Genomic DNA, 52,615 nt, shown 5'->3' on the forward strand with positions numbered 1-52,615 from the left:
AATTTCATACAAAGCCTGGTTATCTTTTTTTTTATGGCCTTATTAACTTCTGTTGTACAATTTAGGGAAAAGTCACTGTCTTGAATATTCTGCAGTTTGAGAAGAATATATGTTGTATTTGCACAATGGAATGAATTGCAAGTTTTCCGCCCCCTTCCACCCCGAAGAGGTCTGCGTCCTTGAACATAAAATACAAATAATCCCTGTGGTTAATTATTAGCAAGTTGTCCCATCTGCAATGTAAGGAAATAAAGTAACAGATATACCAACAAAAGATTACTAGTTAACAGGCATTGTTAGAGAAGAGTATAAAAGAATTTCAGCATGTTTTACAATATCCTTCCCCCCGCCTCACCACCGACAAGGAAATAACTAGGAACCATGAAGTGGGTGGTATCAATTTTTTTAATTGTTCTACTAAATTTTACAGAATCAAGAACAATGCATGAAAATGCATATGGAATAGGTAAGATAGTTTGTACTTTTCTGTCTTTTTTTCTATATGAAAATTCTTAAATTTACGTTTATTATTTTGATTTTTTAACATACTTACTGTTCCACATAGAGGAAAAATATTTAATTAGTGAATATAGTTAAATGAATGATAAAACTTACATCTTTACAAGAGTACAAGAGTTTTACAAAGTCGTGGTGGTACTTAATATACCTATGTTTTAGTCAATGGTTCCAAACCATTGGAAGATGTAAAATCTGGCTTGTAGTGTTAAGTCTACTATAAATGATTCTTGTTAACTTTATTTCTTAGTTTCCTAGTTTCCTCAGGTACAAAATTAATATCTTTAGATAGATGATTCCTAATGTCTTCTCAGTTCTAAAATTGTAGAGTTTTAACTTAGACACAAATATTTACAACAAAGAATGATTACTTTCCTGATTGAAGTTGAAGACACCATTTCTCATGAAGTTTATCTTGCTTTCCAGCTTCCATATTGGATTCTTCCCAATGTTCTGCAGAGATGAACTTAGTTGACCTGTAAGTTTTGCTTGAATAAATGCATTTTCAATATGCAGAGCAATGAAAATTTTAATTAGGTAATTAAATGAAATTGGATCACCCTATGAGTTTTTAAAAGTACAAATTAGACAATGTCAAGAAAAGTTATTTACACTGAATATCAAATTGATATTGAAGAAGTTGAACTGTTGGCCTGTGCCTTGCGAATCCATGAGACAAACAAAGTCATAAAGAAGAATAATGTCTGATTGAAGACAACTATATATGAATTCAGGAATTTTTCTCATCAATACCAGTAGGATGATATCGTATTCTCTATTCTGAATACACTTCATCCTAGTAGCAAATAACAGGAGGTAAAAAGTTCTAATTTTGGTTATTTGCAGAGGGTATGCTCTTCTCTTGAATGCTATCTTTCTGTTTCACGCTTCTGAAGTTTCTAATAAGGAATTTAAAGTTGTTGGAGTTCCCATCGTGGCGCAGTGGTTAACGAATCCGACTAGGAACCATGAGGTCGCGGGTTCGGTTCCTGCCCTTGCTCAGTGGGTTAACGATCCGGCGTTGCCGTGAGCTGTGGTGTAGGTTGCAGACGCGTCTCGGATCCCGCGTTGCTGTGGCTCTGGTGTAGGCCAGTGGCTACAGCTCCGATTCAACCCCTAGCCTGGGAACCTCCATATGCCGCGGAAGCGGCCCAAGAGATAGCAACAACAACAACAACAAAAAGACAAAAAAAAAAAAAAAAAAAAAAAAAAAAAGTTGTGTGTTACCAATGCTGCTTGCATGCAGAAAGCTGTGAAAGCAATACTTTAGGTCAACCCACGATCAGACCTTGATTGTGCCGGGACTCCACACAGGCAGGGGTCTAATGACCAAGTCTTTGCTCAAAAACCAACCATAAAAATATAGATATCTTTAATTACTGCCACATTGCAGTGGGTGGATGACCACAAAAGGAGGAGACACCTTTTTTTTTTTTTTTTTTTGGAATGGTACACTTTAGTGGATATAGTTTATTGTACAGAAATATACCTCAGTAGAGCTTTTTTTAAACTTGAAGCATAGTTGATTTACAATGTGGAGTTAGTTTCTGCTGCACAGCAAAGTGATTGTTTTATATATATATGTGTGTATATATATATATATATACACACACACACACAATGTGCATATATATATTCTTTTTTGTATTCTTTTCCATTGTGGTTTATTACAGGATATTTAATACAGTTCCCTGTGTTTTACAATAGGACCTTGTTGTTTATCCATGGAGCCACTTTTATGGGAAACCCACTCATGTTCATTTTTGACAGATATATGTATATTTATGGAGGAAGGGGACGAGAAGAAGACTGACATTTCTTCCTGGGTGGCTAGAATTCCACATACATTTTTAGCAAATGTCATCCCTAAATAGGTCATAACCTAACAGACAACAAAACAAGCAAAAAATAACCTTGAGAAAAAGAAGCTTGATACGTCTGCTCCTTAAACATACATACATGTTTTTGTTTCAGAGCTACCATATTTTTTGCCCAGTTTGTTCAAGAAGCCACTTACAAGGAAGTAAACCAAATGGTGAAAGATGTATTGACTGTAATTGAGAAATCCACTGGCAGTGAGCAGCCTGCAGGATGTTTAGAAAACCAGGTAAGTGAATAATAATAATAATAAAAAGCACTACGATATTTGACCAGAACTCAGCAAGCAGAATAGAAGATGCAGGGATGGCATGAAAAACAAAGACTTAATTATTTGAAGACTTGTTGTATAAAATTAGGATTAGCTTAATTCAGATATACTGGAGAGACCAAAGGAGAAAACAATGGGTATCTATTGTAAAGAGACAATAGGAGCCTGGTGACCAACAGCTAAGTTCTGAAATAAGAGTATCTGGGTGACCATGGGCATATAACTTAACTTTGAGCTTTGGTTTCTTTATCAATGAAATGAGGGATAATAATAGCTCCCAATTCTGAGTTGTCATGGAGATTGACGGGATAATAGTAGTAGCAGTTAATTTTTATTAAGCACACAATGCGACAGGTTTTATTCTAGGGAGTGTTACCTACCTATTGATAACCAAAGTATTTTATGACTGGAGCATAGCACTGATGAATTGGAATGTAAGCCCAATGAGCCAAGATACCCTGGCTGGGACTTATGGGCAGAATATCAGCATTGCTTGCAAATATTAATTTATTACAATAATCCTAGGAGATAGATGCTAATCTTCCAGTTGGGGAAGTTGAGGTACAGAGAGGTTAAGTAATTTTCTTAAGGGACCTCAGAACCAGGATTAAATTTAGGTCATCTGACTCCAAAACTAACACCCTCAGTGGCTTCATTACACTATACTCTGTGCTGTAGTGAATGTGAGATGCATAGCATAGATTAGGGAGGCGGATCTAGCAAACGAACAGCAATAACAAAACATAAAGCCCATTTAAATTTGAATTTCAGATAAACAATAAATACTTTTTTAAGTATAGGAAATCCTTATGTATATCAATCAATAATAGTTATTATTGTTTATTTGATCTCAATGTAGAAAAGAACTAGGAACTTTTTAATGATTAGAGGTACCCAATGATGGAACAAAATGCCCAGAGAATCCTCTGTCGTGGTGGGATTGATGAACTGGTCAAAAGACAATGTAGCTGGCATATTGTAAAGGAGATGCCCTTTTAAAGATATAAAGTAATTTACAACTCTGAAATTGATGATTTAATAATTAAACCCCTGTTTTGCATCTCTGTTTTTGGCTTGCCCTGATAGTCTAAAAACATATTTAAAATAAACAAAATGCATTATGTATTGCAACTTTACATCCAATGAGGGGTCTTAGATGATGCTACAGATTCATAATTAATCATTGTAAACTTAGAGGTATGATTTTTATGTGGATTGGAACTGGATTTCTTAGTAAAGATGTCCAGAATTTTCTAAATATTAGCAGTCACAAATGCCAAATAAAATTTTCTTGAGATGAATGAAACGCACGTATTCCTCAGAGGGATTCTTTAGACCAGTGGTGTCATCTGATTTGGGTAAAATTAAGGCAACAGGGAAGGATTTTAAACATTTAATATGTACGTTTTAGCTAAGTCTATAATTATAACCTATGAAAAGTAGTTGACGCCATTTTAATTCCATTTAAAATTATTTTGATTTTTATCTGAAAATAATATCAAATTTTAGTTCAATGTCTTATCACAAGAATATTGCAAAGAGTATCTATGTTTGAAATGTGGTTTGTATATGAAAGGAAAGCTTATATATCATGGAACCAAATTGTTGATAGCGTAAAAGGGAAAAATAAAATAGTTCAAATTTTTGAGGGGGAGGAACAAAATATTGCACTGTATTTTCCCTCTTAAAATAAAATAATTTGTCTAATAGTCATGTGTATTACTTAAGGTGGAAAACTAAATTCCATTTCCTGAATACATCAGAGGAGGCTATGGCATCAGGTTGAAACTAAATATCCCGGAATTTGTAGGGGGAATTATTTTCCTAACCTACATTTCTGATTTGGTGTATTAGAAAACTTCTTATGTGTTTTACAGTATTTTTAGGTAAAGTTAGTTGTCTTGTATTAAAGATCAATCTTTCTTATAGGTATCTGTCTTTCTGGAAGAAATCTGCCATGAAGAGGAAATTCCTGAGAAGTATGGGCTTTCACACTGCTGCAGCCAAAGTGGAGAGGAAAGACATAACTGCTTCTTAGCGCGCAAAAAGGCTGCTCCAGCATCCATCCCACCTTTCCAGGTTCCAGAACCCGTCACGAGTTGTAAAGCATATGAAGAAAACAGGGAGCTGTTCATGACCAGGTAAGGCTCCAATTTAAAGGTGGAGTTAGACCCCAGAAAGAGAGCAGCACCAAGCAGAATCTAGAATTTCTGCAATTTTCGGGTGTACGCTAAACCATGGAGAAGTAGAACTAATGTTTGATGTGGCAACTGCTGAGGTCCTGCGCTACAAAGTTAGGTGAGCACCCTTAAGTATAGCTTTGTCTCCACAGCACGTAGATAGATGCGGTATAGACCACACAGCAGACCCGCCAGTGGTTCCTTGTTTTTTCTCTTTTAGGCGCTTCACTTTAGCTTGCACAAGAGTATATATGTATGGCACAAAATAAGTCCTCCCAGAGCCAAACATTTGGTGTTTTGTGTTCACCAAATTGCCTGGAAATATAAAATGCTAGAGATCTAGGCATGTTTAAGATACATAAAAATATCTGGCATCAGTGGAGCACTATGGTGTTGCAAGAACACATGTGCTTGGCACCCATGATCAGATTAATGCTCACAAACAGCCTTTCCAGTCTCCCTGTCCTCTTCTTCGTCATTCCTTTTCTTCTTCCTATTTTGCAGATGAGGAATGGGAAAGCTAGAAGGTTCAGACAATTGGATGAGGGCACACTGCTAGTACACTCCCAGGCTGGGTTTTGAACCCAGGTTCTTTGTTGGGGAAGCCTGTGTCAAACTCTCAATCACTTCTTTCTTCCATGTTGCTGCCTAATGCAGAGAAATATAGAGCTTATCCTTAGAACATCTCTGCTCTGGTGACTTCCCAGGTGGATAATCTCATTTTGCAGTGATGAGAAAATAAAAGAGTCCATCTTTCTGTTTTACTTAGTGGAGATGTGGTCTCACTGACCCTGGAAACATGTCTTGGTAGGCTTATTGGAAAGGACATTTTAATAAGAATCATAGTCAGTGTTTCTGCCTTGTTTGTTCTCATAGTAGAATGTGCTATTGGCTGTTAGATTTTTCTTTTTCCTGGGGGATCTTTAGTGAGAAAAATTTTGATGGCAAGTAGAAAAGAGTATGACTATTTTCTGACTCTTGAAACAATTTCTGAGTCCAGTTCCAAGCAGTAGCAGTCCTATTTTTATGTTTGTAAATCTTACAGCTCCTTTTCATTTCACAGGTATATCTATGAGATAGCAAGAAGGCACCCCTTCCTGTATGCACCTACGATTCTTTCTTTGGCTGCTCAATATGACAAAATAATCCCACCTTGCTGCAAAGCTGAGAATGCAGTTGAATGCTTTCAAACAAAGGTATTATATTCGTGGGGCTCTAAAATGGATACTTCAATCTGGCTATGACTCAACAAAACACAAAGTCAAAAGTGGAAATATGCTTGGTGTGCAGAGTATCATTTTCAGAATAGAGCATATTTCAGCAGTTTGCTACTCTTTGGGCTAAAATAGCTGGGTTTGCTGTTTGCTTGTTTTTTTTAAAATTCATTCCTTTATCCATTCACTCATCCAACAATTCTTTTGTTATTAAGGAAGTGAGTTTAGTGGGACAAAGATAGAGGTGATAACAGAAATGGAAGAGGAGTAAAAGGTGAAGGAAGGAAGCGAAGGAAGGTGGAGTTGAAGGAGTGGGAGGAGAAGAGAAAGCATCGAAGAGAGAAAAAAGTGAAAGAGAAGTAGAATGAATGCTTTGTAGACATTATTTCTTTGAAGCCTTAGAACAAATTTGAGGTGTGATTATCATTGCCATTTAACAAACAAGGAAACTTAAGTTTAGAGAAGTGAATAGATTTCTTAAATTTGGACAGCTAGAATAAATATATATATTTTAAAATATAAATATATATATTTTAAAAACAACCATTTCAAAATATTTTCTTTAACATCATATTTCCACGGACAAGTAAGCTAGCAAACACACATGCACCAAGGTGCCTTTCGAGAAGATGCTCCTTCACCCCCACCCCCACCCCCACACCAGGGTGAACGTGAGATTGAAGAAAGGAATACAGCAGATGGTACAGATAGAAAAAAAAATTGATAAAAATTGATAAAAATAACCATTGTTCTCGGTTATTTTCCTAGGTCACCACAAATCATTTCAGTGCAAATAATTAATTTTTCCTCTTTTCCATTAAATCTGATAGAGGAAAAAATCCTTTTTCTATATTGAAATATGTATTTTTTGGTTTTTAATTTTTTTAAACATAATAATTAATTACTTGCTGCCTGAAATCCTACAACGAAAATTTCCTAGGAGTTGTGACTATTCCCAGAATGTCTGACTGTGATGCAATTTTATTTTTTTTGAGATGGGGCAGAAATGCTCAGGCTTCAATTTCTTCAAAATTACAGTTGTTTATTCATTACTCCAAGTATGAAAGTTATAATATTTTTGTTTCAAGGAATTAAAAAAAAATAAACCTGCCTGGCATACATGTATATAAACCCACTTAAAAGAAAGAATGAATAAATTTCTGTGAAAGTATATTGCACTTATAACTTTTAATAAATTTTTAATAGAGTTTCATGTTTTAGCTGTATCTGTTGTTTTTCTATTTATTGGAGCGTATAAAGGAAAATACATCATTTCTTGACACCTTGTTTTTTTCTATCTAGGCAGCATCAATCACAAAAGAATTAAGAGAAAGCAGCTTGTTAAATCAACATATGTGCACAGTCATGAGACAATTTGGAGCCCGAACTTTTCGAGCCATGTAAGTCTAAGCTCTGTCTAGGGAAGAAGGTGAAATCTTGGAACTACTACTTTGCAGTTTGAGTTCATTTTTCTCATTGCTGCTACCCTGGAGAATGAAGTTTCCTTTGATGAGAGCTAATGAGATTAGAATTATGAAATCTTAGGATTGGGAGGAACAGATCAGTCTGCTGTCTGACACTTATTTTTTTTTCTTTTTAAAAATTATCAGGAGTTCCCATCGTGGCACAGTGGTTAACGAATCCGACTGGGAACGATGAGGTTGTGGGTTCGATCCCTGGCCTTGCTCAGTGGGTTGAGGATCCGGCGTTGCTGTGAGCTGTGGTATAGATTGCAGACACGTCTCGGATCCCACGTTGCTGTGGCTCTGGTGTAGGCTGGTGGCTACAGCTCCAATTTGACCCCTAGCCTGGGAACGTCCATATGCCGCGAGAGCGGCCCTAGAAAACGCAAAAAGATCAAAAGAAAAAATATCATTATAGTTGATTTACAATGTTTCTTCACGTGTATTTAGAAATGTAGGTAAATAGGATAACTCTCTGAAGTCAGAGACCCCTTAATGAGTGTTAGACAAGGTCTTAATGAAAAATTACTTGGAGAAGACTTCAGAGCTTTATCCTATTCATCTGCTCTTCTAGATAATGATCCAGTTCTGGACTGCGATCAAGGTATACCTCATAAAGATATGACATTTTCCTAGATTCTCCACAAAGCAGACTAGCCTTCCTCTAAGGACATTATTTACTATTTGCAGTCCATAGGTGATTAAAGTTAAATGTTCTGAATTGAAGAGAAAATCCGTCTTCATCAGTAGCAGCAACGATACCAGTTGTGATAGGAAGTAGTGGTCTCGCCTTGACCTTTCTTAAAACTTAAATGAAATAAGCAGAAGTAATAAGAATTTTTATTTCTTACTTCCTTTTTGGGTCACACCACATGTCTTGGTGTAATGACTAGCATGAATGTTCAGTCTGCTCCACATGCTCATATTATTGATTGGCACGTAGGCACCCTGCCCATACTCTCAGGTTTCTTTCTGCCCAAGTAAAAAATGATTATTGTTCTCATAGAATTGTCCATTCTTAATTGTTTATCCTTTTTAATTTCCCCCCACTCACTCACAACAGTGATCCCAAATAGTCAGCATCATGTTGAATAGCAAAAATATTTCGTTGCGATTCACAGGAACCACTTGTAGGATCCACTCGCATTTTACCAAGCCCCTGCCTTGAATGATTGGACTAGAATTGACAAGGCTTATAACACTTTCCCTTTTCTTTTTAAATAAGAATACTTTGGGATTTCCCATCGTGGCGCGGTGGTTAACGAATCCGACTAGGAACCATGAGGTTGCGGGTTCCATCCCTACCCTTGCTCAGTGGGTTAATGATCCGGCGTTGCCGTGAGCTATGGTGTAGGTTGCAGATGCAACTCGGATCCTGCGTTGCTGTGGCTGTGGTGTAGGCTGGCAGCTACAGCTCGGATTAGACCCCTAGCCTGGGAACCTCCATATGCCGCGGGAGCGGCCCAAGAAATGGCAAAAAGACAAAAAAAAAAAAAAAAAAAAAAAAGAATACTTTGGTCCTTTCTACTTGGAGCTGCCACTATATTAACACTCTGTAAATGTTATTTGATTTTGATAATGAAGATTGATTTCTAATTCTTCTCCCCCATCCCAGAACTGTTACTAAACTGAGTCAAAAGTTTCCCAAAGCTAATTTTACTGAAATTCAGAAACTGGTCCTGGATGTGGCCCATATCCACGAGGAATGCTGCAGAGGAAACGTGCTGGAGTGTCTGCAGGATGCGGTGAGGAGTTTTTCCTGCCTCCTCTATCTCCACCCACTCTCTTTTCTTTCTTTCTTCTTTTTTTTTAATTTCTGCTTTTTATTTTTCATTTTTTTTATTTTTATATAATGATTTTCATCTTTTTCATAACAGCTGGCTTACAGTGTTCTGTCAGTTTTCTCCTGTAGGGCTCTCATTCTAAATGGGAGAAGGCTGTCTGCCCTGAGTTGGTCATAGGATGTGGTAACTAGCTGATGGATTGAAGTCAGATTTCTTGATAATAAAACTTAACCTGTCTTTTGTTGACTCTGCCTTCCGCTTAAGGGATGAGCTCCTCTTGATAGACCAGTGCCCATTCATTCTTACTTCTAAAGAGGATGCTGATCTCTTGGGAGGCCTCCGCATAGAACTTGAGGAGTAGACTCTTTACTTTTCATGTATTTGTTTTTCCCTCCATTTGTTCTTTCATTTGACAAATATATATTGAATACTTTCTTTGTTCTAGCCTCTGTGTGGGATACCTTTTAGGAAGTCACAAGCTGACTTCTAGGAGCTTATAGTCTGATTAGGGACTGTCTTTTGTTTACTGTTATATCCATAGGCCACCAGCACGATGCCTGGCACATGGAAAGCCCTCTGTATTATATTCATACAGCTATTATGTGAATAGAATAAAATAACACAAAATACTGTTTTACAAGGTAAGAAGTTAGCCATCAAGGGAAGGTATGAATAAAGAGCTCTAAAGGAATGAAAAACCACAATCAAAAAACTCCAACAACAGACTCTTCAAGCATGCAGTAGTCAGTTGAGATTTAAGGCGTGTGGCATTGGTCTATTTGGGGCCAACCCTAAGTGACCCGTATATTGTGCAAGAGGTCCGTTTATCTCCAAATTACTCCCTCTCTGGTCCCCTGTGACGGATCTTTTTTCATGGAAGCTCAAAAATCACTGCTCCTAGATATTCAGATGGCTTAAAACCAAGGCTGGAACATGGTTTCCAGAAGGTTGAAAGTGAAGATAAAATGCTCATTTCAGCCCAGTGCACCGCAGTGTGGCTGAGGTAGACTTGAAGGTCAGCAGGAAGCCGGGGAGGAGACCTGAGGCTGAGTCTCTGAGAGCAGGCAGAAAGCCTGGAGTCAGGGAACGAGGAACTGTCTGCTTCAAAGACAGACCTTCCTATTTCATTGATTTTTGCTTACAGTAGCATTTACCTTCATATTGGGGGTGGTACTAAGAAAGATTTTGCTTTGCTTTGAGGACAGTTATGTTGGTTTTAGTTGACAATTTTACTAATTTGTAGAGTATTTAAAGTTTAGTTTTTTCAATGTTTGGAGTTCATAACTACCCTTTTCCTTTGAAGTGGAAAACATAATTTCAGCATGGTATATAAACTGGATTTTAACGACTGAATAATGGGTTCTAATTGCTCCTGCTGAGAGTGCGCAGAATTTTCAGTCATTTTGCAGGGATGCCTAAGCTCTGCTTCTTTCTGGCCGCTTTCGTGCACTATTTCATTATCTATAGACTGCCCTCTAGAGGTTTCAGCGGCTTACTGCAGATTGTTTGGTTAAAGATGAAGGAGAAGGTTTGCTCTCCGGGTTGTGACAATCAGCAGAAGATATTTAGCTGCACATTTCAATACTAGTCGAATGTATTAATGTGTATGGCATTTGGCTTGAGGAGTACATTTCTCTTTTGTTTTCAAAAGCTTCTTATTAGAATAAAATATAAGGTTTTAACTGGCAACTGTGAAAAGAAGCATCGAAAAAACATGGCTAGGTGGAAAGGTCTGAGGAAAGGTAAAATATGGAGAAAGCACTAAAATGGGAGACAAGGTAAATGTTTTCTTTGCTTCTTCCTTCCTTCCTTCTTTCCTAGAACTGGTCATGAGCTCCTGAATTAAAGAATAAATGTTTAAAACTTATACTTTCTTTTCCATGACAGGAAAGAGTTGTGTCCTACGTATGTTCTCAACAAGATACTCTGTCAAGCAAAATAGCAGAATGCTGCAAGTTGCCCACCACACTTGAACTTGGTCAATGCATAATTCATGCAGAAAATGATGACAAACCTGAAGGCTTATCTCCAAATCTAAACAGGTTTTTAGGAGAGAGAGATTTCAACCAACTTTCTTCAAGGGAAAAAGATCTCTCCATGGCAAGGTGTGTAAATGTATGTTCACATAGGTGAAGATTATTATGTAACTGACAACTTTGTGTTGTTGAAATGGCTTCTAAACTCAGTGTGAAGGGTAATGCTAGGATGTTCTGAGCCAAAGTATAGTTAAGCAGATGGCTAGGCAATAAGAAATGGGATCTATGTTGTACTGATAAGACTTTCACCAGTATTATTATTTGCTTGTTTATGAGAATGAGCTTTGTTTTGTTTCCATTTCTCTGAAATCAGAAGCAATGTCATACCCATATGGATTACTTGGGTAAAGACTACTACTGGGCTTCCAAATAGGATATGGATATTTTTGTAATAAGAAGGGCTTATAGTCAAGAACGTGCCTTTTCACTGCATGTCTTAAAACCTTTCTCCCCAATGATGACTCAGTAGATTATGCTAGATGGAAGGACTTTCGGGAATAGTTTATTTGTTATTTATTGAATACACATTTTATTTTTGTAAGGAAATCCAAACATGCTTAGAGACATTGCAGTATGGTAGTTTGATGTAATGTAATTGACAGGACATGTTCTCATTCTATTATTTGCCTTTAAGGGGAGCAGGCAGTTAAGTGGATACATTTTCCTTTGTTGTACAGTGTGTATCAGTGAACATTGTTAGAGGAGGGATTTGTGTGGTGCTGAGGATAATTATACTTAATGGTTTCCAAAGGCCTTTCTAAATTTGAGGGCCTGCTTTTAATGTAGTAATAAAAATAATGGTGCAATTTTCTTTTTAATATTCCTAGAGGCTAGGATTCTATTGTTGCATTAAAATCAGACATGCACACAGTGTTTGCACAGCTAAATTAAATTATGCAAACAAGAACAAAGTCCAGATTTCAGAAACACATATTGACGATATTATTGGTAGCAGAATTATGACCTATTTCTACAATCTGGGAATATAGTTAGCAAATTCAAGGATTCTCTTTGAACTTACACATTTGTACAAAGCTAATTGTTTACTTAATAGAAGCTAATTGTATCCAAAGCTAATTGTTTACTTAATAGAAGTAGTTCTTCAGTTGGAAAAGTTCTTTGCAACAGGAATTTTCTCAGGCGAGAATGATTTTCCCCCAGACACTTTATATGGCTTTTTTCACCCAAGTTTCTCTTTAGGAAGAGCTACCCAAAGAGACTTTTCTTGACCACACCCTCTAAATTGTGTCACCTCTTCTATCTTCCTTTATTTCTCTTCAATGATTTATCACTACCTAAAATAAGATGACCTATTTCTTGTTTGTTTCTGTCTCCCTATAATGCATGCTTCTGAGAGGTCAGACATTTTATCTTATACATTATTTAATCCTTACTGCTTAAAAAATGCAGAAAGTAGGCAGTGTAGAAACATTTGTTGGGTGGATAAATTGAAAGTTCATAATGAAAAGGCAAAGTGAAGAGTGTAAAAGAAAACAAAATGCCATTTTAGAACCATTTGAAGGATCATAATTTTTGTTAATAGTTTTGCTATGCATTTAGTACAAATCATATTTGATTTCTAGGTTTATTTACTTGAATTTTAACTTCTGCATGTCATATGACACCAAAGTAATTTGTCTCTTTAATGCTAGTAACACGGTATTTTTTTCCCCCACAAATTTCAGGTTTACTTATGAGTACTCAAGAAGACATCCTAAACTTGCTGTCCCAGTAATCCTAAGAGTTGCTAAAGGATACCAGGAGTTATTGGAGAAATGTTCGCAGTCTGAAAACCCTCTTGAATGCCAGGATAAAGGGGTAAATAGCTCTAGCTTTGTAGGGAGGATCTGAAAAATGACATTAATATCATACTTTAAAAGTCCTGTTTGGAGTTCCCATCATGACTCAGTGGTTAATGAATCCGACTAGGAACCATGAGGTTGCGGGTTCGATCCCTGGCCTTGCTCAGTGGGTTAAGGATCCAGCGTTGCTGTGAGCTGTGGCATAGGTCACAGATGTGGCTCGGATCCCCAGTTGCTGTGGCTCTGGCGCAGGCCGGCGGCTACAGTTCTGATTAGACCCCTAGCCTGGGAGCAGTCCTAGAAAAGGCAAAAAAAAAAAAAAAGTCCTGTTTGTCTGAAAGAATATAGTTACTAGTAAGTAGTTAGTTCTATTTACTAGCTATCTAGCTATTAAGTAGTGATTAACTAGTATCAACAACTACCAGATTATTTTAAAAATAAAAATGTTAACCAAAAGTTCTTTGATACACAGAATAAAAACAAGATCGATTTTTTGAATAGCTCCAGAAAGGCAAGGATTTTGTATGGAAAGAACTGTGATTCTTTACCCATCAAATATCTTGGCGAGTCACAAAGTTTTAAACTTAATCCCCCCAAAGTCCATTTGTTTTAATTCTCACAATTCATCTTTAGTTAAAAAAAAAAAACCTCTCTAACAGTGGTTTCTTTAAGATTGGTATCATCATAGAATAAAATATTACCAATCAATTTTTACAAAGAAAGTTATGTGTCCAGAAAGAGGAAAAAAATATATAGAATAATGCTTGTATTTTCAGGAAGAAGAATTAGAGAAATACATCCAGGAGAGCCAAGCACTGGCCAAGCGGAGCTGCGGCCTCTTCCAGAAATTAGGAGAATATTACTTACAGAACGCGTATGCTTTTTTAAACAGTATTTTTAATGATTTAAACTTATTAACTGATGAGGGAAATACATGTCTGAATTGATCACCCCTGGCCATCGGAATTTCAGCCCCTATGTTGGATTGGAGGTCAGTAATCTGATCACCTAGTTTCCCAGTGAGCAGGTACCGTTCCCACCTCCCTCTCTTAAGGAGGAACAGATGGCTTGTGAGACCTGACTTCTGGTACTGGCTTTGGGTTCCCCAAACCATGCAGATTTTTGCGGCAAAACTATCCATTCTGTCATAATCTGTTGTAGTTAAAGTACCAAGGGATCAAAGTTAGTATCCATGAAAGTTTTGTGACTGGGACCAGGAAATAAATGTCCAACATTTATTGTGATCTTTTAGTGTAGCAGGAGTGTAGGGAGTGGGCGTCACAGTAAATGCACCTAAACATTGGTCCAGACCCCACATGGATGAAACAAATGAGCTGACATCATGTCTTTGATGGCAAGAGAGGGTCTTTGAGAGGGAGTGAGAATCTGGAAACTCATGAAGGACTCAGTAAGATTTGGTGAAAAATGCTTCTTTCAGGTTTCTGGTTGCTTACACAAAGAAAGCCCCTCAGCTGACCCCCCCTGAGCTGATGGCCTTGACCAGGAAAATGGCGACCACAGGAGCCGCTTGCTGTCACCTCAGTGAAGACAGGCAGTTGGCCTGTGGTGAGGGAGCGGTGAGTGTTTTGTTTAGTCCCATCTTGTTTCTGCCCTGTTCAACGTGAAGTCGCTTTATAATTCCCATTTATGTGAAATGGTAAAAACCAATATGGAGGTGGCTTTCCTGGACTTGTTTGATTAGTTTTGGTGGCAGGGGTGTGAGAACTCCATTCTGAATGGTTGGCAGGTGGGCAGGCTTCCTGTCTCCTGGAATGGCTGGTGGACGTTCACTGGGTCTATTCAGCAATGTCTGAGCAAGATTTATGACAGGAAAGACAGGAAGACCGATGCGTCACGCAATTCACGATTTCACCAGATCCCTACTGTCATGTTAAAAAAAGAAAAACTTCAACTTCGACAGATTACAATTCACCCTTTTATTTTTAGTCATACCTTTTTGTCTTTTGTAGTTTATTTTTTTTAATGATGATGATATTAGGGACAATTTATTCACTTTGACTGGGTATAGGATACAGAGCAGGGTAAATCCCACATTGTGAATAGTAAAATGACTTTTGAATTAGTAATACCAACAGTCTTTACTTCTTAATGTCACCAGTGTCCTACATAGGATTACAGGTTGAATTTTTTCATTATTTTTTCCCTTAAATCCCAATTATGAATAAGATTGTACATTTTTCCCCCTCTTTTTGGTGACAGGGAGTTATTTGCTAGTCTCATGTCCTGAATATTTTTTTCAAAGACTAGACGCGAAGGGAAAATTTCCTGCAATTAAGCATCATGTGTATCACTTACTGAATTCCACATGTTGGGAGGGTGCAGGGACTCAGGATGCTGGCGTGGTTCTGGGGTGAAGATTCTGGAGGCCTCTTGCCTATATTCCCATCCCCCTTTCACCACTTGTCAGTCTTGTAACCCTGGGGAAGCTTGTTATCTCACTAAGCTTGAGCTTTTTCAGTTGACATGTGAGAATACAAGCTGTGCCATCCTCACAGGATGGGTGTCTTGAACCGAGTGATCGTGCGACTCACTCAGTATGAGCCTGATACACTGCATGTGAACACAAAGTATGTCAGCCCTTATTACAAGTTAGTATTAAGAGCTTAAGAAATATCTCTCCAGTGTGGATGATGGGTGGATTCTACACTAGGAAAGAGTTAAGGACACACACACACACACACACACACGTCTTACTTCTTTTCAATTAGACTATACATTAGCTGTATGTATGTATGATGTGAGAAGGTTAGGTTTGTGCTATTCTCACCTTTAGAAAGAGATTCTCTGAATCCCAAAATTAAAATGGAAAGCTCAGCTAGAGTGTCCTGTCCTCCTGGAATGGCTGGTGGACGTACAAGCCACATATTGATTTCCTGGGTCAGCCCTTACTTTTTTTTTTTTTTTATATATACTCTTTACTCTTTGAAGAGAAGAGTCCTCCTGGAATGGCTGGTGGACGTACAAGCCACATATTGATTTCCTGGGTCAGGACAGAGTTTTTCCCTTGCAAAAGGATGTATGTAACTGAAAACGCGTGTCAAGGAGCTGACTCAAATTGCTGAAGGGGTTGCCTTCAGCATCATCTGTGGAACATCAGTCACTAAATGCTGAAGTTTATCCCCAAACAAATGGGTAAATAAGAATCTATGATGAGGGAGTTCCTGTTGTGGCTCAGCAGAAACAAATCCAACTAGTGTCCATGAGGATGCGGGTTCAATCCCTCACCTTGCTTAGTGGGTTAAGCATTGGCATTGCCGTGAGCTGTGGTATAGGTAGCAGACATGGCTCAGATCTGGCATTGCTGTGGCTATGGCGTAGGCTGGCAGCTGTAGTGCCCTGGGAACCTTCATATGCAGTGGGCATGGCCCTAAAAAGTCAAACAAATGAGGACAACAACAACAAAACCAAAACCAAACCAAAACAAAAAGAATCTGCGATATGGCAGCATATGCTCCTGCACAGACAGCAAATTTTCCTGTAGTAGTAATTATAAATTACTGGACATGAAACACTATTGCGACAATTTTCCTGAATCAATTCCATGGATAATGCTCCATCTCCTTGCTTTCTTCTTTCTCATTCTCCTACTTAGGCTGACCTTATCATCGGGCAGTTGTGCATCAGGCACGAAGAGATGCCCATAAACCCTGGTGTTGGCCAGTGCTGCACCTCTTCATATGCCAACAGGAGACCATGCTTCAGCAGCTTGGTGTTGGATGAGACATACGTGCCTCCGCCATTCTCTGATGACAAGTTCATCTTCCATAAGGATCTGTGCCAAGCTCAGGGTGTAGCACTGCAAACAATGAAGCAGCAGTAAGAAACTGTTACTTGTTAGCATGGAGAAGACTGACAATGCTAAGCAGTGGTTGAGATGTCACTTTACACACCCAACACTCTTGGGCTCACTAGGAGAACATTATTACATCAAAGCACCTCAAAGTAACTCTCAAAAGAGTCTTGTCTCAGTGTCTTCCTAGCCTCTAATCTGGAAAAACTCTCCAGGACAGACAGTTTCATGATTGTAAAACTAGTCTATTTTAATTATTGTTGTAATGCATTCTGGGATTGAGGGAAAAGGGGAAAGCCGTTTGGGGTAATTAAGATATGTCTCTGGAGTAAGTCTTATGTACTTCCATTCTAAGCCTTGAAAAAAAAAAAACAGCCCTTACTTTTTTTTTATATATATATATATACTCTTTACTCTTTGAAGAGAATAATCATAATACTTATTCAGCCATGAATTATGGGCATTAGGAAATGGAATCCACATTTCAGTTCATTGTGGGAGGCAGTCTGTAATGGTGAAGGTCAGGCAAGTCAGTGAAACTCAGGTCCTGCAAATTCCCATGCATTTTATTTAATACTTCCATCCTTTGCAAAATATCTGCCTTCATTTTGGAAAACCCTTGTTTCTCTGTCACAATCTGAGGCATGTTTCAAGATACATCGAGAATGTGGCCTCCTCTGGCAAGCCTTCTCTATTCCTGCAGTCAACTTTGAATATATTACTAAGTGAGCAGTATAGGTAATTAGGACAGGCGGTGCTCAGGTAAGGGTGTGATAATTGTGAATGCCAGGCTTTGGAAATCGGGGCTTTTGAGCATAGATTAAACATATCTTAGAGGAGAGAACTGGAAAGGATATTTTAGGAAAATAAGAAAAAGACTGTGTTTCACTACATATGAATACGGTGGACTGTAAAACAGTGTTTCATCTATAATCTGCCTAAATTCAGACTAGTTGATTAGTTTCAGATGTACAAAAAAGTTAATTAGTTATACATGTATATGTATCCATTCCTTTTCAGATTCTTTTCCCATATAGGTTATGACACACTATTGAGTAGATTACCCTGTGCTATAATAGGTCCTTATTACTTATGTATTTTATATATAGTAGTGTGCATATGTTAATCTCAAACTCATAATTTATCCCTCTCCTAGTGTTTCTCCTTTAGTAATCACAGGTTTGGTTTCAAAAATCTTTGAGTCTATTTCTGTTGTGTGAATAAGTTCTTTTGTATCATTTTTATTAGATTCCACACATTAGTAATTTCATATATTTGTCTTTTACTTACTACACTTAGTAAGATAATTTCTAGGTCCATCCATGTTGCTGCAAGTGGCATTATTTCATTCTTTTTTATGGCTCAGTAATATTCCTCTGTATTCATGTACCACATCTTCTTTTATCCACTCCTCTGGACATTTTGGTTGCTCCAATGCCTTTAGCCTGAGTCTTTTTAATGAAAGTATTAGACAAAATCTATATGGTAAATCTGGTGATGGGTTGATGGGATGAGGGTTTTGGGTGAGGCTGCTAGGGCTCTAAAAGTTCTCTACCAGGGAAGCTTTAGAAAAATACCATTGCACAGCAGACTTCTCTTATATATTGTTTTGTTTTAAATCATAGGTTTCTTATTAACCTTGTGAAGCAAAAGCCACAAATAACAGAGGAACAACTTGAGGCCGTCATTGCAGATTTCTCTGGTCTACTGGAAAAGTGCTGCCAAGGCCAAGAGCAAGAAGTCTGCTTTGCAGAAGAGGTATGTGCAGCTCATTTTTATAGTCAAAATACTTGGTGTGGAGTTTTCTGTAATTGAATAATGAAAAGAATATCTCACTAATTTATACTTTTTAAATAATGACAGATATTTATATTTCATTTAGAAATAAATGTAAAGACTTTAGGTTTAAAAAATAATTACAGTTTTCTCACCAAATATTAGAAATAAGTATAATTGTAGAATACATTGTGGTCATTAGTAATTTTGATTTATTTCCTAGTGGAGAAAACTATACAGTGAACATATAATTAACTGATGATGATTTAGGAGTTTCTAGCCTAAAATTTTTCAATTCAGCTCAATGGATTAAAAGAATTTAATAGCAAATTAACTGTGCAAGCAGGCTATTGGGGGGAATATTTATAGAAAATATATTGAACTCATTTAGGAGCAAGCCTTTGAATATTAACAGAGTAGCAAGTAGGAATTATCTTAATATAATTATTTAGTAGTTTTAGCTGGATTTGTAAATTGGCTACATTTTGTAGGCTTTTAGTTTGTATTAGGAAATACACTTGCATATAGCATCACTATTTAAAAAAGATATCCTATAATTCACCCTTTTGGCCAATTTTATTGAATTATCTCATAATATAAAAGTTTAGATGTTTTGTTATATGAACTCCAAAGATATATGATATTTAGAAATGTCGAGTTTTTCAATAGGTAATATAATAAGGTATGCTTGAGTGTGTATTTATTAGTATGTGTCTGTGTCTTTGGTAGGAGGGAATGGGCACAGAGAACCAAATCAGATATAACAAAACTGATAAAATAGGTTTGATGAAAACTATTTCTTGTGAATATGATACAAAAAGATTAATGTCCTCTGTTTTGAGAAGACACTCATCTACATGAAGAGGACACGTGAAATAGTAGTGCACAAGTATTTTCTCTGCAAACCTTTTAATTTCCATGATTGACTTGTGGATTAAGGGGAGATATGGGATGAGGCTTGGTAAGCATTTGGAGATTGATATACAAATACAATATCTTTTTTTTTTTTCATCTTTTTGCCTTTTCTGGGGCCGCTCCCGTGGCATATGGAGGTTCCCAGGCTAGGGGTCTAATCCAAGCTGTAGCCGCCGGCCTACACCAGAGCCACAGCAACACGGATCCGAGCTGCATCTGCAACCTATACCACAGCTCACGGCAACGCCGGATCATTAACCCACTGAGCAAGGCCAGGGACCGAACCCTCAACCTCATGGTTCCTAGTCAGATTCGTTAACCACTGAGCCACGACGAGAACTCCTAGAAATACAACATCTGTTGTTGATAAGAATGGAGGTTTTTTTTTCCTCTCTGGAAGCCAGCTTATCCTAGCTTATTGGCGTCAGAGATATATATCTTTATTTTTAACTCCATTAACCTATAAATTTATGAATTCACCCTTAGCTAGGAGAGAATTAAATGTATGACTGGTACAGTCATCTTTTTTTATCTGATAACACGTATTTATTTTTATTTCTTCATATTTTAATTGAAGTCTAGTTGAGGTATAATAGTATATGTTACAGGTGTACAATATAGTGATTCATAATTTTTAAAGGTTATATTCCATTTGCAGTCACTATAAAATAATGGCTATATTCCCTGTGCTGTAGAATATGCCCTTATAGCTCATTTTATACATAAGAGTTTGTACCTCTTACCTCTCTACCCCTGTATTGTCCCTCCCACCTTCTTCTCCCCACTGGTAAACACTAGTTTGTTCTCTACATCTGTGGGTCTGCTTCTTTTTTGTTGTATTTGCTAGTTTGTTGATGATTCTTATTTATTTTTAATTTGCAGGGTCCAGCACTGATTTCAAAAACACGTGCTTCTTTGGGAGTTTAAATTACTTCAGGTAACAAAACATTCAGACAAGTCTAAATATGTTGATTCTCCTCAAATATGTCTCCATGGTGAAAGGCACCCTAAGAACTACCATTAAATACTTTTCTTAAAAATAAATGCAGTTCAATAAAAAAAGTTTATTTTATTTATTTATTTTTAAATGATTTTTATTTTTTCCATTATAGTTGGTTTACAGTGTTCTGTCAGTTTTCTACTGTACAGCAAAGTGACTCCATCACACACACACACATATAACATTCTTTTTCTCACATTATCCTCTGTCATGCTCCATCACAAGTGACTAGATATAGTTCCCAGTGCTATACAGCAGGATCTCATTGCTTATCTACTTCAAATGCAATAGTTTGCATCTATTAACCCCAGATTCCCAGAAAAACTTGGAACAAAACAGTGCCCATAATTTTAAATTAGTGACTAAATAAACTCAAAATTCTTTTAGAATATTTCCAATGCTTCCGAGAATGCCATCAGAAGAGCTTCCTATCTGTCTGTACATGTGATCTTTTCTTAAAAATAAATGCAATTCAATAAGAATATTTATTTTAAAATCTTGTAACAAAATTATGCCCACAGTGTTACATTAATGATTAAACTAATCCAAAATTCTTTTTTTTAATTTTTAATTTTATTTTTTCCAAAATTCTTTTAGGTTATTTCAAAGGCTTCAGAAAATGCCATCAAAAGATCATCCTATCTGTATTTGCTGTTTATCTGATATAAAACAATAAAATCAGATACTTTCTGCATTTATGAATTTAATTAGTATTTATATTTTTGTTGCTATTACAGGGGGAAGAGAAGAAGACAGGTCTTTATGGTTTGGTGTGAACTTTTCCTTTTAATTCTAACTGATTTATGCTTCTTGTGAATTAAAAAAATGATGAAGACTTTTATGTGGGATTTCCCTGTTATAGAAATAAAGTATCTCCAAATGCTTCCTTTTTCCTAGCCTGCTTATTTATGAAAACAGAGATAATTTCTTTGAATACCATTGTCTGAAGCAGATTCTGATCAAAAAGCACTGAATATTAGTCCTTGTGGGACATTAAAGCCACTCAAGAATGGATTTATGACACTGAAGGCAGGATTATGTGGTGAACTAAAAAAATGTTCCCAAATGAAGCACTTTTTGGTGCTGTCAGGGCACATTGTATTAAATGACCACTTAAGTATTCTAACAGAGAAATTGGCCTTAAGAAAATATTCTGCTTTTATAGGATCCATCAGGAATGTTGCTATTCAAAACTTAATGTCTACTTTTTTCTTAGTCTTGTTCAGTTCTGTATTCATAGACCTTTTAAAACATATGTTAACTGTGCTGCAATGGTTTCGATTGAATGTAATTAACATTTTCATCAATTAATTTTTTTATTCTGCAAGTATTTATTAGCACTCACTATATCCCAGGTCCTGTTCTGGGTGCAGTCACTGTCCTTCAGTTTCTCCAGTAAAGAAGGAAGCAACTAAGAACAATGCAGAAAGATTAGGGCCATTACAGAGAAGGTAACACATTGTTGAGGGGATCAAAGGGTGGGAGAGACCAGTTTTGACTGGGGGAAGTCAGACTGGAAGAAACAAACATCTAAGAAGCATCTCAGAAGAAGAGCGGACCTTCCTCAGTTCAAGTAGAGAAGAAAGCAAATACACCAAGGAGGAAAGCATGGCCTATGAGAAGACACAGTGAATGATTTCAGGGGAGTACGGGGTGGGTAGGAAGGATATGGATATGGAAGATCAAGCAAGATATGCCAACTATGTAGGATTGAGTAGAGTCTCATGGGTTTTATTCCAAAGGGTTTGGACAATGTCTTATAGGTAAGAGAGGACCAAAGTAATATCTAAGCATAGTGGTTAGTTTTTAAGAAAACTCAGGAGCTGTGGAGAATGAGGGGTAGGGGCAGGGGAAAGAGTGGAGAAGGTTAAGGTCTGTAAGCGGAGATGAAAGGATCAGTCCACAGTAGGGAGGCTGCTTTCTGCATTAACTTGGAAGAGAAATCTAAAAATTACATTTATGCTTCGGCTTCTGCCACAGAAGAAAACATTCGCTCAGAACAATAAAATGAACTTTCAGTTCTAACTCAATTGCTTTGCCCTTTACATTTTTCTTTCAATTCTGTTGCAATATCTTTGGGCTTTGCCTGGTTTCGGAAAGATATTAACTTAGAGATCACAGCGAGATAAAGTAGAACTCAACGTACAAGCATTTAATAAGAAAATAATTTCCTGGGAAGTGCAAGAAGATAAAACTGGAAAATTTATGAGCCATATGATATTTCATCAACATATATAAAAAAGTGATTGGAAACCCTAGGACAAATTGACACAAATACAATAATAAATTGGAGATTTTAGAACATTTCTACTTAGAAAAAACTAGTTAAGCAAACAACAGATAAAGACTCAAAGTGGAAACTTTTCTAGTCAAGCTTACCAGTGACTTCCATGCTGCGAAATCAATTCTCAGTCTTTGGGGAGAATGTGACACAATTGATCACTTCCCTTTTCCTTGAAACACTTTTCTTCTAGGCTTCTGGATTTTTTTTTCTCCAATCTTATTGTCTGCATCTCCTTAGTCTTCTTCATTGCATTTTCTGCAAATCTTGGACCTCTGAATGTTGGAGTGTCCCAGAACAGCTCTTCCTGAATCTAAACTCTCTCCCTAGGTGCTCTCATACACACTTGGTGCATGAATACCCTCAAGATGTTGACAACACATATTTATATCTCCATCCTGGATTTTCCCCCTTAATTTCTGGGCTCTTGTATCAGCTTTCTCCCTGACATCTCCATGTTGGTAATGCAGAGGCAATCCAAACTTAGCACATTTTAAACTGAATTCCATCCCATCCCAATCTGTGTCGCCCTCGCCTTGTCCATCTTTCTGTTTGCTCAACCCAGAAACCCTAGAGCCTTCTATAGTTCCTCTCTTCCATATCAGCCCTGCATTCAATCTCTGAGCAAAGCCTACCTTCAATGTGCATCCAGAATTTGATTCCTTCCGAACACATCTAGTACAAGCCGCAATCATACCACATCTGGATTATTGCAATAGCTTCCTAATTGGTCTGCTAACAAGCCCCCTTGCCTCACCCCTGGCTTTAGGTTCATCTAAATACATTATGTTGCTTTTCACTTAAAATCTCTAGAGGCTTCCCACCTCATTCAGAGTAAAGACCCCACAGTGACTCACATGATGGTAACTTTCTGTCCTTTTCTCTTTCTTCTTTCCCACTGAATCTCTTTGCTCAGGCACTGTGGCCTCCTTGATGTTCTTTTAAGTTGCCAGCTCTTTTCTTGCTAAGAGTGTGGCCCTTGTGGCTCTTCCTGCTTGGAAACTGTGCCCTCAGATATGTGTGGGCCTCACTCCATCACCTCCTTGGCTTCTACTCATTATCATCTGCTGGATGAGAAGTCTTTCTGGACTGTTCTGTTTTAAATCATACACTTACCCTTATCTCTCACACCTTATCCCTCACACCAATGATCACTAGCCATACACCATACATTAGATTTTATTTATTTATTTATTTATTTATTTATTTATTTGGCTACACTTGCAGCATAAGGATGTTCCTGGGCTAGGGGTCTAATTGGAGCTGCAGCTGCTGGCCTGTGCCACAGCCACAGCAATGCCAGATTTGAGCTGCCTCTGTACCACAAGACAGAGCTTGCAGCTACACTGGATCCTTAACCCACTGAGTGAGGCCAGGGATCAAACCTGCTTCCTTGTGGACACTCTGTCAGGTTCTTAACCCACTGGGCCGCAATGGGAACTCCAATTTTATTTGTTTATTTTCTGTCTATCCCCACTGGAGTAAACCCCATGAGGACAGGGATTTTTGTGTATTTTTTTCACTTTTGTTATCTTCAACATAAGAACAGTACCTGGAACATAATGAGCATTCTATACATATTTGATGGCTATGTAGATGCACACACATGCCGTGGGCTGTATTTTCTTTTAAGGTGGCGAATTAGAGGGCTTGCTAACTCCATCTTCTAAGAGCCGCATGGGGGAGAAGGAGCAGCCTGGGTCTGAAAAATTAACATCAAGAACATATGAAAAATCATGGACTTGGAAAAGAGACTTGTGGCTGCCTGATGGGAGGGGGAGGGAGTGGGAGGGATCGGGAGCTTGGGCTTATCAGACACAACTTAGAATAGATTTACAAGGAGATCTTGCTGAATAGCATTGAGAACTTTGTCTAGATACTCATGTTGCAACAGAAGAAAGGGTGGGGGAAAAATGTAATTGTAATGTATAATGTAAGGATAACCTGACCCCCTTGCTGTACAGTGGGAAAATAAAAAAAAAATATTAAAAAAAAAGAACATATGAAACCATTGAGGAGGTTAAAGTCTCAAAGTTTGGTGTGCGTGTGAAATGAGAATGTGCAGGTGTCTTGTGGTTACTATAACAAACTATGGCAAACTTGGTGGCTTAGAACAACAGTTTTCTCTCTCCCACAGTGCTTAAGGCCAGAGGTCTGAAATCTATCATGCTTCCACAGGGGCTGGAGCAGAGAGTCCATCCCCAGCCTCTTCCAGCTTCTGGTGGCTGCTCCAGCACTCCTAGGCTTGGAGAGTCTTCTCTCCAGTCTCTGCTTCCATCTTCACATCGTCTTCTGTGTGTGTGTCTGCACCTTCTCCTCCCTCTTCTTGGTCTCAGTCACCCCTGGTCATTGGATTAAATCTATGTGTCATTGGATTAAGGGCCCATCTGGATAATCTTCATCTCAATATCCTTAAATTAATTATGTCTACAAAACCCCCAAAGCCTGGTGTCTTCAGGATAATATTGGGATCGGACCAAACTCCTGCTGGGCTGACAAACTGTTGAAAGCAGGTGAATATAGACCAGCCACTCTTAAAAATTACTCTTTGAACCTCCACTTGTCATATGCCACCTCCCCAGGACTGGTGGATTACCATCTGAGAACTCTGTTCCCAATGATGCTGCTTTCAAAGAGTTAAGGAAGAGTCCAGAGAAAGGCTTGATGGTATAAAATTAAATTGGTAATATATATAACAGTCAGATATCTGGAAATCCCCAGTGTTCATGAACTAAATACACTTCTAAGGACTCATGAATCAAAGGAGAAATAAAAAGGATATTTAAAAATACTTTAAATTGAATGAAATTGAAAACACAATATAGCAGAGTTTGTGGGCTACCATTAAAATAATAAAGAAAATGTATAGCTCTAAAGGCACTCTGTTTTATAATTTATAGCACTCTGTTTGCCTTGGTTAACATATAGAAAAGAAGGAAGCTCTCAAACAAGTGAACTCAGCTTCCACCTTAAGAAGCTAGAATAAAAGAGCAAATGAAAACAAAGCAAGTTGAAGAAAGGAACTAACAAGAGATCAAAGCAGAAATTAATAATATAGAAAATAGAAAAAAACATAGATAAAAATCAGTGAAAACAAATGCTGGTTCTTTAGGAAGATCAATGCTACTGCTAAACTTCTAGATGGATTTTTCAGGAAAAAAAGAGAAAAACCCAAATTGCTCATATCAGGAATGAGAGAAGTGACATCATCTTAGATATCAATGTGACAAGCAAATATTTTGAAAACTATTTTGCCAGTAAATTTTACAACTTAGATGAAATGGGCAAATGCCTTGAAAGGCACAAAACACCAAAGCTCACTCAAGAAAAAATAGATGATTTGATTATTTCTACAACTATTAAAGAAATGGAAAATTTAGTGAAGATCGTTCCCCTAAAGAAAACTCCAGGCTTCACTCATGAATTCTACTAAACATTTAAGGAAGAAATAACACTGATTTTACACAAACTCTTCCCAAAAACTGAAGAGAAGGGACTATTTTCCAGTTCATTCTCTGAGGCCAGCGTTACCCTGATACCCTCTTTCTGCCATGTGCTGACATAACTGGAAGCTGGCAGTCTGCAACCCAGAAGAGAGCCTCACCAGACCCGGCTCCCAAATCTCAGCCTCCCGGCCTCCCAAACTGATAGAAATGAATTTTTGTTGATAAGCCCCCACTAAAGACAGTTTGCTATAGCAGCCTGACTGACTCAAACGCTATTCTTTCTACCATGTTCTCCTTTTTCCTACAGATGACAGCTTTTCTCCATTCTTGGTTTACCCGTTCTCTTTATTTTTAACATCTAAGCAAATAGGTATATAAATATGTTCTTAGTGCACCATTCTACTGTTTTTACACAAGGGGTTGCATATTACATAAATTGTTCTATACCTTTTTTTCACTTAAAAATGTAATCTTGGGAGTTCCCGCTGTGGTGCAAGGGCATCAGTGGTGTCTCTGCAGTGCCAGGATGCAAGTTCCATTCTTGCTCCACACAGTGGGAGTTCCTGTTGTGGCTTAGCAGGTTAAGAACCCGACTAGTATCCATGAGGATGCAGGCTTGATCCCTGGCCTCGCTCAGTGGGTTAAGGATCTGGTGTTGCTGCAAGCTGCGGTGCAGACACAGCTCGGATCCAGCATTGCTATGGCTGTGGGTAGGCTGGCAGGTGCAGCTCCAATTCAACCCATAGCCTGGGAACTTCATATGCCACAGGTGCAGCCCTAAAAAGAAGAAAAAAAGCTCTGGTGTTGCTGCAGCTGTGCATAGGTCACAACTGCCCCTCAGATCTGATCGTTGGTTAGGGAACTCCATATGCTGGGGGAAGCCAAAAAAGAAAATATGTAATCTTGGTGCAATTATGCTACAGTTCATTAATTGACCTGTTGACATTTGGATCACTTCCAATCCTTTGTTATTGCAAGTAATGCCACAATGAATAGTCATTTAGTAATAGTGTATTTTTAGCATAGGTCTTAGAAATTTCTCTCACAGGACAAAACACATATTTTTTAGATATTGCCAAATTTTCCCCCATGGATGTTGCACCATCATCTTGCATTCCCACCAGCAGTGGACAAGAGGACCTATTTCGCCGCTTTCCTTTTTTTGTCCTTTGAGTGTCTCACCTGCAGCATATGGAGGTTCCCAGGCTAGGGGGTCTAATCGGAACTGCAGCTGCTGGTTTACACCACAGCCACAGCAACATGGGATCTGAGCCTACACCACAGCTCACGGCAATGCTGGATCCTTAATCCACTGAGCGAGGCCAGGGATTGAACCTACATACTCATGGATACTAGCTGGGTTCATTAATCTCTGAGCTACGACGGGAACTCCTTTTCCCACAGTTTTATCCTCAAGTATATTGTCAAACTTTTAGATTTTTTCCAGTTAGGTGAAAAATTGTGTTGTGGTGTTGTTTAGATGTGCATTTCTCTTGTTACAAGCATTTTTTTTAGGTTTAAGGCCCTTCTTATGTTTTTTCTTTTTGTGTACTGATTAAATCATTTTCCTTTTTTTTTTCTGTCAGATTGTAGGAATAAAAAGACCAGGAGCTGTTTGTATATTCTGATATGGATCATAGGTATTTTTTTCTCAGTTTTTCATCTGTATTTTTGACTCTGCCTATAGTATTCTTCCGTGTTAAAGTCTTAAAATTTTGTGTGTGTATAGTTTAACTTATTACTGCTCCTAAATTTTGCATTGTTGTTAGGAAAATTTCCCCCACTTCACTTGCATTTCTTCTTCTTCTTCTTTTTTTCTTTTGTCTTTTTAGGGCTGCACCTGCAGCATATGGAGGTTTCCCAGGCTAGGGGTTGAATCAGAGCTGTAGATGCCGTCCTACACCACAGCCATAGCTTCAGCAACAAGGGATCCGAGCGGCCTCTTCGACCTACACCACAGCTCATGGCATGTCTTTTTCCCTTTGTAATTAATAAGTAATCTATGGAGTGATACTTTTAAACTGTAAATATGCCTTTGCCTGATGATTTCTTACCAGTGACTTTAGCATCCATTCATGAAACTGGCTTAAATCACTTGTAACTATGAGTTACAAATGATTATATATATTTTTTAGTTGGCTTCCTTAAGTAGGGAAGAACTTTTCCTTCCATTAACTTTATTTTAAGTTTTGTATTGGTGTATATTGATGAATTCCCCCCTCCAATTTAATGAGTTATAGTTCCTTCCTGTCATTATTTGTTTTACTGTCAATTGTCCCATTGTCCTCTATCTTCTTTTGACACTCCCCCATTAGTTTCTGAGCACTTTCTTAGTTTCTGGCATAATGTTCTCAGCTCATTTTATACTTTTCACGGTCCAGCCCTGGAACAATTCATTTCTGCAAGAAGCCCAGGATTCTTACAGTAGAGAAGTGTTTAAAACCCAACTTATTGAGTTTCTGTCATGGCTCAGTGGTTAATGAACCTGACTAGTATCCATGAGGATGAGGGTTCAATCCCTGGCCTCACTCAGTGGGTTAAGGATCTGGCATTGCCGTGAGCTGTGGTGTAAGTCGCAGACAGGGCTCAGATCCCATGTTGCTGTGGCTGTGGTGTAGACAGGCAGCTATAGCTTGGATTTGACCCCTAGTCTGGGAAACTTCGCATGCTGCAGGAACGGCCCTGAAATACAAAAAAAGAAAAAACGCAACTTGTTTTCTAGCAGCTTTGATTTTGTGGGTACTTGATTTGCTACATGTTTATCAGAATTGGATCTTAATTTTTCTCCAATTCTATCAAATATACAAAAATTATATATTTCAAATTTAACTTCCTTTGGCTACCAGTGAAATTTAGAATCTTTTTAGTTATGTTCTGTCTTTGGTGAATTATTTATTATAGTCCTTTTTCCTTTAGCATTTGAAATAGTTCAAGTTTTTTTTTTTTTTGCTTGTCTGTTTGACTAGGTAGTGTGCATACTTAACCTGTGGACTTTTTTTCTAACTCAATAGATTTTTCCAGTGAAACACAGAGATAATTTTTTCCTAGTTAATAATTAGCAAAAAATTCTGCAGACTGATCAAATAAAAATCAAATATGAGGTATATGAGAAATAGGTTAAACAAGTTACTTTTTTACTAATAGTGTCAAAGAATAATATAAAAACTTGATTTTCCTCAGTCACATTACTTTCTTTTGTGAATGTGATTTCTTAAAAAAAATGAAACAGTTAAAACTTACAGGTTTTGTTATTTTCTTTTTCTTTTTGACTGAATCCCTAACCCTGCCCACAAAGCCTCAAGATATAGGTAAGAAATTTACTTGTATATCAGCTAAAGAATGACTAAGTTAGGATAATTTCTATTTTTAACCTTATTTTCTTTCAGTTTAATTTTTCACTTGCTTTTTTCTCCCTCTCCCTAGTTTATATATATATATATATATATATATATATATATATATATATATATATATATATATACTGACCAGATATCCTGAACTAACTTTCCCAGATGTTGTATTTTGGTGATCATATTACCCTATCTGTAGACAGAAACAGTTATCTTGCCCAGGAGATGGTCACCAGCCTTATGGTAGTATAAAAAAGTTGCTGAGAAATAGAATTTGGATTTGAAAATATTAGTATTTCTTGCAAAATATTAGTGTGTTGTAACAGTGGAACATGAGACAGGACTTAGGATTTTTCTGGAACTTTTGGTGGTTCAATATATCTCCCGACCAGTTGGAAAACACCTTTAGAGTATAGGGGACCCTACTTCTTCCAACCACACAGTTTGTCAATCTCCCCAAGCCAGGATGAAGCCGTGTCAGCCTGGAGGAAGGGGTGACTTTTGTATTTCTTTGATTCAAATGGGGAACTGTTCAGAGGTGTCTTTTTGTAATACCGTCTGGCTTGAAAGGCACACGTTTTTGTAACTTGCACCAAGGTGCTATCAGTGTTGCAGTCGTCCTGAAGGAGATTGTGTATTAACTGGATATCCCCCCAACACTCCCCCACCCACACTCACACAGTGCCTAGTAATGAGCCCAGTCACAGGGCTTGAAGAAGGATAGTAGTTCTGGAGTTTTCCTTCTCCTTTGCCCCTTGTAACAACTTGATAAAAAATCCTGCTGATTTTTGTCCCCAATATTTTTGCATCCATGTTTTCCTTTGCATTTCCAAGATTCATGTTCTACTGATTTTCCAATAGAATAATTGCAAAAGTCTCCCAATGGGCTTCTTGCCTTTTTCTACCCATCCATTCATATAGGAATCCATTTATTTAATAAATAGTTCTTGTTACTTCCTATTTGTCAGGCACTGTGGGAGGTCAGACAGACCAATACCTGGCTGGTATTTCTTAGCATATAGAAAGGATGATATTACCATCCTACATAAACATTGTCAGTGCCTCTTCATGGTTTCCAATTAAAGCTCAAACACCTCAGCTTTGTATGAAAGACCCACATAATCTGGACCAAGTTTCCTTCTATCTTAGATTCCATTGTTCCATCCATTATTCCATTATTCTTTATGACTCACTTTCTCCTCAAAGTGCATTATTTGACTTCCCCCAAATACAGCCAAGGTTTCTTACCTGTGTGCTTTTACTCACATCACTGTCTCCACACAGAGAGATGAGCTTCCTTACTTCTCAGGTAGTTGAGATCTTGTACATTTTTTTCAGACTCAATTCCTATTCCCCTCCTCCTATAATCCTTTTTGGGTTCTTCCCCCCAAATTCTAAAGCATTCCTGTCACATTACTTTGGAATGTCATGTACATGCCACACTGGATTACAGTCATGTACATGAGTCATCTGTACTATGAGAGGACTTGGGACCCCTAGGTCCAGAGGAGGTGTTTTAGTCATCACTGATTGCCTCGTAGTATCCAGCGCAATACTTTGCCAAAGTGAGAGAACTCAATGAAAGTAGTCTATGTGAACAAATATGAAAGTGCTCTGATTAATATATGCTACTTGGGAGGGAATCAATAATTTTAGACTAGTTCAGATATAACCTAAATATCTGTGTCTGGCTAGCACTGTAATCCATACTATCACCAGCATGTTATAGCATCTCTTCTTGGGCACCATTGTAGCATTATATCATATAACAGTGAAACTTCATATTACTTTTCTAGTCATACTTGATATTTAGCATGGAAATGGTGCTTGTGTTTGATGTCTGTGGCTGGAGAACCATCAATAGCAAATCTAAAGTCTGGTCAGCTTGAAATTCATTCAAGGCAATTTGACTTAACAAATCACATGATCAACTCTGATTAAGAGCTAACATTTTGTTCATAGGACTTCTCTCCTTCATGTTCAATATGCCAAATTATTTTCTACCATCAGTTTTTCCTATTTTATAATTTATAAATTTAAATAAATAACAGAGTTATTTATTGGGAAAGTGTTAAAATACCAGGACTTATAATAACCTAAGTATCTTTGCTTTTCAGATGATGTCCGTATCACCAAGAAATTTATAGAAGATAATGTTGTATATATGTGAGTTTCTCTAAACTTGTTTTCATGAGAAGAGTGTTTATTATGAGCTTATCTGATATCTTCCAGAAACCTTAATGCTCTCAAAAGTAATTTAATTAAATATAAGCCATATTAAAAAAGTAAATACAGCATTAATCATAAAATTCAGATGAGACAGTTGAATTGTCAAGAAGTTATAAAACTTGTAGCTTTTGTACTTTGAAAATTTCCTGAGGTTAGTCAGCAAGTGTGTGTTCCTATGAGTTTTTTGGTTGAACACAAATGGAAATTCTGCAGGTCATCATTGTGTACTCTGTGTGGACTGTTGCAGCACCATCATTGCATTTGCTCAATATATTCAGGAGGCATCCTTTGAAGAAGTAGAAATGTTGGTCAAAGCCATGAAAGAATACAGAGATAGATGCTTGGCTGACATGACACTCCCAGAGTGTTCAAAATTAGCTGTAAGTAAATTGTTTGCATGTCTTAAACAAACAAGCTTATTTCTCAACACCGAGAGAGTTTTTGACTTGGAAATATATATTAAAAAAAGAGATGCTCTATGCCTCTCATTTTCATTACACCTTATTTCAATATTTAGGATAAGGCACTTTCGTAGGTGAGATGCAACTCTGTATTCCGATGTGCAGGAGGACTTGGCTATGACCTCGCAGTCCGTGCCATAGTGTACAGGCAGGAAGGCAGCCAAGAGGCTGGCAAAGCACATGGAAGTAGAGGTAGCCTCCTTACTGGCCTCTCTCAATAGCTACTCTACTGTCACACCCCCTTTTCTTGGTCTCACCCCAGCAGAGTCACCATCTACATCTCTAGAGTACTATTACTAAACATTACCACTAAAGATTTTGCTGACATAGTACAATCAAACCCTGTCACTTGGGAGAGAAGAAAAAAGCCATTATGGAAGAGAAATATAGGCAGTAAAGAAATAGGAAGAGGTTAAGGGGCCTCAAGATAGGAGAAAGAAAGCTTTCCAAAGTGTGGGTTGTTTGTCATGAGTGTGGGTCAAGATGCTCTGCTGGTCATATTGGGAAAATTGGAACCGCTTTCCCAAAGGGTGACACTCACCACTCATTTTCTCCATTGTGTCATCTCAGAAGGTTGAACATGTTACAATGAATAAAAAGTGTCTTTTACTTTTCTACCAGAATGATGTTTTACTGGAAAATATATGTGCTATGGAGGGGCTGCCGCAAAAGTATAATTTTTCACACTGCTGCCATAAAGTTGACTTTGAAAGAAGACTCTGTTTCCTCCATAATAAGAAAGCTGAAGTAGGATTTCTGCCTCCTCTTCCTACTCTGGATCCTGAAGAGAAATGCCAGACTTATAAAACTAACAAAGAATCCTTTCTAAATAAGTAAGTTTAATTTCAGCAGAAAAATGATCTGAGGAATTACTCTAAGGCTAAATCCAATATCTACTCCAAAGGAACATAGCTGGGTTCGTTGATCAATTAGTTTGTTCAACACTCATTTTTTGTCAGTCTCTGGTCAGTGTTGAGGATATAAACATGAACAAGATATGAAACCTGCTTTCCTTTCATTAATAATGTGTATTTTGTAATGGGATAAGCCTCAGAACTGAAGTGTGTGCATGGCATCAAGTGCTACTATAGGAAATAACAGAGTCTTTCAAAAGGCAGGCGCAGCTGTCACCAGGGCAAACATTCAATCAATGCGTGTTTAGCAAGAATCTGTTTTCAATAGTGCAATAGTTGCAGAAGCAGAGACTTTTTTTTTTTTTCCTGGAAAGCTTAAGTCACAAAGCATATTTGAACATAAGTGATTATGATCTCTGAATCTCGAACAGAGGGTGGATAGATAGCTGTTCTTTGAACATGGAAGGGAAGGCAGCTAACCCTCTGTCATCCTAGGAAAGGACAGAGAATAGCCATAGTCCAGTGTTTATGATTAGAACTGCAATCATCATTCATATTTGGAAGTTGGGAACTTCAATGATAACTTTTTTTTGGAGAGTGGATAATGCTGCCTTCTATGGACGCCTTCTAGAATGAAAGGGGAAATCCTTCTACCTCTTACCTTTACTTTCATGACTTGACCTTCTTGTCTTGTTTTAAAAAAGTCTTCTCTTTCCCTTCCCTTGTCTACTATTTCTTCATTCCTTTCCTGTTTTTTTCTCTTTCCCTCCTTCTTTTTTTTCTTTTATAGTTATATCTATGAGGTTTCCAGAAGGAACCCCTTTGTTTTTGCCCCTACACTACTAACTGTTGCTGCTCGTTTTGAGGAGATGGCTGAAACATGTTGTGAAGAACAAGAAAAAGCTAATTGCTTTCGATCAAAGGTGGGTATTACATTAATTTCATGAAAAGGATAAGGAGTCACCCCAAACAGTGCTCTTTGCTTAAAAAGAAATTATAGCAGAAGAGTTGGTTACCCTTTGTCCTCTTGCCACTTTCTGTGCTTTTTCAACCCAATGGTCACCTGCTATGGATCTAAATTTCTTATTACCTGAGACCTTGATAAAACAATTGCCTATGTCTAGGGTCTCTCCTCTGGCTTTGTCTTTCTTGTAAGTTGGAAGGAAGTGCTAGTGTGTAGATAACCAGGTAAAAATGACATTTTATCTTCTACCTGGGACAAGTCCTCTTCTGGCTACCCATAAGATGTCATTATCCCAGAAGAGAGGGACACTCTCCCAGCACACTGCATCACTCACCTTCCCACTGAAGACTCCACCTTTGTAACACGCCACAAATTGATGGTTGTTTTGATATATATGCTTCCTGAGATTAAAAAAAAAAAAACCCTAGATTTCCTCTTTCTAAGCAAACATAGGAAATGTTTGGTCGACATGTGGTTAAGACAGAAGAGAATAGCAGGCTTTTGCTCTTGCATCAACAGAATTTTCTCTTTGTCCTTCAGGCAGAACCTTTCATACAATATTTAAAAGCATTGTCTTCTTACCAAAAAAATGTCTGTGGGGCACTTCTGAAATTTGGACCACAAATCTTACAATCTATGTGAGTTTTATAATATGCGTCTTGTTCCTGCTTGTATTTTCTCATCTGTGTCCCATTTTTGTTAAATCAGTGATGACTTTTAATTTATACTCTTCCCAGTCCCGCAGGGGTTTTTGAGGTGAGTCTCAGTCTGTGTGGATTCCTCAGAACCAGGACATTAGGTCAGAATGAGAGAAAACCTGTAAAATGGGGAGATCCCAGAAGAAAGGGGGTTACTTCTGAGATATTTTTTGGGTTAGTTGGGAATCTGAATGGGTCTGAGAGTTTCCAACCAGGGTTTTAAAACCTCCAAGTACTTTAGACATGACTTATCTATCCGTCTTTGACCTTAATGACCAGGAGACTTACCTTCTAGGGATAAATTTTATCTTATGTGCTTGCCCTAGCCACCTAGCCATGGTGCTAGTGTAATGTCATGTGAAAAATTCTGGGATTTCAAATAGATCAGCAGGAAGGCTTCTGTGTTAGATTATCTGTGTCTGCCATGGGCTCACAACAAGAAATTGTGGTCCTTAAAAGATGTGTTTTGCTATAAAAATTATGAAAGAGGGTACATCTCTCAGGCCTTTTTTTTTTTTTCTCCCAGTCCTGATGCAGGACTCAAAATGTCAGCCTAGTATTTTCAAAATGATCATGCGGGCCATGCAATGTATAAACAGCTATTTGGTAAAGCCATTGGTTAAAAAAAAAAAAAAAGTACCAACTCTTTCTGCAGTTATTTATAGTGTATTAGCAAAGATCCTTCATGTCTTACTTGCTGTTCCAGTTTTTTTTTAGTGATTTATCAATTCTATTTCCAGAAACATTGCTGTACTTAGTCAAAAATTCCCCAAGATTGAATTTAAGCAACTTACCTCTCTCCTAGAAGATATTTCTTCCAAATATGACGGATGTTGTGGAGGGGATGTTGTGCATTGCATCCGTGGCAGGGTAAATATTCTATAAAACCAAGTAAAAATTTGGGGGCAGCCATTTTTTTATTTTGAAGTTGCCCTAGTGTGTGGCTACTTACCACATAAAATGTTAATAAATTGTTTGGGATTAATGGATATACACTACTATATATAAAATAAATAAACAATAAGGACTTCCCAAATAGCACAAGGAGCTATATTCAGTGTCTTGTATTAACCTATAATGGAAAAAATTTGAAAAAGAATATATATATACACACACACCCACACACACCTGAATCACTTTGCTGTACACCTGAAACTAACACAACACTGTAAATCAACTATACTTCAATAAAAATAAATTGTTAAATAACTTAAATAAAATAAAAAAATAAAACATTAACAAATAAATCCAAATAAAGCTTTGGAGTTTTTTATACATGAGATTGTTTTTGGCTTACTCAGTAGAATCTAATTTACATGGCTAAATGCACATGACACAAACTCCAAGAATTTAGAATTCGTGAGCATTCATTTAGGTCAGATTAAAGTTTACTTTAATATGGCAAATCCTCTTTTACAGATATTAGACATTAACAATAAAGCTCAGGAATCAGTTTGTTGTCTTTATGTTTTTAAGTGTTACTTTCTCTGGGTTTCTTCAGGCCTTTCCAAATAAGTGGATGTGTTCATTTAAAATGTTTTACTCTAGTCTTTAAAGTGATTCTCTAAGGGTGTATACTAGTAAATATTTTGCTAATGTAGTTGAAGTTCATCTGCACAAATGTAACAGTTTCATTAAAAATATCCCAACTTCTTAGTTAAAATTAGGCTTTTTCTTAGTGACTTTTAATTTGTTTTACTGTTTTAAATTCACAGTGAAACAGTCTTTAATTGGATAACTTGAATTTTAGAATATGAAGATACATAAATTTTATCTCAAGTAGTGGACAGCAGATGTTCCCAAGAATTATTTTGTCCTTAACTATATTCCAATGAAAAGCAATCTCACTTGCTGTTTACTTTTGTATTGTTTGATTGTTTATGGGGGTGTTGATTGTATAATATTAAATATAATGTACTGATTTAGGACATAATAACACACTTTTCTATGAAGTTTGGACCTGATCATATTATTATTATTATTGTTTTCTTTTTACAGCCACAGCTGTGGCATATGGAAGTTCTCACACTAGGAGTCAGATCAGAGCTGCAGCCACGGCAACTTCAGATCTGAGCCCTATCAGCAACCAACGCCACAGCTTGTGGCAACAGTGAATCCTTAACCCACTGAGCGAGGCCATGGGTTGAATCCACACCCTCACGGACATGATGTTGAGTTCTTAACCCACTGAGCCACAACGGGAACTACTCATGTGATATATTTTTAATATCCTTTTCTTCAATGCCTTTATGGAGAAACAAGAAGAACTGAATTGTAGGTCATTCACAACAGAAGTGAATTTTCAGACAAGAAGAGATGTGTTGCCAGCATGATGATGGCCTTAGGTGAGATGTGTACGTTTGCAAAGACTGGCTCCCTGGTTCTCTGTGGTCTGTTGGAAACATGATGCCAATCTCCATCCCATTTCTAACCTCAACCTAGAGCTCCATCTCATTCCTCACCCTCAGGGTTCCCCAGAATATTCTAGGCAGGAGGAACACCTTGAGCAAAGTCAGAGGGGTCTGGAATAGCCTCTGCTTTGATGGAACTCAACATAGTTCATGGGGAGCTGAAACAAAGGGTAGCACCAATGTGCCGGTTCATTCTGGAGAGTCTGGAGAAGGGACTAGGGCGAGATCCGCTTTTTAAAATTACCCAGCTAATGAGTAAAGAAGATAACTTCACCGTCTCCCTAATTCTCATAACTTGTATAAAGGTTAGAATTCGGGGGAAGACTTGGGAGAGGAGTGAGAATAAGGTTTTCTATTTTATACATTATTTGATAATTTGAACAGCTTCAAATTAATAATATCCTTAGGAAAATGACAACAATGAGTAGAGTAGTTTCTAATGTTTGAGAAATCTTCATCTGGTATTTGCTGTAGTGGTTCATTGGTTCATCATTCTTTCATTCACTTATCAAATAGTTATTGAATTTCTACTATATGCTTGGCAATGTAGTTTCAGGTCATGAGAGAAGTCTAGAATTATAGATATTACAGTAATATGTTGTTAGTGGCCCTCACTGAAGTATAGGTGAGTTCTTACGGGAAAGAAACATCATTTAGAATTTAAAATGGGAGTTCCTATTGTGGCTCACTGGTAACAAAATTGACTAGTAGCCATGAGGACGCAGGTTCGATCCCTGGCCTGACTCAGTGGGTTAAGAATCTGGCGTTGTTGTGAGCTGTGGTGTAGGTTGCAGACATGGCTTGGATCCTGCATTGCTGTGGCTGTGGTGTAGGCTGGCAGCGCAGCTCTGATTTGATCCCTAGCCTGGGAACTTCCAAATGCTGCAAGTGTAGTGCCCCCCCCCACACACACACAAAAAAAAAGGAAGAAGAAGGAGAAGATTTTACTTTAAACTTTCAGTGTTGTCAATGGAGTAGGGGTAATGTATTTAAAAGATTAGGGATTCATAATGAATGTGAATTTATGTGTCCATTTTTTCTAATTATACCATCTAAAATCCTGAGAAATAAAATTTACATTTATGTGAAATATATTAAATCAATACCAAATTTAAATATGAAACAATTCCCGATGTTATGTGTATGATTGATTTGGCATTCCATTTTTGAAGGAAAATCCAGCCCTGAAAAGATTATGAAAATAAAGTTATTTCTCATTCTTATTTGGTACAGAGCAAGGTTATGAGCCATATTTGTTCAAAACAAGATTCCATCTCCAGCAAAATCAAGGAGTGCTGTGAAAAGAAGATACCAGAGCGTGGCGAGTGCATAATTTACTCAAATAAAGATGACAGACCAAATGACTTGTCTCCAAGAGAAGCAAAGTTTACTGAAAGTGAAAATGTGTGTGAGGAACGAGATGCTGACCCAGAGACCTTCCTGGCCGAGTAACATAACTCTATATTGACATTTATAAGGCAAACAGAGAATTATGATTTGCCCTATGTTGATTTAAATTGGGGAGAAGAAATAGGAGCCATTTAAATCATTGGGTATCACATAATTTAAAAAGTCATGGCTATAGAGCATAGTCTTTTTACATGATTTTAAGAAAATGCAACTGTGTTATGATAGTGATGGCTAACATTTATTGAGTTCTTGATATGTGCCAGACAATGGGCTAAGTACTTTATATGGATTATCTGTTTTAATTCTCACAAGAGTCTTGTAAAATAAGTATGACTGATTTCTCCCAATTTTCAGATGAGCAAACTGAGGTACACAGAAGTAAGTAACTTGTTCAAGATTCATAGCTAAAATACTTCAGAGTAAGATTTGACCCCAGGAGGTCTGGTCCAAGAAGTTGCAGGCTTAACTGCCGTGCTCTGCCACCTCGCAGCTGTTTAGGGAAGGACTAGTGGATTTGGAGCCCAAAGAAGTAGAGTCCTGGTTGAGTCCCTGGGACAAATTAACCTCTCTGTACTTTAAGTAATCATACAAAAATTCATGTAAGAATATTTATTCATTCAAAATTTGTTGGTGATGGAATATAATCCAGGGACTTGACTAGGTTAGACAGGGTTTTTGTTCCCAACAAGCTTTCATCAATAGGAAGTATGATGGGGGAAGAGATAGCCTTATAAATAAATATGTAAGAAATAGTCTTTAATTTCTTTTTCTTTTTTTTTAGGGCCACACCTGTGGCATATGGAAGTTCCCAGGCTAGGAGTTGAATCTGAGCTGCAGCTGCCAGCCTACACCACAGGCACAGCAATGCGGGATCTGAGCTGCATCTGTGACCTACACCAAGACTCACGGCAATACCAGATCCTTAACCCACTGAACGAGGCCAGGGATTGAACCTACGTCCTCATGGATACTAGTTGGGTTCATTACCACTGAACCACAAGGGGAACTCCAGAAATATTCTTTAATTTCTGATAGCACTAGATGATAGGTATTGCAGGGACAGAGGAGAGAGGCCCTGGGGACCCTGGAAAGGCTTGATGGGGAGGAAGTACTTGAAGAACATTTGATAATCTAGACAGAGGGGTAGACATGGGCAGAAGGATAAAACCACTTGGTGTATGTGTGGTTGTGCGCAGAGATTCTGCAGTGAGAGACGAGACTGGTGAGAGGTAGATGGGGTCAGATCACGCAGGCTTGTTTAGTAACGAGATGCCACTGAAGGGTTTTCATTGAAGAATAAGGAAGGACAAAATCACTTTTGTTTTTTAGAAACTTCATCTGGAATGAATCCCAGTTTGAGGCTTAGGTGGTTGGTAAGTAGTTTTCAGATTCAATGAGATGGGACATATGGGGGAAGGTTTTGTGGGAAATAGGGTATATTTGAATCTGGCCCCACTGACCTTGAGGTGCCTGTAAGGTAACTAGTTGGGAACGTCCCGTGATAATTTCACGTATGAACCCGGAGTTCTGGAAGGAGGTCTGAATACAAGAGACAGTTTATTGAATACTTACCAAATTTTAAGTGCTTCTCATCTATTAGGAATTTAACTTTCAGAGCGACCTTTTGAGGTGAGAATACTTTTATTATCTTCATTTTATAGGCAAGGAAGCAGACACAGAGGTTAAGTAACTTGCTCCAAAGTCACACGACTAATATGTGGTGGAACCAGGATTCAAATGCAACAGTGTGGCTACAGATTCCAGCTTGTATCACCACTGTGCTCTGTGGCTTCTCATGGATGCTAAGTCAAATTAAACTAAAGGATAGATGTAAGCATTTCACTTGTATCTGACATGTGCTCGGCTAAACGGAAGCAGTTTTCATCCACATCCTCATCTTCATCATCTCCATCATCATCATCACTATTACAACAAGACAGAGTTTGAAGTGTGGGGAAGGATAGGGCAACAATGAACAGGCTGAGCTAGAAGCAGTTTAAGGCGGTTTTTCTGGAAGCAAACATTTGAGGCAAGACCTCAGTGGATCTGCCAGGGGAGGCAGGCTTCTAGGCTTACGTGAGATTTTAAGGGGAGACCTTGATTCTCTGAAGGTTCAACACCACTGCTTTTCGGTATGGGAATCTAGTCCTATCTCACTAGCAGGACTGAAAAGGCAGGCAGAGAAGCAGGAGAGATAATGTCAGAAAAAAAAAAAAAAATCAAAGCCTGCAAAACAAAAAGAGATGAAAAAAATCCCTTAATCTTGAAAATTTTTATGAAGTGTTGCTCTCACAAAACAAACCATTTTTTACTTATTTTGAATGAAGAGAGAAGACACCTCATGAAGATTGTGAACAGCATGGTCAAGGTAGTTAAAGAAACCACCTCTCTCTTGATAAGAGAGTCAGGTTGGTTTGAAAAAGAATGAAGTCGGCATCCTATGGGACTTAGGTTCAAATTTATACTTTTCATTAAAAGCAAGATGCTTAGCTGGTCTGAGACTTAGTTTCCATAGCTTTAAAGTAGTGCTTATCTTAGGGACTAGATGAAGTTAATAGTACTTTGGGGATTAGATGAAGTTAAACAAGAAGGTGTTTATAAAAGCTAGGAAGGCTTCTGTGGCCAAAGCTTGAGCCAGTGCCTTGCACCTACTAAGGGCTTAATAAGTGTTAGCCTCTTCCCTCTCCTTTTCCACTTTCTCCTCAAATCACACCCACCTATACCCTCACGGAGGCCATGGAAACTGCCACTAGTAATTTAGAGCTGCAGGGGTGATGACTTCCATATTTGTTTGGCAAGTAACAGGATGAAGGAACGAACATAGTTTGCTCCACAATTTTGCCCCAAGGCGGCACCCGGAGTGGGGAGAAAGCCATATTCCTACCATCTCAAGACGGAGATCTAAATGCATTTTCCAACAGAATTATACTTGTTGTGTGTTTTCTGAAGTATTGGTGGCATGCTCTACTATTTCTGATGCTTCATGATTAAATCATTCTAATAATTAACTTTAAATACCACTAACCATTCTATCCCTGCAAGTAAAAGCGTTGGTAGTTTAAGACATAATATGGAAGGGAAGCTTTGTAAAATGACCTCCTGTGGTCAAAATATCCTGTTAAATCGGTCCTAGACCAAGCCAAAGGAGGAACTTAGCATCTGAAAACAGACTTGGTATTAGAAGATCTGACTAGACTAAAAGATAATAGGATTTGGGTTTTGCTCTTTCTCTAAGTTCTAATACATGAAATATTTTACACGTCATAGGTTTCTTTATGAATACTCAAGGAGACATCCAGAACTATCCACACCAGAGCTATTAAGAATTGCTGGAGTATACGAAGATCTCCTGAGAGAGTGCTGCAACTCGCAGACCCCTCCAGACTGTTACAAAGATGCAGTAAGTTCCCTCCTGTGGGCTCAGAGAATTAAACAGAACAAAACAACAAACACTTACAAACTATCAAAGTTTTCTTCTCCTGCAGAGGGTGGAAAATGCTATTAACCAATCAGAGTCTACCTTAAATTCAATATAAGCTGATCACTCCGAAGACTGCCACACTCAGTTTGGGTTAAACATAATGTTTTAAACTCCAAATCATGTGTGTTGATGCAAAAATTCTTCCCATTAAACATTAATTTTTTTTTTTTTTGTCTTTTTAGGGCCACACCTGCAGCATATGGAAGTTCCCAGGGTAGGGGGTGAAATCAGAGCTGCAGCCCCTGGCCTACGCCTACGCCACAGCAACGCAGGATCTAAGTCATGTCTGCAACCTACACCACAGCTCAGGCAATGCGGGATCCTTAACCCACTGATCAAGGCCAGGGATCGAACCTGCGTCCTCAAGTGCTAGTCAAGTTCATTAACCGCTGATCCACGGTGGAACTCCCTAAACATTTATATTTTTATTTATATACTCTGTATTTTTTGAGCCATTTTGGATTTTTTTATGATTGTAAAAATAATAAATGATTATTAAAGATGATTAGAAAGTACCAAAAATTATAAAGAAAAGAACTTTTCTGATTCTGTCACCAAGAAATAGCTATAATTAATTTCTTTAATCTTTTCTATGCATATATGCATATCTATCTGTATGTATGTTTGAAAATAAGATTCAAATAATATTTTCTTAAGATTTTTGGATATTTTCTATTTAGTATCATAAAAATCATTTATGTTATTAAACATACTTCAAAATGTACTTTATTTTAAATAATAGTATCTCATTATAATAAATTATGTAGCTGCTCTCTTACTGTATGGTGGACATTTTGGACACTTATTTAGGTTTTTAAAAATTTTATATGTGACCATAAGTTTCTCATTCCATTTTTTTATTAACATTTATGGTTACTTTTTTTTTTTTTTTTGGCTGTGGTGGGCAGCAGTTTGATGTAGTATCTCAGTTCCCAGACCACGGTTTGAACCTGGGCCACAGGAGTGAAAGTGCCGAATCTTAGCCACTAGACACCAGGGAACTCCCTATCATTAATTTCTTAAAATAGACTCTCAGCGAGAAAATTATTAGATCAAAATATATAGATTTAAAGGAAAACATTTGATACAAAAGCTAAGTTCCTATCTTGAAAATTTTTACCAGCAACGCAGGACCTGAGCCGTGCTTGAGCACCCTCTTAACACACACTGCACGTGGAAATCAACTTTACTATATTTATGTGTAAAAAATAGTGCCCATGTTTTAAGAATTTAATTAATTTTTAATGAAGTCCTTCTCTTATGATTTTAGCTACTGTAATTATAAATTTCCTGCGAAGAATCTTTTCATGTCTTTTACCTGTCTTGTTGAAATTAGTATGTTTGAATATCAATTTATTTGCACTTTTTGTGCATTATAGAAATTAATTACTTAACATTTCTGATTTGTTTCTCATTCATTTGCTATGTGTTGTTTTCACTTTACTTAAAAAGTTACCTCCATCTTGCCAGCAAAGCCAATTTACACCCACTCATGTTTGAGCAAGAAGCAAGAAGACTTGTTTCAGTTCAGTTCTACCACTGTCCTTAAGGAGGTCTGTTCCTGATGGCTAAATGAATCATAATGCTAGAAAATTCTTTTTATTATATGGAGACACAATCATCCTAAGTATCCATCCGCTGGTGTGTAGTTTCCTCCCTGTTGGCCACTCAGTAGGTGTCCAATTATGCCACATGAGAATTTGTTAAATATTTGAAGATAATTACTGGAGGTTTAAAGTTCCAATTCTAAATCATGAAAAAGAAGGTATAAAAAAGATACATGTGGTCAAGAATATTTGATTCTGTAGCAATACTTACTGGCTTGGTGATTCTAAGCAAGTCACTTGACTTCATAAGGCCAGATAACTGCTCTGGCTGCTTCAAAGTGAGCATCAAACTGATCATTGTCAACATCAGATGTGAATTCTACTTTGTAGACTGGAAAGCTCCATAAATTGGACAAGATAATGATGATAAAAAATTTGAACTTTCAAATTTTAGCAAAAACCATATCTTGATAATTTTAACTGGAAAAGTTCAAATTCTTATATACTTATATAAAAAACAACCTTCAATTTAGGGAGCAATGGATGGGAGTGACAGTTTGAAAATAATATATAAATAAAAAAAGCAATTATGCAAGTGGACGTGAAGCTTATGATTAAATTTTAGATTAAAATGTTCATAAATGGGATTGTTTGTATTTTCAGGAAAAGAAATTCAATGAGACAACTGAGAAAAGCCTCAAGATAGTACAACGGGAATGTGAACATTTTCAGAATTTGGGGAAGGATGACTTGAAATACCAGTAAGTTGTTAGTACAAGCAGGTTAACACTCATCACCAGGATAAAGTAAAGAAGTGTCAAAAATTTAATTCAATCTCTTAGTTATGGCACATTCGTAAACTCCAGGAAAGAGTAAAAACATGAAGTCAAGAATGTGCTTTGAGCTATCATATTAAGTCTTTACCTACCAGGAATGAGGCTAAAAATTGAAGAAATACAGGATCCTGGGCAAATTGGTTCTCTAATGCTTTCATTTTTGTTTGGACTCCCCTTTCTCACTCCCAACCCAAAATTTCTGGATTTTTCCCCATTTCAGGAATTTGCAGGGGTGGGAGGGTGGAATGAAACAAACTTTAGGTTATTACAATTTCCTAAGGAAAGGATGGATTTCCCAGGATTTAAGCACATCTAATTGAATTTAAAGATTTTTTTCTAGGGAGTTATCTTGTGGCTCAGTGTGTTAAGGATCTGGTTTGTCACTACAGTGGCTTGGGTTGCTGCTATGGCACAGGTTTAATTGCTGGCCTGGGAACTATGCCATGGGTGTAGCCAAAAGGAAAAAAAAAAAAAAAAAAAAAAAAAAAAAGAGTTCCTGTGGTGCATCGGTATGAACCCAACTAGAATCTATGAAGATGCGGGTTCAATCCCTGGCCTCACTCAGTGGGTTAAGGATCCAGTGTTGCCATGAGCTGTGGTGTAGGTCACAGACTCGGCTCAGATCTGGTGTTAACTGTGGCTGTGGTGTAGGCCAGTGGCTACAGCTCGGATTGGACCCCTCGCCTGGGAACCTCCATATGCCACGGGTGAAGCCATTTAAAAAAAAACAACAAAAAACACAGTTAAGCAATATGATTTCACTATTTCTGCAGTCTGGCTTAGCTAAGTCAAACCCAGTCCATTAAAGATCTTTGTTTGCTTCACCTGAAATTATCCCTTTCCAACATGTATTGCATCTATTAAATTTTCCCTTTAAAATATTTATTCAGTATACAAGGGATTTCAAGCAGGATGTTACTTACTAGCCAAGATATTTGCTCCCAAGAAGCTCCTATACTCGGAGGTAAAACAGGATGGCAAATCTGGGTTTCTGAGATTGTCACGAAATTAGAAGGAAGGCAAAATACAGAAATTTAGGAGGCAGGAGGCAGGCAAATAGGGAGCAAAGAGATCATTCTCTGCCATTTTAGCAGAGAACTGAGGTTCACGTTGTCCTTAGCGTTGGTCGTCCCTAGCCTTGCAGAGTGGAAGTGTCAAGGAGTTGGACCAGGGAAAGCATGCATCTGCTTTTCTTCAGAATCAAACAGACAAATATTCTTTCAGCTACCTCGCCAGGCTCACAAAGATAGCCCCTCAGCTCTCCACGGACGAACTGACTTTTCTCGGCAAGGAAATGATGATTGCTTTGGCCACCTGCTGTACACTGAGTGAAGAGTTTGCCTGCGTTGATAATTTGGTGAGCCTTGGCCCATGGACTTGACTATACCCCAAAAAGAAAGAAAAAAAAAAAAAAGCATGTCTGCATGCACTGATTGATAGTGACATCCATCTTCCTCTCTTTATTGTTTACAAGATCGTTAGGAAAGATTGTTATTTCTGGTCTGACTGTGTCAAAATCTTGAAAAGTGAAAGAGAATGTCTTCACTGTCTTCTTGGGATTCTCCAAATCACCCTTCTTACATCTTATTTATATTAGAAATCATTCATTACCGCAAATTCCTGGGATTTGAGGTGTAGTTTCAGAAAATTTCATAGTTTTTTTTGGGCCACACCCGTGGCATGCAGAAGTTCCTGCACCAGTGATGCAAGCCATTGCCAAGACACTGCTGGATCCTTAACACACTGTGCCACAAAGGAACTTCCTTTTTTTTTTTAAACTTCATAATTTTAAGTAATGTTAACAAATTCTCCTTCTTGCCAACTCAGTAAGAGAATTGCTGCTTCCAGCCCAGTCTGGGCTGGGTGCATCTCTCTGGGGCTGGGGCAGAGAGCATGTGGGGTGTCCCAGGAGGAGAAGTCTAAGGGCCACCATATCCTGCTGCCACTTTCAGTTGGGCATTTGCAGCTCTCTGCTCACAATCACACACACACACACACACACACACACACACACACACACACACACACACACACACATATGTTAACAATAGTTAATCTACAGTCTTTTAAAGTGCTTTGGCTCACATTTGGATATAATGCCATTTAGGCCCCAGCCTTTACTTTTCTTTGTATTTAGTGTCATGTTATAAGTGCTTGGGTTTTCTGTGTAAAGTTGACAATGATTTTAGAATGCTCTAAATATGCATCTAACTGTATTTCAAAACTCCATTGCATCTTTCTTTGGTCCAGATGGATTTAGTTCTTGGAGAGCTATGTGGAATAAATAAAAATCGAAGCATCAACCCCACTGTGGACCACTGCTGTAAAACAAACTTTGCCTTCAGAAGGTCCTGCTTTGAAGGCTTGGAAGCCGATAAGACATATGTGCCTCTACCTCCCTCTCAAGGATTATTTACCTTCCCCCCAGACTTGTGTCAGGCTCATAACGAGGAGCTCCAGAGAAAGAAAGACAGGTACACACAATCTCTTCTAGTCATCTTCTTCTTCAACCTGAAGACACAGCAGGTATTCATGAGAAGGTTTCTATTAAAGGATATGTGATGTTGGTGTTATAATCCTGTTCCTTCTGTCAGTTTGTCCAGTCTCTCCAATTATAAGTTAATTGTTAGAGGCTTGGAGTCTCCAAAATACTGTGATTTGGAAAGGTGGGTTGGGGCAGCCACAAGAGGCTCAGAGGAGGGGCAAAACAAATCAGATTTTCTTGAGAGAAGGTCAAAGATGTTTGCTCTAACAATATCTCTTGATGCTTGAGGAGATGAGAAGTGCAAAAGGGACAAGAATTCTTTTGTTTTCTCAGGCAATGCTATAAATGCCAAGGAATCAGAGCTTTATTTATTTATTTATTTGCACTTAGGCAATGCCTGCATCAAGTGGAGTGAAAACAGCATTTAGTTCCTGAGGAAGCAGGGAGATGGTAGTTTTTCGGAAATGAACATTCTGGAAAGTTCAAATGTAGTCACATATCCTACGATATTGTATGTAATGAAGACTTACTGTCTGTTCCCATATTTTATACAGTTTGGCCCATGATGGCATCCCCCTCCAAAGAATGTTATCATGGAATCCATCCTGTACACTTAACAGAAAAGTTTTAGGACATCCTTTGAAAAGGGACCTATTTTAGCTTTTTACATTCACCCAGATGGAGATTCCCAACACATGATTCTGTAGCAAGCTTGTTAGAGAAGGGGGCTCCAGACAGAAATCATTAATTCTTTCTGTTTGGCATCTGTGGGTCACAGGTTTCTCGTCAACTTAGTGAAACTGAAGCCTGAACTAACAGAGGAGGCGCTCCGGTCATCACTGATCGAGTTCACTAATGTGGTGGTGAAGTGCTGCCAAGCCGAAGGGCCTGAAGCCTGCTTCGAGGAAGAGGTACTTCTAGCTATTTTGCCCCCAATCCAGCTGGTATTCCTGGTCAAACAAAAGAAAACACAACTCCTGTAGGACACTGCTTCCTCCCTACAGTGTGTCCCAGGCCAGGTTTGAGGTCACAGTCACTACACAACTAGTATGCAGATGAGTGTCTGATAGGGTTTGGCACTTGGTGACGACAGGGTCTAAGAAAAGAAGGCAGAAATCACAGGTTCTAAGGCCAGCAGTCTGGGTCGTGTCATTTAATCTGAACTGCCGTTCATCTTCTGTAATGCAGGATGGTAGCTCTGATCCTTTAGCACACCACCCAATTTCTTAATCGTTAAACTGAACTGTGAAGGAAATCATATTAATCTCAAAGGGAGGGGAAGCAGGAAGGACTTAGGAAGGGACATCTTTCAGTGGGTGGCTCTGTCACATTTCTGGGTCTCGTCCCAACATCCCCCAGTAGAGAATACCTGTGCGTGAAGGGAGGAGGTGGGAGCCAAGGGTGGCAAAGCGAGGGGGTATGTCCCCTGCTGGTTCTCATTCCAGGGATGGAGGCTGCCAGCTGCCAGGAGCCTCAGGTACCTCGTGTCAGCCCCAGTGGGTGGCTCCTCCGAAGTACTTTTCTCTCTCTTTCTATCCTTGCAACACCCACTCCCCTCCAGGCTCACAACTGGTGCACACACATGTACTTCGTACACACACACACACACACACACACACACACACACACACACAGAGTTTTCTTTTTGGTTGAGAGCCCTGTTTTTCTGAGTCAGTGCTTAGTCAGTATGAATTATTTTTTGTTACAAACTATGTTTTATTTAAAAAATTAACGCTTAATTTAATTCGAGGGTATTAATCAACATCCAGCATTTCCCCAGGTGAGTGTGCGAGTTGAGACCATGTAAAGGGGGGGACAAATTCCCTGACAGTTTGTAAGAGGCTGGGGGTATTAGTTTCCAGGTTCATTGGAAGAACATGTTCATTGTCTCCTGTACCACGTGAGAGTGGTTTAACTTTACCCAACGTAAGACAACGTGCTTCTCTAAATATAATCATGTCTAAAATTTTTCTATTTTTTAAATTGAAGTATAGTTGATGTGCAATATTATATCAGTTACAGGTGTTTAATATAGTGATTCAAAATTTTTGAAGGTTTCCTCCACTTACAGTTATTATAAAATATGGGCTACATGCCTTGTGTTGTACCATCTATCCTTAGCTTGTTTAAACCCAAATGCTTGTGCCTCTCACTCTCTTCCCTCTCCCCACTGGTAACCACTCATTTGTTCTCTATGTCTGTGAGTCGACTTCTTTTTTGTTATATTCACCAGTTTGTTGTGTTTTTTAGATTTCACATATATGTGATTTCATACAGTATGTGTCTTTGTTTTCTGACTTATTTTACTAAGCGTAATGTCCTCCAAGTCCATCCAGGTTGCTGCAAATGGCAAAATTTCATTCCATTTAATACCTGAATAATACTCTAGTGTGTGTGTGTGTGTGTGTGTGTGTGTGTGCACGCGTGTGTAACTGTTGATGGACACTTAGGCTGCTTCCATATCTTGGCTATTATAAACAATGCTGCTGTGAACATTAGGGTGCATATGTCTTTTCAAATGAGTGTTTTTGCTTTTTTTTTGGATATACATCCAGGAGTGGAATTCCTGGGTCTTAAGGTAATTCTGTTTTAGTTTTTGGGAACTGTTGGTGGGAATGTAAATTGGTGCAGTCACTGTGGAAAACAGTATGGAGGTTCCTCAAAAATCTTCCTATGTGTTTTTATTTCTTTTCTTTTTCTCTCTTAGGGTCCAAAATTGGCAGCCAAAAGTCAGGCTGCTTGAAAAGCATCAAGTAAAACCCCCCAAAGGTAAAACCGTCTATCTCAATCAAAGGCTGAATGTATTGGTAGCTTATTTGGTCATCCCGGTTTTCCCCCCTTTCATGCTTCAGTGTCCATTTCTGACTCATCCAACATGTCTTCTACCCAATAGACCCCAGGACTACTGGTTTTGTTTATTTTCCTTACGAGATGGCACTCCTGCATTTTTTTCTTTCCTTTTTTTATGGCTGCATCTCTGGAATATGGAAGTTCCTGGGCCAGGGATTGAATCCAAGCCGCAGCTACAACCCACACCACAGCTGTAGCAATGCTGGATCCTTTAACCCACTGTACCAGGCTGAGGAATTGAACCTGTGCCTCCACAGTGACCCAAGCTGTTGCTGTCGGATTCTTAACCCACTGCACCACAGCGGGGACTCCCAGCAGCACTGAATTTGTGATATCACTTCTCTTACTGTTCCAGCAGTTTTCTGAATAGCCAGATGCAGCTACTCCTCTGCCTTTCTGCTGTTGTGTTCAGGTGTCTGGACCAGAGAGGAGAAGCCACTGAATCTCTGAACCCTGACAGGGAGAGAAGGGGACTGGGACGGGCAGACAGGCCTCAGGAAACCTGTCCTAAGAGCCTTGCCACAGCATTTACATGAAGGAAAAGCGAAGTCTGTGATTTTGAAAAGATATATAGAAGATGCCCTCTCCCCTGAAGTTTATGTAAGACTCATTCACAAACTTGAGGAACAAATGTTGAATAGATATGGCAACCTTGTGTAATGTTGGGGAAGAGAGACCTGGACCCCCACAGAAAGTGGGTCTGGATCTACAAAGGCTAAATATAGTTACCACTAACAGTTTTTTTTATATATGACTTTCCATCATCAATTATAACATTTCATATTCTTTTGCTGCACAAATACTGTTTTTTCTTTCCAGGTTCCTGAGAAAAGAGAAGACCAACTTACCTGCTTCCTATTTGTCCTGTGGTGAATTTCATTTTCTGAGAAGAACACAGTAGAAAGATTCTTCTGTAAACTTCATCTGAAATCATGTTATCGCAGCAAGCAATAAACAACAGCATTATAAAGTTATTTCTCAAAGACTGATTGTCCTGTGTCAATTTGATAACCACGTTAAACAATCAAGAGTAATTCATTCCATCAGCATCTTTGGCTCAAGGGCATGTGGAAGATAGGCTTTCTTATGAACGACAGGACATGGAAACTCCAATTATGTGCGCAAAATCTGTTCTTGCTGCTACTGGGGTGAAAATGGGGAGTTGTGGACATGTACCACGCCCTCTATTACTACTATTTCTAGCTGGCATCGAATATTTTCAGTGCACAAACATTGTCGTAGGTACTTCTAAGACATTATCTTATTTAATCCTAACAACTCAATGAAGTAAACATTTTTATTCTCCTTGTATAAACAGGGAACCCGAGGTTGGGGAAATAAGTGAACTAATCTGTTCAGTGTCATAGGGCTAGTAATTGGCAGAACCAAGGCTTGAATGTGAACCCTCTAATTCCAGAACAATATTCTTAGCCATCATACACACTTCCTCCTAAGTATGGCCATGTTGCATGTGCCTTGTAAAACCTGCTCCTCAGAGGCGGGGAAAACACCCAAGACATCCATGACAGTGGCTCTTTTCTCTCTCCATTCTACGTTCAAATTGCCGTTACATTGGAGCTGTAAGTGCTTGGCAGTGACAGCTAAGGAAAGGGAGTGGTAGGAACTGGGAGGCCAGGAATTGAAGGTTGACCATGGGCTCATGGCCTGATGATCCTGGCTGTTCTCTCAACTTTTAAGGATTTTCGTATTTCAGTGTCTGAAATAAAAGATGATTGCTATCTAATAGACAATACATGAAAATATTCAGAGTTCTTTTGGTTTAACTTTTAGAGAATCACCTAAAAGAATTCTCATGAGCATTCTCATGCGTTTATTCAACAAAAATTATAGACCCTACCGTGCATTGGACATTGTGGATACAAACATGAGCCAATTAGACATGGTTCTTACATCCTGTTGGGCAGGGGAGGACAGTAAGCTGGCAATCGCATAGGATGTCATAGGTGCAGGATGGGAAAAAGCCCCTGTCGTGGGTGCTAATGGCACGTCCCTCAATCTAAGCTGAAGATGTGAGTGGGAGAGGAGGAGGGCCTTGATATTTCCCCTGCCACTGACCTGCTCTATGGCCTCAGACACAAGTTCCCTGCAATCTAAGACATCTACTCCTGGTGTAGGGTGGGAGAATAATCCCCAAGTTGCAAAGGCTATAGAGAAATGCATTACTCTATACACTGCTCAAGATAATAACCAGCAGACGCTTAATTCAAGAAGCTGTTTCTCTTTCCTTTTATCATTTTTCCAAACACTCTTATTTATTAATGAGGATAACAAGGAAGAAAATTTTGCTTAAATAATGAATAGTACGTTTAGCAAACAGAAGTGAAACGGAACAAAGCTTACTAATTCATTTTTGTACCTCATAGTGGATTCTGCTCTGTGTCCAGGGCTATGCTAAGAGCAGGAGATATGAAACCAGAAACCAGGAACCTCTGCCATCACAAAACTCTGTTATCACAGACAGAGGAAACTGCCATACAACTCTCTCTACTGATGTGCCAGAGGACACACTGAGAAAAAGCAGGTAACCAGTGTGATGAGAGGAGGAGGGAGAGGAATGGTTTATGCAAAAGTCATGTTTGCCTGGAGAAGAGAGGATTTGGAACAATGGCAAGTCACACTTACTCTGTATTGCTCAGGCAGGACTC

The 52,615-nt window shown here is 38.2% G+C and overlaps 2 protein-coding genes across 11 annotated transcripts; both read left to right on the forward strand.

Annotated features, from left to right (window-relative positions):
- AFP (alpha fetoprotein) lies at positions 355 to 21,529 on the forward strand. Its single transcript, NM_214317.1, has 15 exons — positions 355 to 466; positions 943 to 994; positions 2,491 to 2,623; positions 4,595 to 4,806; positions 5,909 to 6,041; positions 7,362 to 7,459; positions 9,138 to 9,267; positions 11,194 to 11,411; positions 13,028 to 13,160; positions 13,921 to 14,018; positions 14,583 to 14,721; positions 16,758 to 16,981; positions 18,581 to 18,713; positions 20,529 to 20,583; positions 21,384 to 21,529. Exons 1-14 carry the CDS (start codon positions 382 to 384, stop codon positions 20,571 to 20,573), a joined length of 1,833 nt encoding a protein of 610 aa, NP_999482.1. The 5' UTR covers positions 355 to 381; the 3' UTR covers positions 20,574 to 20,583; positions 21,384 to 21,529.
- Positions 29,488 to 50,934, forward strand: AFM (afamin). Of its 10 annotated transcripts, XM_003356972.4 has the most exons (15): positions 29,488 to 29,681; positions 31,841 to 31,889; positions 32,200 to 32,332; positions 33,035 to 33,246; positions 34,058 to 34,190; positions 34,772 to 34,869; positions 35,670 to 35,799; positions 38,574 to 38,788; positions 42,018 to 42,150; positions 44,442 to 44,539; positions 45,839 to 45,971; positions 46,865 to 47,088; positions 47,878 to 48,010; positions 49,807 to 49,868; positions 50,769 to 50,934. In XM_003356972.4, exons 1-14 carry the CDS (start codon positions 29,594 to 29,596, stop codon positions 49,840 to 49,842), a joined length of 1,815 nt encoding a protein of 604 aa, XP_003357020.1. In that variant the 5' UTR covers positions 29,488 to 29,593; the 3' UTR covers positions 49,843 to 49,868; positions 50,769 to 50,934. The 10 variants fall into 10 exon arrangements, 3 of the variants coding, with proteins under 3 accessions (XP_003357020.1, XP_005666795.1, XP_005666796.1); XR_002346394.1 differs by having other exon boundaries at positions 47,878 to 49,868; positions 50,769 to 50,933; XR_002346395.1 differs by having other exon boundaries at positions 29,559 to 29,681; positions 32,166 to 32,332; positions 47,878 to 49,868; positions 50,769 to 50,933.

Source organism: Sus scrofa, chromosome 8, assembly GCF_000003025.6.
Source record: "Sus scrofa isolate TJ Tabasco breed Duroc chromosome 8, Sscrofa11.1, whole genome shotgun sequence".
In the NCBI taxonomy this organism is placed as follows: Eukaryota; Metazoa; Chordata; class Mammalia; order Artiodactyla; family Suidae; genus Sus; species Sus scrofa.

Excerpts from the sequence above, each read along its gene's own strand:
- AFM (XM_003356972.4), top strand. The coding sequence starts at position 29,594 with ATGAAACAGTTAAAACTTACAGGTTTTGTTATTTTCTTTTTCTTTTTG. Across the intron at positions 29,682-31,840 it reads CACAAAGCCTCAAGATATAG|ATGATGTCCGTATCACCAAG; the intron begins GTAAGAAATTTA and ends TTTGCTTTTCAG. Across the intron at positions 47,089-47,877 it reads CTCCAGAGAAAGAAAGACAG|GTTTCTCGTCAACTTAGTGA; the intron begins GTACACACAATC and ends TGTGGGTCACAG.
- AFP (NM_214317.1), top strand. The coding sequence starts at position 382 with ATGAAGTGGGTGGTATCAATTTTTTTAATTGTTCTACTAAATTTTACA. Across the intron at positions 6,042-7,361 it reads TTGAATGCTTTCAAACAAAG|GCAGCATCAATCACAAAAGA; the intron begins GTATTATATTCG and ends TTTTCTATCTAG. Across the intron at positions 13,161-13,920 it reads TTGAATGCCAGGATAAAGGG|GAAGAAGAATTAGAGAAATA; the intron begins GTAAATAGCTCT and ends TTGTATTTTCAG.